Genomic DNA, 71,526 nt, shown 5'->3' on the forward strand with positions numbered 1-71,526 from the left:
CATCATTCAGTATGTACTCCAAATACTATACACAGACTCCAATAACGCAGCCGAATACGAGGCCTTATTGCATGGTCTCCGGATGGCTGTCTCCATGGGCATACAACGCCTAGAAGTGCGTGGGGACTCAAACCTCGCAATATCTCAAATAAATGGAGACTTCGATGCCAAAGATCCGAAGATGGCGGCTTATCGTAACGCAGTCATAAAAATGTCGGCCTGGTTCGAGGGGCTCGAGTTCCATCATGTGGCTTGAGAAAGTAATCAAGCGGCAGACGTTCTTGCTCGTATCGGTGCTAAGCGCGACCCCGTGCAACCTAATATCTTTTTGGAAAGGCTTTTTAAGCCATCCGTGGTGTGGCGGGGGAAAAATGGCAACACTAGTCCGGATCCGAACATAACCCCAGATTCCGAAAACACCGACATCATCGGAAGCTCAGCCACCAAAATAACACCGTCGGCACATCTCATCATGGCAGTCATTGCCCCATGGACCGAACCCTTCCTGGCCTACCTTAACAGGAAGGAGCTTCCTGAGGACCAGAATGAGGCCCGCTGCATTGTCCGGTGTTCGAAGGCCTACAAGGTTCATGACGGAGAGCTCTATAAGAAAAGCGCTACCGGAGTTCTTCAAAGATGTATCTCGGAGGAAGAGGGGCGGCAGCTCTTGGCCGAGATTCACGCCGGGCTCGGCGGTCACCACGCCGCAGCTCCGGCCCTTGTCAGCAAGGCCTTCCGTACAGGGTTTTATGGGCCGACGGCCCGAGCAGATGCACAGGACCTTGTCCAATGTTGCGTCGGATGCCAACTCTTCGCCAACCAAAGCCATATGCCCCCCACTACCTTACAAAGAATCCCCATCACTTAGCCTTTTGCGGTCTGGGGACTCGATATGGTCGGACCCCTTAAAGGAGGAAGCCATAAGAGAAAGTATATACTGGTCATGGTGGATAAATTCACTAAGTGGATAGAGGCCAAACCAGTCAAAATGGCCGAAGCGGGGCCGGTAATAGATTTCATATCCGGCGTGGTACACTGTTATGGTGTCCCACACAGCATAATAACCAATAATTGCTCTAATTTCACAGCCGATGAAGTGAAAACTTGGTGTGCTAATCTAGGCAATAAACTCGATTACGCCTCGGTCTATCACCCGCAGACAAACGGTCAAGTCGAACAGGCTAATGGTCTTATTATGAGCGGCATCAAACCTAGACTAGTGCGGTCTTTGAAAGAATCAGACAAGCACTGGGTGGAGGAACTTGACTCCGTACTCTGGGGGCTGCGGACCACACCCAACCACCCTACTGGATATACACCTTTCTTCATGGTGTACGGTGCAAAAATAGTGTTACCCTGTGATATTATTCATGACTCACCTCGAGTGCGCATGACGAAGAGAGAGAAGCCGAGCTTGATCGGCAGGACAGCCTAGATGCCTTGGAGGAGGAGCGCGACGTCGCAAAAGCCCGTTCCGCATTTTATCAACAACGGGCTCGCGGGTATCAAAGCAGAGAAGTGCGGGCCAAGACTTATAACGTTGGTGAACTCGTTCTACGTCTGTCGGTGAAGAAAAAGGACAAACTCAAGCCCAAGTGGGAGGGTCCCTTCATCATTGACGAAGTTCTCACCGGAGGAGCGTACCGTCTGCGTGATGTGTCAGACAATCACTTGGAGCCGAACCCCTGGAATGCGGCCAGACTACGACGATTTTATGCCTACCGCCGAACTCTGTGTTCGTCTCCTCCCTCCTGTTATTAACATTGTTTTTTTATCTCTTTTCGTTTTTTATCTTTTTCTTTCGTTTTGCTCTTTAGCCTTACGGTTTTAGTACGGCTAGACCGTCCTTACCTGATGCATACATCTCTACATATGTACGTTCATTATACCTGGGGGCTTCTCGTACAGAAGCTTGCTATTATCCTTTGAGCATCAAGCTCACCACATATGCGTTTTTCCATATGTACCTTTTCTTCGCCATTATATGCATCGATATGACTTAAGTTTTGGCCAAGATGGGTTGCCTGGCTCCTATGCTTATGCCCTACGTCCTCGTTAGTTCGGCTAGGGCATAAAGGGAGCACCTCTGTGATTGTTACTGCCGGGTCACCCGGATGTGTACCTCAGACTGGGTGAAGCCGAAAGCTAGCGTTCTTAAGGGAATATTCGGTCGGCGAATTAAAGATGTCCCCGCATTCATTCCATTATGAAACCCAGGAGTTACTTACTCTGTGATTTTTTTTTCAATCACAGTTCGGACATGCACATTAAACGCATGCACACCCAGGGAAAGGAACCCTTAACGGAACTATTCTCTCTGGAAGATGTTTCTTACATAATGTAATATAACATAACTAGCTGGATACACATTGTCTGTTCAAGCAACTATGACCCCTACGCCTGGTTCCCATACATGCTATATTCTACCGTTAGGGTATTCGGAAACACTCCGCACCTTCGGGTCCAGAGGTCGAAGCAAAAAGGTCGGCAATGACAATTGTTTTTATTATCCAGCTAGAAGGAAAGTACATAGTCACTTAGGACTCAAAAACTTCCTCCTATATACCGTCCAACAGGCGGACTAACTTACAATCCTGTTGTGAGTATTTAGCAGCCACCTCCACTTGGCCATATACTAAACTAACGGGAATTTCTTCCCAATTTGACCCTAGTGGTCCGACCCGGGCCATGTGATTCGGATCCAGCTTGGTATACCGCATTTTTATCATGGCCCAGGCTTCTCGCGCACCCTCTCAGCAGTCCGATATCTTCCATAGTCGGATACGCCACCGCGCTCCCTTGAACAGCTCTACAAGCTTCTCCATACTCCCTGGAGGGGAGTCAGATGTCCATAAGGCCTTGGCTACACTCCACATTGCCTGCCGAGCTTGCTCGTGCAACTGCGACAGCTCTTGCAGAAGATCACTTGATGATCCAGACACCTCCTCTTCAGGGCGGCCCGTCAATACACCTGCAATCACAGCTATATCAGCTACAGTTACTTCTAAACTGTTATAAGATAAATGCGGCCACATACTGAATATGCCGCCTAGTAGTTTTTTGTTTTTCTTCACGAAGTCAGCTAGCTAAGCTCGCACGTCTTTCAGTTCTTCGCCCAGTTTGGTGTTTGAATCTTGGAGCTTCTTTTTCTCCTGAATGACTTTTGTTAACACACGCTCGCCCGCTGCTAGCAGTTTTTTGGCTCCGTATTCTTTGCCTCGAGCGGCATCCAGCTGCTCCCGCAGTTGGTCTAACAATCCAATACAACGATAAGCAACCAGATTAGCATTATTAGTGTACAATTATGATTTCTTGATGGAGGGAAACATTGTCAGGGGATGCCTTCTTAGATTTCTCCAGTTCGGCATTAGCAGCAGACAGCTGGCGCCGACACTTTTCTAGTTCCTAAGTTAACATGGTGTTCTTCTCCGTAAGCACCTAGTTGTACATTGATCCTTAAATCAGTTGTTTCAACTACTTTAAGTCTCGGGGGCTACTGGCATATGGTTATCATAGTCAGACAAAACAAACTTACCTGCACATCTTTTAAATGCTTTTTTGTGGCTCTATTAAGCCCATCTCGAGCAGCTCGGATATATGCATCGACTGAGCTGAAGGCGTTAAATGACTCTTCTGAAAAGCCAGGGTCTCGTAAAACAGCCCTGCAGCGCTGATGATTCATGGCGCTCTCCACTTCCGAGTTGGTGACGGATACATCATCCGAGTCCTCGTCTGGAGGACAGTCCGGCGTCACCCCCGCATCATCCCCTGTCTTCACGGCAGGATTTGAATCCTGGCTGCGAGAAGTATGACCGGCCGGACCCCCGGATATAGTCCGGCACACCTTTTTCCTGATACAGGGTAAACGGAAAGGTCACAGTTGGATGTGACTGCAAAGGTGCATACTTGCAAATTCATACCTCTTTGATGAAGGCTCGGTCGTATCTTCGTTTGCCTTCCTCTTAGAAGGCTTGCCTGGTATGGGGGACGCTCTTTGCGGAGATGCTCCTGGGGCAGCATGGCGCACCGAACGCTTCCCCTTCTAAGCACAGGACAGTGCGCTGGGTAAGGAGGAATGAGAAAACTCTTTTGGATAAGGTGTCTTCGGATTACTTACACATGAAGTAGGAAGGAGGCCGGGGTAATCGGCGATGATGGGTACATATGTACCGTCGTAGCTCATCTGATAGAATATTCCATCGTCAAGCTCCACAAATATGTCCGTATCTTCCTCATATCCGGGGTCGAGATCCCGGTTGCGATTCTCCGGCTGAGGGGCAGGGTCATGGATCCCCTCGACAGCCTTTCGCCATTCCTGTTATGAGCAAGATAAGATGCTGCCTGTCAAGAATGATTCAGGGACAAGAATAAAATAGTGGAGTTGAACCTTACCCAGCTGGGAGGATTATACATGGAAAACCCGTCTCGAATTTTGAGATGGGTGAACTCCTCCTTCTCCCCTTTATACAGCTCGGCCAGTATTTTGGCTAGGGCGGCTAGAGCCTTCGGGCCCTTTCAGCCATAGTGTGAGGCGTCGTCTTCTCTGTTATAATGCCACATGGGCAGCCCTCTGTATTGGAGTGGCTGGACCCGCCACGTTATGGAAATCTCCATCACCTCGACTATCGACAATCCGGACTAGGCAAGCGTCTTATCTTGCCCAGCAGCAGGCTGATCTTTGCACTATCCTATTCCTCGAGGCTCCGAGGACGCCAGCTATGGCATTTCTTCAACAGAGCATTTGAAAACTCAAGGAGGCCCGTGTGGACGGGGTCGGGTAGAGTGACGTCGTCAATGTAGAACCATTTGGAAGACCATGCTTCAGGAGCTTTCTTCAGCGTGCCGGACAGGTATCCAGTCCCGGTGATGCGCCACACTTCGGCTCCTCCCACTTCAAAAATTGACCCACCTTGATTGCGAGGGATGAGGCAGAACAGTCTTCTCCATAAATCGAAATGGGCCTCGCAACCCAGGAATAGCTCGCATAGAGCGACGTAACACGAAATATGAAGGATAGAGGCGGGAGTGAGACTGTCCAGTTGGAGGCCATAATACTCCAGCAAACCTCGGAGGAAGGGATGGATTGGAAATCCGACACCTCTTAATAAGAAAGTGACGAAGCACACTCGTTCTCCTACAGACGGATTGGGGAAATCCTCCGCATGAGCTTTGCCGTTGAAGGAGGCCAATCCTGCTCAGACGGGAACCAGGTCCGCAGGGGGAAGAAAGCCATGTGTTTGTAGCTTCGCAAGCTGACTATGGGATACGGAACATCTCTCCCAATCACCCTTCTCGGAGCCATGGGGACGAGAGGAAGAGCCGGGAGCACTAGCCATGTTGGGGTGGTTTTTCTTAGCAAGCTCTGAGGATTTTTCGCGGGGTGTGGAATGGATTTGAGATCCATTCTCTTTAAATAGGCACCTTTGTGATACGGGCGGGGTGGTATATGTAAAATACCCTGACCTCTCGCATTCGCTCGACATGTGGAAACCGAAGTTGTTGATGCACAAAAGCCGAGGAGTACAACATTAAATGGAAAGCCGCACACACTACTCAGAAGTCATCAATGGAAGAACCCGCCTTGCAATGCCGAAGATAATCTATGTGCAGCAGCACCTCGTCATTGAAGACTAGTTCAGGGGCTACTGAGGGAGTCCTGGACTAAGGGGTCCTCGAGCGTCCGGCCTGTTGGCCATGGGCCGGACTGATGGGCTATGAAGATACGAAGACCGAAGAATGCACCCGTGTCCGGATAGGACTCTCCTTGGCGTGGAAGGCAAGCTTGGCGACCAGATATGTAGATTCCTTTCTTTGTAACCGACCTTGTGTAACCCTAGATCCTCCCGGTGTCTATATAAGCCGGAGGACTTAGTCCGGATAGAGGATACTCATTATCATAACCATACGAGCTAAACCTCTAGGGTTTAGCCATTACGATCTCGAGGTAGATCAACTCGTAATACTCCTATTCATCAATATCAATCAAGCAGGACGTAGGGTATTTCCTCCGTAGAGAGGGCCCGAACCTAGGTAAACATCGTGTCCCTTGTCTCCTGTTACCATCGACCTTAGACGCATAGTTCGGGACCCCCTACCCGAGATCCGTCGGTTTTGACACTGACACCGGCTCTTGATCTGTTGTTTCTTGTCCTAAGCCACCGCTAGGTCGTCCCCTTATATACACGGGTTGACGCACTGCGGCCCTTAGAGTCCTTGCCAGCTTATACAACGTATCCGACTCGGTGACCTTTCACATATGCCTTACAATACAAGTTTACTTACATGGCGGTTTATACTCATGGGCCTTAAGTCGCCTTCGGGTCTGGGCCGTCTACTAAGCCTATCTATGAATCGCCATGTGACCTTGGGCTTCATTGTATTGAGTCTTCATAGGGATGAGCCGGCCCCTCCTGGGCGGTTCATACCTAATAGTTATATCCCCAACAGAGGTGGAAGAGGATAAGAGTAAGAAAAAGAAAGATTTGCTTTGGTGTAGGTTTGAATATGAGCATCTGCCCGACTTTTGCTATACTTGTGGTGTGATCGGCCATGACGAGAAGGAATGCAGGAAGAGGCTAGTTAGAGGAGAAGCGCTGCAGTTTGGGCCATGGATGAGGGCTGAAGAGAGTGGTAGAAGAGGGGATGAGGGGAGGAAGAAAGGGGGCAGGAGATTCGTGGATATACTGATAGTAGGAGAGGCAGTAGGGGAAGCGGGAAGTCAGAGCCCCATGGCCAAGGTGATAGGAGGCAGTAAAGCTTGGGGAAGAACTCTGGTGATTCAGGCAGCAATGCGGTTTTGTGGCAGAAAGATAGCACGACCTCGAGGGACAGTGAGAAAGGCGCAGGTGCTGAAGAAAAGGAGGTTACGAGCCCACTGAAACTTCCTGCGAGTGTAGAGAAGGTAGTAGCAAGTAAGGCCACAAAAAATCTTTAGTTTGAGCCATCTCCAAGCTCACGACAGGAGGAAGCACAAAATAGTATGGCTGTAGAGCTGCCGGTTACCGAGGAAGCTAAGAAAGGGGGGAGCGAGTGGAAGCACAAGGTGAAGGTGCTCTGGGCAGGAGCACGATGGATGGTAGTGTCAACAAGAACAAGCAGGATGTAGGGGTAACGGGGAAAATTGTAATAGGGAAGGATGGGAATAAGTTTAGACGGAAACCACGGGCCGACAGAATGGAGTCAGAAGGAAGTCTAATGATCAAGTTGGGGAAAAGAGATGGAGAGAAGATGGATACTGATAATGCTAGCATTAATAAAAGAGGCAAGGGTGACAGTGGTGAGGCACACATAATGAAACAAGATGAGATGGCGGAGGGACAAGGGAAGGGTCCGAATAATTCAGCTAACAGCATGTCAGCCGGGCTGCTCAAGCAGCCCCGCCGGGAGCAATGAAAATTATCAGTTGGAACTGTCGGGGACTAGGGAATGGCCCGGCAGTTCGCTCTCTTCTCGAGTTGGGAAGAGTGGAGGAGCCCGATGTCCTATTCCTGTGTGAAACAAGATTAAGTGAGAAGGAGATGGAAAGGTTTAGGTGGTTGTTGGGGCTTGCCAACATGGTAGCGTGGAAGGGGGAGGGGAGTGGAAGAGGGATATCCTTGTTTTGGAGAAAGGAGGTGGATGTGACCCTAAGATCGTATGGGAGACGACATATCGACGTAGATGTTAAGCAGGAGAATGGAGCGATATGGAGGTTGACGGGGGTGTACAGAGAGTCAGCCATAGATATGGAAAAGGAGACTTGGAGGCTCTTGAAGATTCTAAAGAACCAGCACCAGAGAGAGAGAGACCATGGCTATGCCCGGGGTGACTTCAACGAGATACTGTCGTGTCATGAGAAGATAGGTGGGGCTGATCGTCCGCAACAATTCCTAGATGGCTTCCGAGAGGCTCTCCGGTTCTGTGAGCTCCGTGATATCGGTTTTGAGGGTGACATGTACACCTGGAGAACCCACAGCAAAGAATTAAGAACATATATATGTGAAAGACTGGACCGTGCAACCAATAATGAATGGTGTGAGAGCTTCCCAAACCATGTGGTGATCAATGGAGAACCGTGTCATTCTGATCATCGGCCGGTCACTGTGCATATGGAGGGAATTGATAGGGGATGGAAGAGAGGAGATCAGTCGTTCCGTTTTGAAGCCCGTTGGCTGCAGGAGGAGGGGTGTGAGGAGATGGTGAAAGAAGCCTGGGATGATAGTCTGGTGGTGAATGAGGGGAGAGTGGCACAAGCATTGTGAGATGTTGCCTCGAAAGCAAGTATATGGAGCAAGGAGGTACTGGGAGAGTTGCATGGGAAGATAAAGAAGGCATGGGTTGATCTTGAGAGATGCATGAAAGAGAAGGTCTCGGAATCAAAGATCAGGGAGGAAGCAAGGCTTCGATGTTTGCTGGAGGAATTGAAAGACAAGAAACACACACAACTGAAACAAAGAGCGCATATGTGGTGGTTGTGAGGAGGAAATAAAAACATAAAGTACTTGCAATCTGTGGCCACTGGGAGGAAGAAGGCTAATAGGCTAAAGGAGATCAGGAGGGAGGATGGTACGGTGGTGGAGGAAGGGGAGGATTTTAACTAATTATGTGCGCTCATTTTTTCAGGATCTTTTTATGACGTCTAACCCGCAGCGCGTCCCAGAACTAATTGACAAGGTTGAGCCACGGGTGACAAGCGCGATGCGTGCAACTCTTGAATCCAAATACACTCGAGAGGAATTGAAAGCAACCTTGGATCATATTGGTGACCTTAAGGCCCCGGGACCATATGGTATGCCATCTATTGTTTCAAGCGACATTGGCATTTCATGGGAGATCAGATTGTGAAAGAGGTCCTAACAATGCTAAATGGAGGAGAGATGCCAGAGGGGTGGAATGACACTATGGTTGTATTAATCCCCAAGGTAAAGAACCCGAAGAGGATCAAGGATCTCAGGCCGATTAGCTTGTGCAATGTAGTCTACAGACTGGTTTCCAAAGTCATAGCAAATAGACTAAAGTTAGTGCTCCCGGATGTCATTTCAGACAATCAAAGTGCCTTTGTGCCAGGTAGACTCATCACGGACAATGTTCTCATTGCATACGAGATATCACACTACCTCATGAACAAGAGAAGTGGCAAAAGTGGGGTGGCAGCAGTCAAGGCAGATATGAGCAAAGCCTACGATCAAGTTGAGTGGTGCTTTTTGGAAGCCATGTTGTGTAAGTTCGGCTTCAGCAGAACATGGATTGAACTAGTCATGAAATGCGTGAGGACAGTAAGATACCAAATCAAGGTCAATGGCAAAGTCATTATCATATTCAGCCCTTCACGAGGTCTGAGTCAAGGAGATCCCATATCTCCCTACTTATTTGTCATTTGTGCGGAGGGTTTGACTGCACTTCTTAAGGATGCTGAGGAGAAAGGTACCATGCATGGAGTCAAGATATGTCAACAGACACCATGCGTATCACATCTCTTGTTTGCGGATGATTCCATTCTCTTGATGAAAGCAAACCAGCAGGAGGCAGCTGCACTGCATGACGTGCTTCAGCTCTATGAGGATTGCTCCAGACAATGCATAAATGTAGAAAAATCTGCTATCATGTTCAGTCCCAATACAAGTGATATAGACAAGCACTCGGTCAAAAATATGCTGGGTATACTTAGTGAAAATTGGAACAAAAAAATACCTGGGCCTACCTGTACATGTGGGACGATCTAGGAGACGAGCCTTCGATTACATAAAGCGAAATTTGTGTGGTCGGATGAACGGATGGCAGGAAAGGCTCCTAGCGAAAGAAAGCAAAGAGGTTTTCGTGAATGACGTGGGATAAGCAATCCCTACCTTTTCTATGTCTTGCTTCGACCTAACAAAAACCTTTTGTGGTGAGCTAAACTATCTCCTGTGACCGTTCTGGTGGAGCCAGCAAGATAAGCAAAATGCGATGCATTGGATAAGCTGGGATAAGTTAACACTACCAAGGCCATGGGAGGATTAGGGTTTCGGGACATGCATGTGTTCAACATCGCCATGTTATCCTGACAAGGATGGAGAATCCTCCAAAATCAGTCCAGCCTGTGCGCTAGGGTGCTGAAGGCGCGATACTTTCCGAACTGTAGTGTTCTTGAGGCTCAGGCACATGATGGTATCTCGTACTCGTGGCGGAGCATCCTCCATGGTTTGCAACTGATAAAGGAAGGGTATATATGGAGAATTGGGATTGGATCGCAGGTGAATATCTAGACTGACCCCTGGATACCAAGGTCCTAGTCACGACGGGTTAATCACCCCGAAAGGTGCCAATCTGCTAACGCATGTGTCTAAACTCATATGCCCTATATCGGGAGGCTGGGATGAGCAGCTAGTAAAGGACACTTTCTGTGCTGAAGATGCCCAATGGATACTACATATTCCTTTACGGGATGGTGTGGAAGACTTCATAGCATGGCACTATGATAGCAAAGGAAATCATTCTGTGAAGAGTGCATACAAACTACAAGTTGAACTGAGCATGCAGATTGGGAATGGATCGCCAGGATCGAGTTCCAGCGGAGCCGGACAGCTTGAGCGAACTGTTGATCAATCGTGGAAGCGCATTTGGAAACTCCCATGCTCGCCCAAGCTGCAGATGTTCGTACGGAGCATGAAACATGAAGCTCTCGCCCTCTGCCTGAATCTGGAGAGGAGAAGTGTACGGCTAGAGAAGACTTGTTGCTTCTTCAGTGGTAATGGGAAAGAGGACGGAGGACACCTCTTCATCAAGTGCAAATGGGCTAAAGAAGTGTGGCGTGAACTAGGCCTGGAAAAAGAATGCATGCGGCTGGAAAATATCACATGTGTACATGCGATGATAGACCAGCTCTGGGAGTTGAACGAGAAGCAAAGGGTCCTAGTAATAGTCTTCTGGTGGCAATGGTGGAACCAGCGCAACAGAATACGTGAAGGACAGTTGCCACTGCAGGCTTCGAAGCTCATAAGGCGGATCAGAAGCACCGCTATGGAGTATGAACAAGTGTTTGCGCCGGAGAAGCAAAGCATGCCCTTGGCAAAATGGAAACCACCTAAAGCTGACACTCTCAAATTTAATCTGGATGGGACTTTCACTCCTGGACAGTCCATAAGTGGATGGAGCGTGGTGGCTCGTGATTCTGATGGCCAATTGGTGGTTGCTTGCGCTAGGCGCCAAGACCAAGCACTGGATGTGTTTGGGGCTGAAGTCAACGCGTTGTCGGTGGCAATCACGACCGCAACGGAGCTGGGTGCCACATGGGTCGTCTTTGAAATTGACTCGCAGCTGCTTGTTGATGCCATGAACATCCAAATAGCTGACTCCTCGCAGTATGATGCGATCATCGAAGATCTGAAGCTCCAACTCAAAATGTGGCTCTTGAAATATAGTGTGATCCCATGTAGGCGCATGGCGAATTCTGTAGCACATGAAATAGCCTAGGAACATCAAGAAAAACAAAGGTACAGATGGCGATAGCTGGCTCTAGCGATCCTGGCTATTGCGCCGGTGCCTCCCCTCCGCCCGTGGCGGCCACCGCCTCCGTCGCCCCCTCCGGCTCCCGTGACCCCGTCCCCCTCTCCAGCGCTGGTGGCCTCGGCCGTCCTCCCGATGCCCGAGCCCCCCATCGCACCCCGGGTCCGATGGGCGTATTTCGCCGATGATGAGCCGTCCCCCCCCCCCCCCCGCCGACCCCGCCTCCTCTCCCACCGCCGCTCCCCGTCGCGTCACGCTGCCTTGCCGGGCCGGTGGCTCAGCCCCCCATGTGAGGGGTTCTGCTGCCGGTTCGCGGCTGCTGCGGTCGTCGACTGCGCCCTCGAGCTCATCTCGGGCGGGTGGGCACCAAGGCGCGAGCTTGGACGGTATGTCGGCTCGTCGCCGGCGCGTGCGCTCCAGGGGCGTGGCTGGCCGATTCGACAGGAGAGCCGCCCGGCAGCGGGGGTCCATCCGACGGTCTCCCCGGAATCCCCGGCGGCTCCCTGCGCTCCTTCGCCCTCGCGCCCGGTCGCTCATTCCTCCCCCTTCTGGCCATTCATTGCGGCCTTTGGATCAACGTCCCTCTGCTTCCTCTCGATCCGCCAGGGTCCCTTGCCCGTGGCTGCCCGCGCCAGAGCTGCGCCGGTGGCGGCGGCGACGCCCGCTCCTGCGGGGGAAACCCTACAGGAGCCCATGCTGCCCCGTCGCTCGGACCGGGCCTCCCCTGCGCCTGGGCCCCTGGGCCTCGGCCCGGCCCGGCTCATGGGCCTTCAGGCTGGCCAGCACCCCCCCCCACTCTGGGTCGGCCCACTGGCGCTGGGCCTCTGGCGTGCTCTAGGCCCAGGGCGCTGGCCTCTTCCGTCTGGCTCCCCTGCGGTCTACCCCGACCCCCAAATCTCATCCCCGCCGCCACCGCTCGCCCTTGCCCTCCCTCGTCTCGGTCCCCCTGCCGCTGCCCCTCCCCCCCCCGATCCGTCCGGCCATCGTGTGCCTGCCTCCCCCGTCCCCTCCTCCCCTGTCGTGGCTCGCTATGACTCGGGAATGGAACGACGGGGTGGCCTGGAACAAGCGTCGGGCGGACGAGCGCCATGACGCCTCCCGTCCCTCGCCAGATGCGCTCCGACGGGAGGAAGAACTCCACCGCGAGCTTCAGGAGCTCCGGGAGGGCCGCTGCTCACCCGCTCGCCGTGAGGGTCGGGGCCGCTCCCGCTTGCCTCGGGCGACTAGCGGTCTCGTCGCCGCTCCCCTTCCCCGACACCTCGCCACGTCCGATCTCCCTCCCTGCCATGGACGTTGCGGCCCGCTTCCCCTCGCGCCCAAGGCCAGTCCCGGCTCCTGCCTCTCGGCGATATGTGCCGCCCCACGCCTCTGGTACCGCGGCCACGGCCCCGGCGACAGCCTCGGGCGGTGGCGCCGCTCGCGGGCGCTCGGGGCCGGCCAAGAAGAAGAAGCGTCATGGTGCTCGCGACGTTTCGCTTGTGCCCCCGCGGCGGCTCCGGGTCCCTCCGCCATGCCCGGCCCCGTCTCTGGTCTTCCCCGCCCCACAGCCACGTGCAGTGTTGTCCCCCCCTCCGGCTTTGCGGTGCTCGTCCCCGACCCCTTCCCCCGGCTCCGTTGCTCCTCGGCTGCACCGTGTCTGCTCCTCTGGCTTCACCCGTGGAGGCCCTGACCATGGATGGGGAGGCTCGGGTGACCACCCCCATGGTCGCCCAGCCCCCCCTCCACGGTCTGCGGCCTACTCCAGCCGCGGCCGGTCGGCTTCCTCCCTGGTGATTGCGTCCCGTCGGAGTGCTCGGTTGGATGCTGCTCACCCCGAGGGTAGTCCGGCTCTGCCCATCCCCGAGCGGGCGGAGATCCGTGCTGCTGCTCGGAACCTGGAGCCAGGTACGCCTGCCGTCCCCCTTCGGCTTCGTCTTGTTCTTTCTCTGCCCTTGAGTCTATCCCTCTAGGCAACCTCGCGAAGGTTGCCTCTGACTTTGCCATCATATTTAAGGGGGAAGCTGGTCCCCCCATCCAGATTGAGGCTATTAGAGCCCGCGAGATTCTTGACGGAAGGCTCGCTGAGGCCCGTGTGACTTTTCTTTTGCCACCCGTCCCACCCACGGCCGGCGAGACCCCTCCCTCGACGTCGTCGCGGTGGACGGGTGGCCTCCTCCCGCTTGGGGGGATGAAATCCATGGCCGCACCCGCTCCCGCACTGCGGCCCTCCGTGCTCAAAGTGCCTCTCGTGTCCTGGGGTCAAGCAGCCCCCCTATGGCGCCTTAATGTGTGCACTATTCTGGAACATCCGCGGTTTCGACCATGATGGCCGACGCCGCCAACTAGTGGAGTACATGCGCGATGAACACATTGACACTGTTGCCATCCAAGAAACCATGTGTTCCGAATTCTCGCTCCCTGAGCTTGACCGTCTGAGCTCCCACCTCTTCGCGAGGCATTGGCTACCTTCTAGTGGGAGCGTCGGCCACTCGGGTGGCATCCTTTTAGGCGTTAAGGATGCCACTTTTGAGGTGGGTAGCATGGATCGGGGGGATTCTTTGTGAGCATGGAATTGTTCGAGAGGTCTCTTAACTTCAAGTGGGAGGTCATCATCGTCTACGGGCCTGCAGACCATAGTCGGTCTGCCGCCTTCCTCGAGGAGCTCCACGGGAAGATCTCTGTGGCCTCCCTTCCGATGGTGGTTGGAGGCAATTTTAACCTCCTTCACATCGCGGAAGACAAGAGCAATGCTAATGTCAGCTTTGCGCGGATGAAAATGTTCAATGACTTCATTGCTGATCTTGGTCTCGGCGAGATTGATAGGATTGGTGCCAGATTCACCTGGACCAATCGGCAAGCCTCCCCGACCCAGTCTGTCCTGGACCGGGTCCTAGTTTCCCCAGATTGGGACATCCGTTGTCCCTTAGCCTCCCTTCGAGCCATCACTCAGATTGGCTCGGACCATGTCCCGCTTCTCCTGTCCTCTGCTGATGAGCATCCGCCGGTCACCCCTCGATTCCGGTTTGAGACCTTCTGGCTCTCCCAAACCGGGTTCGTTGATGCCGTGGGTGCTTGTTGGATCGAGGCCCGCACCCACCCTCACCCCTGTCCCCCTTCGGCCATCGATTCGTGGCACTTCTGCGTGAAGCGCGGAGGGAAGTTCATGAAGGGGTGGGGTGCTAACCTGGGTCATGACCTCCGTGAATGCAAGATGGTGCTGCTATCCGTGATCCAAGCCCTTGACTTGCGTGCGGACGCGGTGGGTCTTTCTCCTGACGAGTGGCTCTCCCGTTATGACCTGGAAGACCAGCTCTCTGTTATTTACACCGATGAGGAGGCCTATTGGCGCCTCCGCGGTGCCTAGAAATGGGTCTTGAAGGGCGACGCGAATACGGCCTACTTCCAGGCCATCGCCAACGGCTGTCATAGACGCAACACCATCCCTCTCTTGTGGGATGGTGCGACCCTCCTTCAAGACCCCCGAGACATCCGGTCCCACGTTGACGGGTTCTATAGATCCTTATTCTCTACCGCCCCTAGAAGCGGCCTCTCCCTAGCCCCCGATTGTTGGTCTGGGCCCCAGTTGGTTTCTGATTCGGAGAATGCGGCCCTTACGGCCCCCTTTTCCGAGCGTGAGGTCTGGGATGCCATCAAGGGCATGAACCCATCCTCGGCGCCGGGTCCAGACGGCCTTCCGGTTAAATTTTTCCAAACCTTCTAGAACGTGATTAAACCGGAGGTCATGGACATCTTCGACGAGTTCTACGTGGGCTCCATCGATCTCGGGCGTCTCAACTATGGGATCATCTCTCTCATTCCCAAGGTTCCTGGTGCGTTCGACATTCGTCAATTTTGCCCGATCACGGTCATTAATGTGATTTTTCGGATCCTAGCCAAAGGGTACGCCAATAGGGTGACCCTGCTGGTGGACCGTGTGACGCACCCCAACCAGTCTGCCTTCATTAAGGGTCGATATATCCTGGATGGGGTCCTAGTTCTTCATGAAGTCCTTCATGAGGTCCGCGTCAAACACCTCAAGGCGGTTTTCCTGAAGATTGACTTCCATAAGGCCTATGATATGGTTAGCTGGCCCTTCCTTCGGGAAGTCCTTCTTCGGAAGGGCTTCGACGACCGGTGGATCACTAGAGTCATGCAAATGGTGTCTTGCGGTCGCACGACCGTGAACATCAATGGCGAGATCGGCCCTTTCTTCCCCACCCTTTGTGGGGTTCGACAAGGCGACCCCTTCTCCCGTTTCTTGTTCAATATGGTCGTGGACGCGCTTGCCTCCATCCTGGATAAGGCGAAAGCTGCTGGCCATATCCGTGGGATTACTCCCAACCTCGCCAGTGGCTCCGGGATCTCCCTCCTCCAGTATGCTGACGACACTATCATCATGGTCGAAGGCTCGGAGACGGACATCTCCAACCTCAAGTTCCTCCTCCTCTGCTTCCAACAAATGTCTGGCCTCAAGATCAACTTCGACAAGAGTGATGTTATGGTGATGGGCTACTCCCCCTCAGAGTCTCTGGCCATTGCCAACTAGCTTAATTGCCGCCTGGGCTCCTTTCCCACAACCTACTTGGGTACGCCCATTAGTGACTCCCGGCTCACCATCCCGGACTTGCGCCCATCTGTGGCCAAGCTCCAAATGCGCAACGAGCCCTGGCAGGGAAGGTGGCTATCTAAGGCGGCCCGGACTATTCTCATCAACTCTTCCCTCTCCAGTCTCCTCTTGTTTTTCATGAGCTTCTACAGTCTCCACGAGACCCTGCACCATGAGATCGCCAAGGTCCAGTCTCGCTTCTACTGGGCAGGCGACAATGATAAGCAGAAGTATCATATGGTCAGCTGGCCGGACATTTGCAAGCCCAGGGAGCAAGGCGGCCTAGGCATAATGTGCTCTAAACTGATGAATATCGCTATCCTCTCCCGCTGGCTTTGGCGCATCTCGCAAGGGCACGGTGGCCTCTGGCTCGACATCATTCGGAACAAATACTTGCGCGGACAGCACCTCGCCTTCTGCCAGAGGTCTGGTGGATCCCTGTTTTGGCAATCAATTGTCCAGCTTCTTCCGGTTCTCCGCATCGGGACCTTCATCTCGGTCGGCTCCGGAGCTTCGACTCTGTTCTGGTTTGATCGCTGGGCCGGGGACACCCCCTTTGCGGCGCGCTTTCCCGACCTCTTCTCCATCTCCGTCGATCCCGTGATCTCTGTCGAGAGGGCCCTTATTGACTTAGGGCGCCTTGCTTTCCGAAGGCCTTTTGGGCCCTTGGAATTCGCCGCCTGGCGTGAGTTGCTAGACTGTGTTGCCCTCCACAAACCTATGGTGGACGGTGGCCTTGACTTGGTGCGCTGGCGCCTTAATCCTTCGGGCCAATTCTCCACCAAGTCTCTGTACCTGGCTATCGCCCCCTCTTCCGCCCCTCCCCCTCTCGACGGTGTGGTCCATCCGCCTACCTCTGAAGATCCGTATCTTCATGTGGCAATGGATTCGCGGTCGGGTCCCGTCCGGGGTTGAGGTTCACAAGTGGAATGGCCCGGGCACTAGCATCTGCCCGCTTTGCGGTGTCCCCGAAGACTCGAATCACATTTTCTTCTCCTGCGTGTCCACTCAGCTCATCTGGAGCTTCTTCCGCGAAGCGATCGGTGGAAATTGGTGCCACACGAACTTTCCAGACTTATTTGCCGAACTCAAGATGCCCCCCTTGTCGTCTCGCCACATTAGGTGGCTTGAGATTGGGGTCCTCTGTAACGCCCCGAGACTGATGTGCCAGGTGTCCTTCAGTTATTCGATGTTGTTGCCTTGTCATTGCTTGCATGTCATGCATGTCATATCATGTCATCATGTGCATTTCATTTGCATACATGCTTGTCTCATGCATCCGAGCATTTTCAGCGTTCTACGTTTTGCAATCCGGCGCTCCTATGTCATCCGGTGTCCCTTCCTACCTCTTTTCGTGTGCGGGTGTTAAACGCTTTCGGATTGGACCGAGACTTGTCATGCGGCCTTGGTTTACTACCGGTAGACCGCCTGTCAAGTTTTTTGCCATTTGGACTTCGTTTGATACTCCAACGGTTAACCGAGGTACCGAAAAGGCCTCGTGTGTTTTGCAGCCCAACACCCCTCCAAAGTGGCCCAAAACCCACCTAAACCCCATCTATCATCTTGGTCGTTCGATCACGATCCCGTGGCCGCAAACCGCACCTCATTTGGACACTCCTAGCTCCCTCTACCTATAAATATGTGATCTCCTCCGATTTTTCCGCGCGGTACAAAACCCTAGCTAAACTCCCACGCCGTCGTCGGACATGTCCGCCTCCCGCCGGACGTCCCGCGCCGCCGCCCCGAGCCAGTGGCGCAGCGCCACCTGTCTCGCGTGCCTCTCCCGCCGCCGCGGCCCGCGCGGCCCACGACCGGCCCGCCCGGGCCCGAGGGCGCCCCGCCGCCAGCCGCCCGATCCCTCGCTCCCGCTCTCCTCTTGCCCTGGCGCTGCCGCCGCCAGGGGACCTGCCCGCCGCCGCCTCGCTCGATGCGCACCGCCGCCGTCCTTCGCCTCGCCGGCGACCGCCGCCTGCTCCGTCGACGCGCGCCACCTTCGTCTGCGCTCCGCCCCAGAGGAGCTCCGCCGCCACCATCGCCAGATCCGGCCACGGGAGCCCGGCCGGATCCGCCGCCCCGCCGGTGACGACCTCGCCGGAGCCGCCGTCTCCGTCGCCCGGGTCCTCCTCTGCCCCGCCCGCGCCCAGATCCACCTCGCCCGAACCGATCCACTCCGCCCGTTGACTTTCGGCGAGGTCCAATTTTTCCCTAAGTCATTTTATCCCAGTAATTTTTTAGGCATTTTCATCATGGCATAACTCTCCATCCGTAGCTCCGATTCGTGCGTGTAGCATATCAAAATGTTTGTCTCGACGAGTACATCATTTCATCTCATTGCATCATTTTCATTTGAGCTCATCTTGATTTCCGAAATGCTGTTGGAAGAGGGCTATGTGATGAATTTGTCAGATCTGTTTCAGCAGATGACCTTTTGTCATTTTTGCCATGATTAATGTGTGCATGCTATGATTCTAAGCTCTACATGTGTTTTGTAGAATGCCATGTCATCTTTGTAGAGGTGCTTGCCATGTATTTTTGTGATATTTGTGGTGACAAGCACAAGCATGCAAAGTAGCGTAATCGGTAATGCTGGTTTCAGGGACTTAGAATTTCACTAAGTCCTTGTCCTGTTTTCGTTGTTATGCCATATGTTCATGTTGTCTCCTAGTGATCCGTGCCTCTTTTGAGGATGATCAGTAAGGATGTTTTGTTAATATTGTGGTGCTATATCCATCCATGTCCTTGTTTGCATTTATGGAGCATCCTAGCTTGAGTCAATCGAGCTCTACTTTTGCTATAAAATGATCCTAGCAGATTGTTGACATGTTTAGCGATTTTGCCGAGGATGTTGCTATTGATCCATGCATGCTATGTTGTTGTTCCTGCCATGTCTAGCTTCTATGCCATGTCTTCTTAATGGGTGTATGCTTAGTTTGTCATGCCATGCTCTGTAGTGAGTGCATCGAGCTCGTAAACATGTCTACTTGTTAATCTGTTTTGCATGCTCCAGTTTTTCACTAAGTTTGAATCTGTTTATGTTTTTGCTATGTTCACATGCTTGCAATTGTATTTTCTGATCCCTTTTGGCTCAAAGTCACTAAGGGCCTTTTTGTTAAGTGCTTTGAGTAGCTTCATGCCATGCCTTGCTTTGCCATGATATGTTCCTGTAGCATGTAGTTTTCATACTTTAAAGATTGCTTCCTGATAATAAATTCCAGACTTGTGTTAATTTCACTAAGTCTGAAACCTGTTATCATTTACTCTTTTGCCATGCTTGTTTGAACATGTTAATGGAGGAATTAGCCGTAGCTCAGTGTTCATATTTTGTCAATCATCTTGAGTGGATCCCTACCATGTATTTTGTTGCCATGTTTGAGTGATGTAGCATATTTGTCTTGATGCATTTAGAAGGCCACTTGCTGATTATCGCAGACCGGTGCCATATTTGTTTTGCTTGCCATTTCCAAACCGTGCATCCGATTCCAGTGGTCTTTATATAGATTTCAACCGAAATCACCTCACCTTTCCAGTGGCACTCTTGGATTTCCAAGTTGAGGCCATGTTCAATCATTCCTCTCCAAATCATGCATATGCATCACATGCCGCATCCCGCATATCATACCATGTTCGTGTGTTGGTTGTTTACTATGTTGTGTGCTTCTTTGAGGTGTTGCTTCTTCGGGTTGGTTCCGTTATCGTCGCATTTGTGAGGGCCCGTTCGACTACGTCCGTTTGTCTTCTTCATGGACTCGTTCTTCTTCCTTGCGGGATTTCAGGCAAGATGACCATACCCTCGAAATCACTTCTATCTTTGCTTGCTAGTTGCTCGCTCTTTTGCTATGCCTATGCTGTGATACCTACCACTTGCTTATCATGCCTCCCATATTGTTAAGCCAAGCCTCCAACCCACCTTGTCCTAGCAAACCGTTGTTTGGCTATGTTACCGCTTTGCTCATCCCCTCTTATAGCGTTGTTAGTTGCAGGTGAAGATTGGAGCCTGTTCCATGTTTGAAACATAGATATTTTGCTGGGATATCACAATATATCTTATTTAATTAATGCATCTATATACTTGGTAAAGGGTGGAAGGCTCGGCCTTATGTCTAGTGTTCTGTTCCACTCTTGCCGCCCTACTTTCCGTCATATCGATGTTATGTTCCCGGATTTTGCGTTCCTTACACGGTTGGGTTATAATGGGAACCCCTTGACAGTTCGCCTTGAATAAAACTCCTCCAGCAATGCCCAACATTGGTTTTACCATTCGCCACCTAGCCTTTTCTTTCCCTTGGGTTATGCAGACTCAAGGGTCATCTTTATTTAAACCCCCCTGGGCCAGTGCTCCTCTGAGTGTTGGTCCGACCGAGTAGACTGCGGGGCCACCTCGGGGCAACATGAGGGTTGGTTTTACTCGTAGGATGTCTCATCTGAGTGTGCCCTGAGAACGAGATATGTGCAGCTCCTATCGGGATTTGTCGGCACATTCGGGCGGTGTTGCTGGACTTGTTTTACCATTGTCGAGGATGTCTTGTAACCAGGATCCGAGTCTGATCGGATTGTCTTGGGAGAAGGAATATCCTTCATTGACCGTGAGAGCTTGTGATGGGCTAAGTTGGGACACCCCTGAAGGGAGTTGAACTTTTGAAAGCCGTGCCCGCGGTTATGGGCAGATGGGAATTTGTTAATGTCCGGTTGTAGAAAACCTGAAGTTGATCTTAATTAAAATGCATCAACCGCGTGTGTAACCGTGATGGTCTCTTCTCGGCGGAGTCCGGGAACTGAACACGGTGTTGGAGTTATGCTTGACGTAGGTTGTTCTAGGATCACTTCTTGATCATAGTTTCTCGACCGTGCTTTTGCCTTCTCTTCTCGCTCTCATTTGCGTATGTTAGCCACCATCTATGCTAGTCGCTTGCTGCAGCTCCACCTCATACCTTTTACCTTACCCATAAGCTTAAATAGTCTTGATTGCGAGGGTGTGAGATTGCTGAGTCCCCGTGACTCACAGATACTTCCAAAACCAGTTTGCAGGTGCCGATGTTACCGAGCAGGTGACGCAACCAAGCTCAAGGAGGAGCTCGATGAAGATCTTGTCCTTTGTGTTGTTTCGTTCTAGTTGATCAGTAGTGGAGCCCAGTTGGGGTCGATCGGGGATCTGTGTAGCATTTGGGGTAGTCTTATTTTATTTTGGTTCCGTAGCCGGACCTTGAGTGTATTTGGATGATGTATTGCTTTATTCATGTAATTGTGTGAAGTGGCGATTGTAATCCAACTATGTATCTCTTTCCTTTATTTATTACATGGGTTGTGTGAAGATTACCTCACTTGCGACATTGCTTTCAATGTGGTTATGCCTCTAAGTCATGCTTCGACACGTGGGAGATATAGGCGCATCGAGGGCGTTACAAGTTGGTAATCAGAGCCTTCCCCGACCTTAGGAGCCCCCTGCTTGATCGAATCGCTGGTGTTGTTGAGTCTAGAAAAATGTTTTGAGTCATTTAGGATTATATATATCGGAGAGTAGGACTTCTTTTTACTCCTCAGTCCCTTCGTCGCTCTGGTGAGGCCTCCTGACGTAGAGTTTTGACTCTTCTCTTCTCAAATTTCACTAAAAAAATTTAGGATCACGCGAGTATCTTGGAATCGTTCCGATGGTTTTGTGACGAGAACATTGTTCTTGGTGCCTCCTGTCATTTAGGGGTTGTGGCAGTGTCCCGGGGAGTTGAGCTCCGAGGTGTTGTCGTCACAGTTTTATCGTTGCAGTTCTGGAATACCTGAGATTAGTTTCGCTGACATCGAAAATCTCTTTTATGCAGTTGTTGGTGAGATAACCTCGACGCCACCTAGTACTGGGGCGGGAGTTCGGGATTATTGCCATAACTTGTATAACGGATGCTTTTCGAAGGTTGAGGTAAATGATTTCCGAAGGTTTCTTGGTTATGTGTTGAAGGATGGATACAGCTAGATGTAGGATTTGCTAGTTTTGGGTGAGATATTATGCTTCCCCTGTATCCCCAACACCTGATTGCATAACCGGAAAGTTTTGGGAGTTTATAAGTGGGAATTCAAGTAGATCTTAGGATATCTTTCCGACAGATGTATGATATGAAATTGGGGTTCGACGTCTAGTGGTCCGCCTATCCACGGTTGGTTTTACAGTGGTCTCGTTGTGTCTTAAAGAGTCCTTGGCTATGCCGACTCGGGGACGCTTCGTATGTCATGTCCACTGCCTTGTACATGATGGTGCTGTACGATCGAGACCGTGTAGGCCCCACCACGAAAACTTCGGACGAAATCTCTATCATATGTTTGTTCCGGCTTATTCCGCAAGCCAATCCTTTGTTTTGCTTTGATTTGTGGTATTCGAGTTGCTTCGAAGTCAAGTGTTGATTCCATACCCTTTCTAAGCGGTGTTCTCATATTTCTATGTGAATACTAATCCTTCTTGACCATCGAGACTGTCATGTCAATCCTTTTCAACCGGCGTGTTTCTCTTCAAGTGGATCTGAGTTTTTCAACATCCGCAAGATCAATTATCAGCTCTTCATGGTGCTCACTTCTTCCGCCCTAAGCTGTCTTTGTTTTTCCCACCCTCCCACCCTTTTTCTTCAAGGACTCAGATTTATTAATCAAGTATCCATCTTATGGTTGTGAAGTATCTTCGTTCTTTCCGTCAATGTTCTTATCCGGTGATTCTCAAGAAGATACTAACGGAGCTTCAAGTTATCATTATTCGTTCTTTTTCTCCCCCGGTGGAACCAATTCAAGCTTTTGGTGTTCATCTTATCCTTTTTCTTCGAGGCAAATACCTTCTTATGCCGGTGCACCTCATAATCTTCCACTTCTCGCTATTCAATTGTTCCAGAGTGTTCAAGATATCTCGAGTCTGTTATCTCATTCAAGTCTTTTAATTCAACTGGTGCAACCTCTCTTTTAAATCATTTCAACGGTGTTTCTTTTGAGTGGGCCCTAACCCACAGGTCTTTTCCCAGGATCTTACCTGACTCTTCTTATTTTACCGGGGCTTCTCAAATTCTCTCCAAAGTTTGACGTAAGAATGATTTATCATCAGTCAAATGCCTTCTCCTAGATCTTTCACAATTCTTTTCATCGTTGGTTCAACCTTTCCAATTTTAATTTCAGAGTGCGTCAACAATTTATGGTATTGTTTCTCATCATCATTCTCTGTGTTTGAAGACCGAAGAAGAGTTTTACCTCCATATCTTATCCGTTCTCTCAGAGATTCGTGGTTCTAGTTCGAGGCCATCCTCTCATAATTGTTTTTGATAGTGAGAATTCTTTTCACCTATCCGGAGCAATTCAAGAGTCTTCTCAGTTTGATTATCTGGAGTCCATCATTTTAGGTTATTCGTTCTCAGCTTCCAGTTATCATTCTCCAATCTTACCAGCGCATTGTTCAAGTGATCTCTAATCAGTCGTCATCCCTTCGTTCTCATGTATCTAGATTGTCTCAAGTATCTTCGTTCTTTTCACAATTCTTACCCGGTGATTCATCCCTTTACTTCGTTCATTTTCAATTCTTACCGGTGGCTCATTCAAGTTTTCTCTTCCTTTGTTATTGTATCTATTCATTCGTGGTTTCAATCCCACCGGTGGTTCGTTGAAGACCTTCCCAAGTTTGCGCTATATCTCGCTTAATCCTTCTACAAGAATAAGTAGTGTTTCAAATCCATTGTTTGTCATCAATTAAATTGGTGAAGAATAAGCATAATGTAATTCTTATTCTTGTTTCATCCATATGTTAATCTTTTCTTCCGGAGTTTGTTCATGATAATTAAATTCTTGGTTTCAAGTGCTCGTCTTTCTTTCCCGGAGTTCCAAGATCTAGTTATCATGGAGATCCATCTAAATCATTACAAGGTTTCACCTTGTGTTTCCAACTTCTCTTTATTTTCGTTATTCTTTTTGTTTACTGGAGTTCTTCATGAAGGTTCTACATGATGGTTCATCAAGGATTTAAATTCCTTCTCGAAGTGTTCATCGAGATTCTTTTCAGAGGAGCTCAAGTATTCTTCATCTTGCAATCCGGAGTGCAATTCTTTCTTCCATATCATTGGAGGTGGTATTATGTCATTCTTGATATTTTGAGTTCATGATTCTCAGGTTGTTAAGAATGAGGTATTTTTAATCCATCAATCTCGTCATTGGAGTTATCTGGGGTTATATTTCACCTAAAGCTTTCCCTAAGGATTAATGCTTTATGGTGCTTATATATATGACCCAAGTTCTTCACCTATCCTCCCGGTGAAATAGTTTTTTCTCATCTCCTTGTCATATCAACCCAATCTATCGTTTTCCGTCAGTGGCAGAATTTCAACTCAGTTTTTGAGATGTCTTCCAAAGCCCACATCAAGCTTATCCTTTCGTTGTTGGCTTTCCAACAACTCCGTCCGAACCTTCTCCTAAGGATGCCTTCTCAAACTCTTTTGTGGCAGAAGTTGGAATTTTCTTCTCCATTCTCCTATTTCAATTATCTATCTTCTATTCTTTTCTTCCGGAGGCATTGTGATGTTGCTCTTTTCAACGCATCATCTCATTTTGTCAAAGATCATGTTCTTTTCATGCCTATTCATTCAACCGGAGTGTTGTGCCATTTTGCTCAAGTTCTTTTCGCCTTATCAAGCCTTTCATATCTTTTCAACCGGAGTACTGTCTGAGATCTTTGTTACCCCTTGTTACATTCATTCAATAATTCCGGAGGCAGTGTGTTGTGATTTCATCAAGTATCTTCTCATCTTACCAAGTTCTTATTCTATTCCTTTTCTTTTCAATCGGAGTGCTGCCCGAAGTTGTTCTCCCTTGTTCCTCTTTTCTAACGGAGTGTTTTCAGCTTCGTCATCTCCGTTGTACTCGAAATGGCTTAACCTTTTCAAGGTTCTTTGGTTTCACTCATTGGTCAAAGAAGCAACTTAGTTTTACCTCTTCTTTTTCTCTTCCGTTTTTTCCTCCGGTGCCATTCTAGATCTCGGGACGAGATCCTCTCGTAGTGGTGGAGTGTTGTAACGCCCCGAGACCGATGTGCCAGGTGTCCTCCAGTTATTCGTTGTTGTTGCCTTGTCATTTCTTGCGTGTCATGCATGTCATATCATGTCATCATGTGCATTTCATTTGCATACATGCTTGTCTCATGCATCCGAGCATTTTCCCCGTTGTCCGTTTTGCAATCCGGCGCTCCTATGTCATCCGGTGTCCCTTTCTACCTCTTTTCGTGTGCGGGTGTTAAACGCTTTCGGATTGGACCAAGACTTGTCATCGGCCTTGGTTTACTACCGGTAAACTGCCTGTCAAGTTTCGTGCCATTTGGACTTCGTTTGATACTCCAACGGTTAACCGAGGTATCGAAAAGGCCTCGTGTGTGTTGCAGCCCAACACCCCTCCAAAGTGGCCCAAAACCCACCAAAACCCCCTCTATCATCTCGGTCGTTCGATCACGACCCCGTGGCCGCAAACCGCACCTCATTTAGACACTCCTAGCTCCCTCTACCTATAAATATGTGATCTCCTCCGATTTTTTCGCGCGGTACAAAACCCTAGCTAAACTCCCACGCCGCTGTCGGACATGTCCGCCTCCCGCCGGACGTCCCACGCCGCCGCCCCGAGCCAGTGGCGCAGCGCCACCTGTCTCGCGCGCCTCTCCCGCCGCCGCGGCCCGCGCGGCCCACGGCCGGCCCGCCCGGGCCCGAGGGTGCCCCGCCACCAGCCGCCCGATCCCTCGCTCTCGCTCTCCTCTTGCCCTAGTGCCGCCGCTGCCAGGGGACCTGCCCGCCGCCGCCTCGCTCGATGCGCACCGCCGCCGTCCTTCGCCTCGCCGGCGACCGCCGCCCGCTCCGGCGCCGCGCGTCGCCTTCGTCTTCGCTCCGCCCCGGAGGAGCTCCGCCGCTGCCATCGCCAAATCCGGCCACGGGAGCCCGGCCGGATCTGCCGCCCCGCCGGCGATGACCTCGCCGGAGCCGCCGTCTCCGTCGCCCGGGTCCTCCTCTGCCTCGCCCGCACCCGGATCCACCTCGCCCGAACCGATCCACTCCGCCCGTTGACTTTCCGCGAGGTCCAATTTCTCCCTAAGTCATTTTATCCCAATAATTTTTTAGGCATTTTCATCATGGCATAACTCCGCATCCGTAGCTCCGATTCGTGCGTGTAGCATATCAAAATGTTTGTCTCGATGAGTACATCATATATTCTCATTGCATCATTTTCATTTGAGCTCATCTTGATACCCGAAATGCTGTTGGAAGAGGGCTATGTGATGAATTTATCAGATCTGTTTCAGCAAATGACCTTTTGTCATTTTTGCCATGATTAATGTGTGCATGCTATGATCTTGAGCTCTACATGTGTTTTGTAGAATGCCATGTCATCTTTGCAGAGGTACTTGCCATGTATTTTTGTGATATTTGTGGTGACTAGCACAAGCATGCAAAGTAGCGTAATCGTTAATGCTGATTTCAGGGACTTAGAATTTCACTAAGTCCTTGTCCTGTTTTCGTTGTTATGACATATGTTGATGTTGTCTCCTAGTGATTCGTGCCTCTTTTGAGGATGATCAGTAAGGATGTTTTGTTAATATTGTGGTGCTATATCCATCCATGTCCTTGTTTGCATTTATGGAGCATCCTAGCTTGAGTCAATCGAGCTCTACTTTTGCTATAAAATGATCCTAGCAGATTGTTGACATGTTTAGCGATTTTGCCGAGGATGTTGCTATTGATCCATGCATGCTATGTTGTTGTTCCTGCCATGTCTAGCTTCTATGCCATGTCTTCTTGATGGGTGTATGCTTAGTTTGTCATGCCATGCTCTGTAGTGAGTGCATCGAGCTCGTAAACATGTCTACTTGTTAATCTGTTTTGCATGCTCCAGTTTTTCACTAAGTTTGAATCTGTTTATGTTTTTGCTATGTTCACATGCTTGCAATTGTATTTTCTGATCCCTTTTGGCTCAAAGTCACTAAGGGCCTTTTTGTTAAGTGCTTTGAGTAGCTTCATGCCATGCCTTGCTTTGCCATGATATGTTCCTGTAGCATGTAGTTTTCATACTTTAAAGATTGCTTCCTGATAATAAATTCCAGACTTGTGTTAATTTCACTAAGTCTGAAACCTGTTATCATTTACTCTTTTGCCATGCTTGTTTGAACATGTTAATGGAGGAATTAGCCGTAGCTCAGTGTTCATATTTTGTCAATCATCTTGAGTGGATCCCTACCATGTATTTTGTTGCCATGTTTGAGTGATGTAGCATATTTTTCTTGATGCATTTAGAAGGCCACTTGCTGATTATCGCAGACCGGTGCCATATTTGTTTTGCTTGCCATTTCCAAACCGTGCATCCGATTCCGGTGGTCTTTATATAGATTTCAACCGAAATCACCTCACCTTTCCAGTGGCACTCTTGGATTTCCAAGTTGAGGCCAGGTTCAATCATTCCTCTCCAAATCATGCATATGCATCACATGCCGCATCCCGCATATCATACCATGTTCATGTGTTGGTTGTTTACTATGTTGTGTGCTTCTTTCCGGTGTTGCTTCTTCGGGTTGGTTCCGTTATCATCGCGTTATGAGGGCCCGTTCGACTATGTCCGTTTGTCTTCTTCATGGACTTGTTCTTCTTCCTTGCGGGATTTCAGGCAAGATGACCATACCCTCGAAATCACTTCTATCTTTGCTTGCTAGTTGCTCGCTCTTTTGCTATGCCTATGATGTGATACCTACCACTTGCTTATCATGCCTCCCATATTGTTAAGCCAAGCATCTAACCCACCTTGTCCTAGCAAACCGTTGTTTGGCTATGTTACCGCTTTGCTCAACCCCTCTTATAGCGTTGTTAGTTGCAGGTGAAGATTGGAGCTTGTTCCATGTTTGAAACATGGATATTTTGTTGGGATATCACAATATATCTTATTTAATTAATGCATCTATATACTTGGTAAAGGGTGGAAGGCTCGGCCTTATGCCTAGTGTTTTGTTCCACTCTTGCCTCCCTAGTTTCCGTCATATCAGTGTTATGTTCCCGGATTTTGCGTTCCTTACACGGTTGGGTTATAATGGGAACCCCTTGACAGTTCGCCTTGAATAAAACTCCTCCAGCAATGCCCAACATTGGTTTTACCACTCGCCACCTAGCCTTTTCTTTTCCTTGGGTTTTGCAGACTCAAGGGTCATCTTTATTTAAACCCCCCTGGGCCAGTGCTCCTCTGAGTGTTGGTCCGACCGAGTAGACTGTGGGGCCACCTCGGGGCAACTTGAGGGTTGGTTTTACTCGTAGGATGTCTCATCTGAGTGTGCCCTGAGAACGAGATATGTGCAGCTCCTATCGGGATTTGTCGGCACATTCGGGCGGTGTTGCTGGACTTGTTTTACCATTGTCGAGGATGTCTTATAACCGGGATGCCGAGTCTGATCGGATTGTCTTGGGAGAAGGAATATCCTTCGTTGACCGTGAGAGCTTGTGATGGGCTAAGTTGGGACACCCCTGCAAGGATTTGAACTTTCGAAAGCCGTGCCCGCGGTTATGGGCAGATGGAAATTTGTTAATGTCCGGTTGTAGAAAACCTAAAGTTGATCTTAATTAAAATGCATCAACCGCGTGTGTAACCGTGATGGTCTCTTCTCGGCGGAGTCCGGGAAGTGAACACGGTGTTGGAGTTATGCTTGACGTAGGTTGTTCTAGGATCACTTCTTGATCATAGTTTCTCGACCGTACTTTTGCCTTCTCTTCTCGCTCTCATTTGTGTATGTTAGCCACCATCTATGCTAGTCGCTTGCTGCAGCTCCACCTCATACATTTTTACCTTACACATAAGCTTAAATAGTCTTGATCGCGAGGGTGTGAGATTGCTGAGTCCCCGTGACTTACAGATACTTTCAAAACCAGTTTGCAGGTGCCGATGTTACCGAGCAGGTGACGCAACCAAGCTCAAGGAGGAGCTCGATGAAGATCTTGTCCTTTGTGTTGTTTCGTTCTAGTTGATCAGTAGTGGAGCCCAGTTGGGGTCGATCGGGGATCTGTGTAGCATTTGGGGTAGTCTTCTTTTATTTTAGTTCCGTAGCCGGATTTTGAGTGTATTTGGATGATGTATTGCTTTATTCATGTAATTGTATGAAGTGGTGATTGTAAGTCAACTATGTATCTCTTTCTTTTATTTGTTACATGGGTTGTGTGAAGATTACCTCACTTGCGATATTGCTTTCAATGCGGTTATGCCTCTAAGTCGTGCTTCGACACGTGAGAGATATAGACGCATCGAGGACGTTACATCCTCGCTTGGACCCTCTGAACGATCCGCAATAAGCTTGTGATCCAGTGTACTCCTCTTCGACGGGCTACTGACGCTCTCTTCAAACTTTCGGGTTTCTTACAACTTTGGCGGCCGTTTAGCCGCCCTCAGGACCGCGACACCATCTACGCCTTCATCGCCGACCTTCGCTCGATGGCTGTCCGTCTGTCGCCGCCACCCCCGCCGCCCCCGCCGGAACCAGACTAGACGCTTTCCTCGTCCGACTTTTTCTGGTTTTTATTTTTGAGCTTGTTGAGCTGTGCCCTCAGCAGAACCTTTATACTATGTTATGAGACTTGGGTGTGTGTATGGACTAGTCCTTGTATGTGTGCTCTCTGACGGTTTGCTTTATTTATAAAGTGAGGCGAAAGCCTTTTTCAGTAAGAATAGCCTAGATCGGTCGTATATGCTTACCTAATGTTTGTATGAAATGGAACTCTATTATACCGTCCGCTATGGCTGCCTGTGTCTCGAGGATATGTCCAAGCGCCGTTAATCTATAAAGCTCTGCTTTGCCTAAAAAAAGAAACAAAGGCGCTCTGTGTCGGGGAAATTACTCGCCGCCGGGCTCCCGAAGTCCCGATGGCCCTTGGCCGACTGACTCGAACTCTCGAAGGAAACGCCCGCAAAAAGAAAGAAAAAACTCTTGAAGGAAACGCTGTCTCCCGGCGAATATTCGCACCCAAGCCCATTTTCACTTCCTCCCACGCCTCCGACTCCGACCACCGCCCGTTTCCAAATCCCCAATGCCACCGCCTCTCAAGCACCAACACACGCCGATCTCATCGGGAATACTCGAAGGAAATCCTAACCCTAGCTCTTGCACCATGGCGACCTCACTGGTGGCGGCGGCGGAGACGGCGCTGGAGGATCTGCCGGAGGATGCGCTGCTCGCGATCCTGGCCTTCCTCGCGCCGGCCGACGCTGCCGCCGCCGCCTGCACCTGTCGCGCCCTCTTCGCCGCGGCGTCTTCCCCGGCGCTCCCGCTCGCGCTCGCGCTCCGCCTCGGCCTCCCGCCCCCGCGGCCCTCCCCGGAGGCCTGCCCGGCCTCCGTGCGTCGCCTCTTCCGCTCCCTCCACCGGCTACGCCGCCTCCTCGGCCTTTGGCGCCGCCTCCCCTCCTCCCACTCCGGCTCGCCATCCCTCGTCGCGTTCGAGTGGGCTCCGCGCGCCACTCTCGCGGCCTCCCTCCTCGCACCCTCCAAGCGCGGCCTCGCCGTCTCCAAGTCCCCTTTTGTGACGCTCTCCGTGGCGGAATCCGGTGACACGGTGGCGGCTCTCGGAGAGGTTCCGGTCTGCGTCAACTTCGTCGGGGACAACCACATTGTGGTGGAGGCGGCGTCGGGGGAAGATGAGGAGGAGGGGATGGAAGGAGGATCGCCGCCGGAGGAGATGTATATGCATTTCGCGAACCGTAGGAGCCCCGGGGCAGGGAGGAGAAGGCGGGAGAGGCAGGGAAGGAGGAAAGGTGGTCGAATGGAGCCTGAACACTTTGTGAGGATTCCAGATGCTGAGCCGACCAAAGCGCGGCCGCTGCAGGGCCTGTGGAAGGTGCTTCCTTTGCACACAGAGCTTGCTAATCTGTTGTTGCATAGTATTCTCCTTGGAGTAGTTGATTTATATTAATACTCTTGGAGTGCATGTGGAATCGTTGCTGTTGCGGATACTGCGAAATGTAGTTGCTCGTGTGAGGAATTGGCATAGATCAGTTGTCTGTTGTTGCACCTATTAGCATAGGTCAGTTTTGGGAGCTTGCCATATAAGATCAGAATGTAGCCTGCACTCTTGTGGATAATATGTTTGTTCATGTGTGATTGCTCCGCTTTTCGAGCATCCGTACTTTGACATGAATTGCGTGCACTATACGAGGATTACTTGGGTATTAGTTTATATTACTCCCTGGCCAGGCGATCATCGCTATTATGTTGATTGGAGATGACTGAGATATATCTTGGATTGAAATAGCATAGCAGCATTATCTGTCAGATGTTGGCACTGAAAATTGGATATGTTAGTTATTGTGTAAATTGTTTTTGATTGAATGCTATAATCGAATTGCTGTCCATTTGCCCATGGCACAGTTTATGTAGTTTGAGATATCTGTTCAAGTTAAAATTGTGCGCATTCATAGTGTTTGCCCCAGGGCCTCTATGCTGACCTGCGTATCATGCACATGCTTGGAATTGAGTTTGAAATATCTGTTGAAGTTCGAATTCGCATGCTTGTTATGGTGGACCACACCCATGACTGTCAAAGGAGGTCACTTGGAATTGATTGTCGCTAAAGAGAGCATGAAGGTGTTTCTCTTAGAATTGAACTATGGATAACCTAGGTGCATTTAACTGTTCTTAAAATCATAGCCATTTGAAAATCTGATAACCTTTTTGAAGAAAAATTGCTCAGTGGCAGTCGTGTTGACTTTGAGTTCTTGTTAGAATAGCTATTTTTTGGTTTTCACAGATAGTGCTAATGAAAGGGTAAGGGCGGTACCACCAGAGGTGGTTTTCCTTGCTAGCATGGCAAGCAGTGTCTTTCATGGTTCACCGTTCATATCGCCCCACGAACATATAATGCTGTGTGGAAGCTATGTCAGCAGTCAGAATCCCTGTTGTGTCAGTGTGGAACTATGTCAGCAGTCAGAATCCCTGTTGTGTCATGATACGAGAATGCATGGTCACAAGGCTGTACAGACTGAGAATGTGATTCTCATTGGATAGCAAAAGCTTGAAAACTTGGTGTAGTTCCATTTAGTGCTGCCGCCAGAACTAAGGATATAACATTACTGCCTAAGAGGTTTCAGTTCCTACTTGTTTGGGATGACTAGGACTTCTATCATGAAAGCTCAAATAAATGTTATTTTTTGGTTTATTTTGGAAATGGAAGGCTAGCGAAATTCGCAGGTTCAACTCCTCTGATATTTGTGATTTAATTGAGAAACTATCGTAAAGGCTGCATGGAATTGGCGGTGCAAGTAACTGTTTTTTCCATAGTCGCGATGTTAGAGTGCTGAATTTGACAAGTGGTTGCAGTACTGCCAGTGCAAAATTTTGCATCCCCATATGTCTCTGACTAGGAGCCCTGTTGGTGGATAGAAAATTGAAGAGAACCCTCGCTTACCATGTTAAGGCTTTGGAAAGTATGGGTTATTTCCTGTACATTGCTACTTACTAGTATGAGATCTCAGACAAGGTTTGCATGCAACTTCTAAATATGAGTTCATTTTTTGCTTTTTTCTCTCTATCTCTTGTTATGTGTAGCAAATTAGCTCATGAATGATAGTTCCGCAGTTATGATTTGCTGTTCTAGTTTGTTGTTACTGATTTTGTTCACAAGAAACTCTGATATGTTTATATCGTATATAGATTGTTTTCATTAGTATGTGGACATTGACATTGTCTAAAACATAATAGTCCAATAGAAGGTTAATGTGTGCCCCCTCCGTTCCAAAATAAGGGTTGTGGTTTTAGTTCAAGAACTAAAACCACGACCCTTATTTTGGAACAGAGGGAGCATATATCATCAGCTGATTTCTCAAATCACTTTTATTAGTTTACAGAATATCTTTTGTAATTTATAGGAAATATGATGTTAACCTTTATTTTCCTCAAACAGGGTGTATGCGAGAATAAGACTCTGGAATTTTACATTATCAGCTATGACGACATTGGTGGAGTGACTTGTCGACGAGTTAGTGAGAATAGGGGCCAAAACTCAGGCTACTCCCCTGTCTTCTGGACTACAGATGCTACATTTCTTGAACCACCATTCTCTGAACAGGAGCTGGACCGTTATAGTTGCCTTGAGCATATTCAAGTTGTTACTTGTGGCCATACAGAGACATGGAACAAAGCAGTCTCTCGGATATTGTGCATCAATTCAAGTTTTGACCTAGTTCATCCTCATCTGTTAGCTCCCTTCGATGATACCAGTAATGTAGAGGGGAGGATTTGGCTTTATGAAGATGGAACCTTTGGGTTCGGATTCACCGGAAGCAATTCAATTATAGATCTCAACCATGTCTCCATGGATGGTTGTATTATTGATACTTCATACTAAAGAAATGTCCTTCTGGCATGTAATTGTTGCTAGGGCTAGGAAACCATCTGTACATCATTGTTAGGGAAAAAATTTGCATCTGGCATGAAGCATGTTGCCTCCAGTTGTTGTACTACTACTATAGATGGCAATTCGCCAGATCTGGCCCTTTGGTCTTGTACTTGTTTGTAGGATAACCGTGTATCCTGATACTGCACTGAATGGTGGTCCCTTCTGGCATTTACTTGTTGCTAGAATACCCTTGTAACATTATTACAAAATTTAATTCTCAATAAATGGAGTTGTTACTTCTTCGTAGGTGCTGTTTTGTTGTCCCATTTTAGGTGAATGCTGTGCCTTTAAGGGCAGTCTTGTAAAACTTTGCAACTTCCTGTGCAATTCATCTGATATTGAATGTTAATGTTATCTCATGATAATAGAGAAGGTTAATGTTGCCTTGTTTTCTTGTTTATTTAAGGTTTTTGCTTTTTGTCAAATGAACAAACTGGCCCTTGGTGTTGTAGAAAAGATATCAAGTGATTCTTATGGTAATAGTACTGTATTATAATAGCACCACTTTTTGCTCAGCTATCAAAATAATTGATTCACCACTATATCAGCTTAGCACTTCAGTTCTACTCCCTCTGTCCCATAATATAAGAGCGTTTTTGACACTAGTACCTCGCTGTGTGGATAGGTAAACATGTAATGTTCTACTCTTGCATATAGTTTCTCATAGTATTACTCGCAGTTGCATTTCTCAAGAGCATATATCTCCCTGTATTCCATGCTCAAGATAGTTAACCTGTCAGATCTCTGCATATAATTACAGTCGGTTTGTATCTGGTGGTAAGTGGTAGCAGTGATCTACACAATATTTCTAATAAACTTGTATCGTCTATCTTTCTCCTCTAGGTGTAGATTTGCTTACCATGAGCCCTCTTCTTCAGCGCAAGTCGCCATGTGGAGCCCAGTAGTGAAAGACCTGAGGACGCCTAGCTGTTTTGTTGGAAATGCCTGTACATGTACATCACATACGGTCAGCAATTCAAGACCAGTGTGCTGTGTGCACTGTCTGCAGTGATTAGTGGTGATTACTACTGCCCTGGTAGAATATGGTACTGCCAGTCTGCCACTTTGCCAAACAGTAGGAAAACGTACAGCTAAGAATAGCAAGCAGATGCAGATTCTATTGTTTGGCCAGGGGACACGGAAAATCACAGTAAAGATAAGGAGTAGTTTCCCTGTTTCCTACTTGTATGCTTCTGGTTCATGAAGATAAAGATTCATTCTAGGTCTAAGATCTCTTTGGAGCTACTCATCTTCATTATGTGAAATGCCGCATTATCTACATTTTACATGTATTTTTTGACTAATATTTTATGTTGGTATATACTCCCTTCATCCGAAAATAAGTGCCGTGTCAAATTTGGACCAAAACCACAACACTTATTTTGGGACGGAGGAAGTACCACATCATTCATCATTCCGGTTGATTATTAGTTATGACTGTCCCAGGACCCTCTTCATTTTGATACTGCATCTGGCTAATTCCTCCCTTACTCCATTCTTGATATTCTCCCTTTACATGTCAACCGACATGTGTGTTAAGGGCCCCCGTAATAATTCTATGTTGTCCTGCTGTCATAATTATAAATAAGCAAATGAAACAGTTGATGGGAGGAAATTGGCATGCTAGTTGGTCAAAGGACAGCTAGTGAGGGTGTCAGGATATTCAAGCTGGGTGCCTGCCTGGTAATCCCAACAGCTGGCAAGTGACTGCCATGATTGATCCTTGAAATTTAGAGCAACTTCTGATCCTCTCATACACTACATTTCAGCTGGCAAGTGACTCTAGAGTTTTCTTCCCAGGGACAGGTTGGTCGTCTCATGATCTTGCAGCGTTCTGATGGCCTTGTGCACTTTTTTCGCTGGCAATGAGATTCTAGGGGCCGAAATAAATTGGAACTAGGTAGAAAAGGCCCTCTCTGATTTATGTATCTGAACTAATTTTGTCCATCCTCTTGGGCTAACAAGCCAAAATAATGGAACATAAAGAGGACAAATCATGTTGTGGCCATTCAAATCTTTCTCAGTGAATGCATGTTTTTTTATATCCTGTGTTATAAATGGCTTGCCAGTGATATCTTAAGATGTTTGCATTGCTAATGATGCCACAGCCTACATTGTATAGTATAGTTGTATCTTTGGATGACTTCCTTTTCAGTTAATTATGCATAAAACAATACTTCTTCAGTACTGTATCCCCAACACATCTATCATTACTTGCTTCAAACCTGCTAGAAAGCTTTGTTCTATTGTCGACACACAAAAAAAATAATCATATTTGTACAGCTTGTTGTAATGTCTTTTTCAGTACTGATTACTTAACGGGCCTCCAGATCTGTACCTATTCTTTTTGGGGTACCAGCTCATTTCGTTTCTGTGGAAAGATTAAAGTTGTTCAGAGTTTTCTTCTTTTAGACATAAAAAAGTTTTGCCCCTATTACCTATTCTTTAGACAAATGATAAATCAACTTACGGTTCTCTTGCTTGTATGCACACAGACGTCTTCGAACCAGGTAGAGATATTTTGACTCGGATATAACAAGGTTTACATGCGTACAAGGCAATAACATAATTGTCTTTGGAATGCACTTGATCTCGATTGGAAAAACTCAAAAGAACCACACAGCAGAAAGACATACTGCTCTGGTGCAAATGCAAAAGGGCTCGTTATTCATCTCTGGATATCCTCAAGGACTGACTAATACTCCGAGTCTTCATCATCCACTGACCCGGCACTCTGTGACGTCTTGTCGTGATCGTTCTCGAGCTGGCTGAAATTGCCCTTCTCTTTGATCAGCTGGGTGTGGTGGTGCTTGCAGAAGAGCTTGCCCTCATGCGCGATGTAATTCGAAGGGCTGATGGTGCACCCTCCATGGCAGCATTTGAAGCAGCTCTTGTGGTACATGGTGTTGTTCACAGTAACCTGCAGAGTTGGTGCGGGTGTCATGATCAGAGCACTGTCATGTATGCAAACCAAAGAGGTATGATATGAACAATACGTCCGTGTCGCCTTGTCTTGTCATAGAAAAAGAAGATGAATAATTGAATGCCCAACTTGGAAATGCAGCAGATGAATATGAATCCAGCCACATGTTGTTAAGTAAAGGAAACTCCAGCTAAAAAGTAGCAGTCCAGAGGATAATAATGCAGATATAGTACTTAATTGAGACATAATAAGAGTAGAAAATAATAGTACCCTCTCAATTGGATAGACTGTCTTGGTGCATCCAAAACATTTCTCTCTGGTGCCAGCAAATGCGCTCGAGACTTTAATAGCATTCTGCCAAGAAAACACTCATGATAAGCATCACCAAATGTGGTACTAGCTCACAAAGAACAAATGATCAATAATGCCGATTAGTCGCACTATTTTGTCGATATTCTGCCTATCAGTTTGCAAAACGTCATTTTCTATTGAACTAAGCTCCCTATCTGCTCGGATCCGGTGTTGCACTCTCTTCCTTCTTAATGGAGCTCTCTTGCATGGTTGGAAAAGAAAAGAAAAATCTATGTACGTTTTGGACCATCTTGGGTGTGTGTGTTTTGGATCATCTTTGGAAAAACAATACTACCAATGATCTACGTACTACACTCTGCAGAGAATATATAAATGTTAGAGGAGATTAGTGGATGGATACCTCATTCCCAACATTCCTTTCCGGCTTGACAACCTTTGGAGTGCCTGAATCAACATTCCTCCATTACTTTCTGAAGAATTGCAAAGGAATGCAGAGACGACAACATGTGCTAAGCTAAGGGCGTACCTTCGAAGCTCTTGTCGAGGCTCCCGGTCCTCTTGAAGAGCTGGTCAAAGTGAGGCCTGCAGTAGAGCACTCCTTCGAACGAGTTGTAATTCGCGAGCTGTGTCACAGAAACATAGAACAAGTTGAAGAACAAGTGAAGGACTGGGGAAGGAGGAGTGGGGAAGGGGGGAGGCGGAAGACCTTGAGGGTGCCCTTGCAGTGGTGGCACCTGAAGCAGGCCTTGTGGTAGACCCGGTTGTCGGCGGTGAGCTTGTCGACGAGGTACACCGTCTTGTCGCAGGCGTTGCACTTGGTGGTCGTCCCCTGGAACGAAGTCGCCATTGCCTCTCACTCCCTCACTCTCGATCTGCAAGCCGAGCTGCTCTGATGGATGGTGAGGCGTTCTTCCAACACAAGACTGGCTTGGCTTCGCTCCCGACAAGCCTGGGGGCGGGTGATGATTATATGGTGGTAAATGGCGTGGCGCGGTTGGTGGTGGGCTGCAGCTGCAGGTATTGCTCCTATTGCTGTTGCTGCCGCGAGGCGGAGGCGGGGCAGGACAGCTTGGGCGAGAGAGGGAATAATGTTGGGGGTGGCAGGGCAGAGCCAGAACGAGTAGTACTCCCTCCATTCTACTCGCTTCGTTTATAAATATTTGTCTTTCTAGACATTTCAAATGACTACTACATACGGATATATGTAGACATATTTTAGAGTGTAGATTCACTCATTTTGCTCCGTATGTAGTCACTTGTTGAAATGACTAGAAAGACAAGTATTTAGAAACGGAGAGAGTACAATGCAGTGCTTTCTCTATTCCCATGCTTTAACTTTGACCATAAATTTAACTATCAAGACCGATTGTGGCGGAAGCAAAAATATATCAGTGAATTCGTATTCGAAAGAAGTTTTCAATTATATAATTTTTTCTTCCGCCGCAGTTGGTCTTGTTGGTTAAATTATGGTTAAAATGAGACCTCGAAAAATACAGGCGCACTATATTTTGAAATGAAGAGAGTAGTAGTCAAGTGGGAATTGCAGCGGCTCAAGGAAACCAAAAAGGAGGCGGTGGTTGCGGAAATTTGCGGAGGGGCTAAGCAAAATCCGCAACAAATGTATACGTACCATGACGGTGGTGACTGGTGGTGACGTGGCAGGGAGAGGATGCATTCCGGGTGAAAGGTACTGCAAATGGCAGCTGATTTCCATTCTTGGGGATTTGAGGGGGCTAAAAAGCCACGGTAATTTATATTCTTCACATGCGCTCTCTCTCTCTCTCGTTAAGCGTGGTAATCTTTGAGGGTCCCTGATTGAAACGTGCTGCCAGTACACCGTATGCACTGGATGAACCAAAACAGTAAAGCTCAGTCGGTGGGTCTGCTGTCTGTCTGCAGGCAGCCTTGGTTCCAATAGACAATGTAAAAGTGGTGTCCAAAAATGATGGGAGAAGGTTTTTGGACACCTGGTTTGTTTTTATTCCGTAACTGATACCCTGAACTTTCAAACATAACCAAGATTAATTGCATATTTCATAATTTCTAGCTCTAATACAAAAGGTTCAGCATTATGCATTAAAACGACATCACACTAGATAATTAAACAGTCCCATGGTAAATCATCACACTACTCATCGTCACTCCTACAAGTTGATGTCGATTGCCCCTCCGGCCGAGGGGCCTATCTCGTGGTCATTGCTCGTAGAAGGCTTCACCTCCTCCTCCTCCTCATCGAAACAACCTTCCTTGTCAATTTGGTCGAACAACTCATGGACATCACCTTCTATACCGTGTCGGTGCTCCTTGTCCTCCTTCACGCGCTCCGCGTCCCTCTTGGCATAGAATGCAACCTTTGCCACCACGGGTTCTGGATTAGTCTGGGCCAGCTTTGTCATGTGCAGCTAATAAGTGGCCTCGGCCCTGCGCTGTGCCTTCTCCGCACTAGACCATGGAAGGGGCGAGGAATCTGTATGGTCAGCCACCTCAGGGAAATTGAGCTCGGCCAAGCTCCGACCGCATCGAACCACCACTGCATCGTACGCGAGTGCCGCGAGCTCCTCGGTCTCGAAGGTGCCGACCCACTTCCACTCCCCCTCGCAGGTGATCTTGGTGGTGAAGTGGACCGACATCGGACGACGAACATCATAGTACGGCATGGCGCTCGCGATGGCTAGTGCGACAACATCTTTGACGGGAGGAAACGGAGAAGCCTGGTGGCGATGGACAAAACGACCGGCGGAGAAGCTGGACTGCGGTGGACGAAACGAGCACCGACGGCAGCAATGGATGAAACAGACACCCCACGACCGAAATGGACATATCCAGTGGTGGGCATGGTGGATCTGGTGACTATGGGCAACAACATGCGATGGTGGCGACCGAATTCGGCGGCGGTGCCATCGGGCGACGAAGCGGTTGAGGGTTGGGAAACTTTTGCTGGAAGACCGAGGGTGCGTGCGACTGAATCTTGGTTTTGAGGCAGTCCCACAGGTGCTACGGATTTGCAACACTTGGAGCTAAAATTTAAGGCCGCTGCAATTTCTTTTACACTAAATAGAGATACATCATCTATTGAAACAATATTTTGACTTTCAATGCCCCAAGCGGTAATTTGTTTGGACATGACCGTTGTTCTACGTCATCTATTAAAGATGCTCTTATTTCCGGCATGCGGTTGCTTCTCGTGCAAGTGGAACCAAGTCATTGTGGCAACTATTTCTAGGTTGCTTCTTTGTTAAAGTACTCACAGAAAAAAAAGTGCTAACAGAGAAACCAAAGTGTCATTTTCTTTTGTGTAAATCCTATTTCAAGTCTGTGCGCACTCCCTTCAACCTAAAAATAAATAAATGGTGAGTGCACTCTGCACAATTTGCCACAAGTGTTTCCCAGACTAGAATTCCGAAGAGTTAGATTACTCAACCGATACATCAGAAAAGCAAGACTGCATTTCACTTTTACTTTTCTTCATGTAATCTCAAGTTTTATGTTTAATATTTCTGCAAACCGTACAGCTGGCTAAAATCAATACCTTCTTATTTGTACATTTTCTCATACAAAATACCATTTTACTTTCTCTGTTTCTAAATATTTGTCTTTCTAGATATTTCAACAAATGACTACATACGGAGCAAAATGAGTGAATCTACACTCTAAAATATGTCTATATATATTCATATGTGGTAGTCCATTTCAAATCTCTAAAAAGATAAATATTTAGAAACGAAGGAAGTAGCACTTTAAAATATAGGGCCGGCTCCCTGAAGCTCATCTTTCAAAGTAAATGTAGAATATGTGAATTGCACCATGTATTGCTCTTCGTGCATAGGCACATATATATGGTGTACAAAGGTGGATCACAGACCTCAACTATACAAGGAACTAGGAGGCGGGCCCAATACACAATATGCACATAACACATATACTCAATACCCCCCCCCCCCCCCCCCCCCCCGCAGTCGAAGCGGCACCGCGGCTGACGCAAAGAGTGGACCAGAACTCCTCAAATGATGCCGTAGGCAAGCCCTTGGTCATGATATCGACAAAATGTTGGGAAGTAGGGACGTGCAAAACGCGAATATGGCCAAGGGCCACCTGTTCCCGAATATGAATATCCAACTCAATATGCTTGGTCCGTCGATGATGCACCTGGTTAGCGGAGAGGTAGACCGCCGAGACGTTGTCGCAGTAGACCACCGTGGCATGGTCAACATGGCAAGAGAGCTCCTGAAGCAGCTGGCGAAGCCACGAACACTCGGCGACGGCGTTGGCCACCGCACGATACTCAGCCTCAACACTGGAACGAGAGACCGTAGGCTGACGCTTGGACGACCACGAGATGAGTGAGGGTCCAAGATAGACACAATAGCCTAAAGTGGAGCGACGAGTGTCAGGGCAGCCCGCCCAGTCTGCATCGGAGTAGGCGGTGAGGGCGATGTCGGCGGAAGCGTGAAGCGTGACGCCAAGATCCATAGTGCCGCAGATATAGCGGAGAATCCGCTTGACGGCAGCCCAGTGAACGTCTCGAGGAGCATGCATATGAAGACACACCTGCTGCACGGCATACTGGATCTCCGGTCGAGTCAGAGTGAGGTACTGGAGAGCACCAATGATAGACCGATAGAAAGCAGCATCTGAAGCAGGAGAACCGTCCGTGGCAGAAAGCCTGGCCTTCGTATCAACAGGCGTAGCGATGGGCTTGCAGTTAAGCATGCCGGCGCGCTCGAGGAGTTCGTGAGCATACTTCCGCTGATGAAGGAAGAAGCCATCCGGACGGCGCACCACCTTGACACCGAGGAAGTAGTGCAAAGGACCCAAGTCCTTGATGGCGAACTCAGCGCGAAGACGAGCCGTGGGCTGACTGAGGAGACCAGTCGTACATGCCGCCAGGATGATGTCGTCGACATAGAGCGGCAAGTAGGCCGTGTCAGAGACCTGATGATAGATGAAGAGCGAGGCGTCCGAGCGGGTAGAGCGGAACCCAAGCTGGTGGAGAAACGCCGCGATGCGCTGGTACCAAGTGCGCGGAGCCTGCTTGAGTCCGTACAAGGACCGCGAAAGAAGACACACGTAGTCGGGAAGTGTCGGGTCAACAAACCCGGTGGGCTGCTGGCAGAAGACCTGCTCCTCGAGATGGCCATGGAGGAAAGTGTTGGAGGCGTCCATCTGGTGCACCGGCCAAGCACGGGAGGCCGCAAAGTGGAGAACCATGCGTATCGTGCCGGGCTTGACGACCAGAGCGAAGGTGTCGGTGAAGTCGATGCCAGCATGCTGTCGGAAGCCACGAACAACCCAACGCGCTTTGTAGCGATCAAGGGTACCATCAGGACGGAGCTTGTGTTTAAAGACCCACTTCCCGGTAATCATGTTGGCGTGTCGGGGACGGGGAACAACCTACCATGTCCGGTTGCGCAACAGGGCGTCAAACTCCTCTTGCATCACAGCCATCCAGAGCGGGTCACGAAGAGCGGCTCGAACGGAGGACAGCAACGGCGACGGCTCAGTGGTGGACGCCGCATGGACGTAGTCATCCGAGGCGTAGCGCGAGCTCGGGCGAAAAATGACAGTACGGGCACGGGTGACCGGACCGGCCACAGGTGCCGGGGGGTCGGGGGCGCCAAGAGGGCCCCGGGGGCCGCGGTCGCCGAGGGGGACAACGTCGGGGGCGTCGGGGGGGGGGGGCATCAGGGGCGCCACGGGAGCCGCGGGGGCCGTGGGCGCCAACGTCGGGGGCGCCAGTGCCATGGCTGTAGGAGGCGCCGCATGCGGGGGGCGCATCTCAAAGCCAGGGGCGGGCCAAGAGAGGCGAGTGAGCGCCTTGGGAGAGGCGTCGAGGAGTCCACGTCAACAATGAAGGGAGGAACAACCGGGGGTACCTGGTGAAACGGAAACACATGCCCATCAAAGTAAACGTGCCAGGAAGTGAACACACGGTGGGAGACGGGATCATAGCACCGATATCCATTGGAGTTGTAGGGGTAGCCGATGAAGATGCAAGCGACAGATCGAGGTGCAAGCTTGTGAGAAGTAGTGTCGGCAGTGCTGGGATAGCAAAGGCACCCAAAAATACGCAAGTCGTCATAAGATGGGGGCGTGCCAAAGAGAAGATGGTGAGGTGCGTAGTTCCACCATGGGCAGCATGGTCTAATGTTAAGAAGAAGTGATGTAGTGGCGAGTGCGTCTGGCCAGAAACGAGGCGGCACATTGGCATGAAACAGGAGCGTGCGAACGCAGTCATTCAGAGTGCGAAGGACGCGTTCGGCTCGACCATTCTGCTGTGAAGTGTACAGGCATGTGAGGCAGAAAACTGTGTCGTGATGCGACAAAAAGGTGCGGAAAGCGAGGTTGTCGAACTCTTTTCCATTGTCCGTCTGAAGCGCAAGGATGGGACGGTCAAACTGCGTGTGGACATAGGAGAAAAAGGCCACCAAGGTAGAGAGTGCATCCGACTTTCTGCACAAAGAAAAAATCCATACATAATAAGAATAATCATCAAGAATGACCAGATAATATAAATAACCTGAGTTACTGGGAACCGGAGAAGTCTACACATCGCTATGAATCAACTGAAAAGGAAAAGAAGCAATGGTGGTGGAATTAGTAAACGGCAGACGAACATGCTTGCCGACTCAACAGGCATGACAAGTGTGATCCTCGATCTTATTGCAACTGAAACTGAAACTCCTAAGAATATGACGAAATGTGACGGGGTTGGAATGACCCAAGCGAGCGTGCCAAAGATCGACGCCAGTAGAGAGAGCAACCGATGCGGTGGTGGTGGATGAAGGCGAGTGCACCGGATAGAGCTTGCCGGGGCTGTCACATCGCTGAAGTACCATCCTGGTGCGAGCGTCTTCGACACAAAAACCAAGCTTGTCAAATTCAACGGTAACATGATTTTCACGAGTGAAACAATGAACGGACATGAGATTCTTAATAAGATGAGGTAACACAAGTATGTTAGACAAAGATAATGGAGTAGAAGTAGAAGGAAAAGAAGTGTGCCCAACATGTGTGATAGGAAGTGTGGAACCGTCGCCGACAATGATGCAGCGGTCGGTGAAGACAGGAGTGAAAGAGGCAAGGTTACCAGGATGAGCAAATATGTGAGCCGTTGCACCGGTGTCTATGTACTAATCACCACCTCCAGTGTAGTTGGTCGGCGTAGGTGTAACGCCCCGAGACCGATGTGCCAGGTGTCGTCTAGTTATTCGCTGTTGTTTGCCTTGTCATTGCTTGCGTGTCATGCATCTCATATCATGTCATCTTGTGCATTTTCATTTGCATACGTGTTCGTCTCATGCATTCGAGCATTTTCCCCGTTGTCCGTTTTGCATTCCGGCGCTTCGTTCTCCTCCGGTGATCATTTCTAGCTTTCTTTCGTGTCTGGGGATTAAACATTTCCGGATTAGACCGAGACTTGCCAAGCGGCCTTGGTTTACTACCGGTAGACCGCCTGTCAAGTTTCGTACCATTTGGACTTCGTTTGATACTCCAACGGTCAACCGAGGGACCGAAAAGGCCTCGTGTGTGTTGCAGCCCAACACCCCTCCAATTTGGCTCATAACCCACCTAAACCCTCTCCATCATCTAGAGCGTTCGATCACGATCGTGTGGACGAAAACCGCACCTCATTTGGACTCTCCTAGCTCCCTCTACCTATAAATATGTGCCCCTCCCTGAAATTTCGGATCATTTCATGAATGAACCCTAGCCATCTCCCTCCTCGCGCCGCCGGACACGTCCATCCCGCACCGGACATGTCCGCCGGACGCGTCACCCCGGCGAATCATGGCGCACCACGTCACCGCGCCGCTCCTCTCCTCCAACCAGGCCGCGCCACCTCAGCCTCCCTCCACCGCGTCCCACCGCCGCGGCCTGCCGCAGCCCACGGCCGGCCCGCCCGCGCGCGCCTGGGCCCGAGCGCGCCCCGCCTCCATCGCGCGCCGCGCCGCCCTTCTCAATCGCCGGCGCCGCCCAACACCGCCGCCGCGCCGCCCTTCTCCATCTCCGCCGCCGCCTCTGCCTTGCTCCGCCGCCGCCGCACTTGCTCCGCCGCCGCCGCGCCGCCCTTCTCCATCTCCGCCGCCGCCTCTGCCTTGCTCCGCCGCCGCCGCACTTGCTCCGCCGCCGCCGCGCCGCCCTTCTCCATCTCCGCCGCCGCCTCTGCCTTGCTCCGCCGCCGCCGCCTTCAATCGCCGGCGCCGCCTCGCTCCTCGCCTTGCCGGAGCTCCAGCGAGCCGCCGAGCGCCGCCCGCCACGGATCCGGACGGGTGGGATGAGATCCACCCGTCCCACGAACCAAACGGTCCCTCCGATCTGGATCCGCGTCATCCCGCACCGCGCCATCCTGCGTTGACTTTTCCGAGGGTATATTTTTCTCTAAGTCCCCGAATCGCAGACCCATGTTACCATGTTCATGGCCTCGTAACTTTGCATCCGTAGCTCCGATTCATGCATATAGCATATCAAAATGTTCATCTCAGAGAGTACATCATTTCATTCCATTGCATCATTTTCATTTGAGTTCATCTTGATGCTCGAAATGCTGTTAGAAGAGGGCTACTTGAGTTAATTGTCAGATCTGCTACTCCATTTAGGCTTTTGTCATTTTTGCCATGATTATTGTGTGCATGCTATGACCTGATGCTCTACATGTGTTTTGTTAAGGGTTTTGTCATCTTTCCAGAGGTGCAACCCATGTATTTTTTTGATGTGTGTGGTGACTAGTGCAAGCTTGCAAAGTGGTGCACTTGCTAATTCTGTTTTCAGGGACTTAGTGATTTCACTAAGTCCTGGATCTGTTTATCTCATAATGCCATATGTTCATGTTGTTTCCTAGTGATCCGTGCCTCTTTTGAGGATGATCAGTAAGGATGTTTTGTTAATATTGTAGTGCTCTATCCATACATGTCTTTGTTTGCAATTATGAAGCACCCTAGCTTGAGTTAATCGAGCTCTATTTTTGCTACTTTGTGAATCTGGGCAGATTGTCAACTTGTTTGCAATTTTGCCGGTGATGTTGTAGTTGATTCGTGCATGCTATGCTATTGTTCTTGCCATGTCTAGCTTGCATTTTGTGCCTTCTTGATGGATGTATGCTTGTCTTGCCATGACTTGCATCGTAGTGAGTGCATTGAGCTCGTAAACATGTCTACTTGAGTTATATTTCAGCATGTGTCAGTTTTCACTGAGTATGAAAACTGATTATGTTTTTGCTATGTTCACGTGCTTGCAATTGTATTTTCTGATCCCTTTTGGCTCAAGGTCACTAAGGGACTTTTGTTAAGCTCTTTGAGTAGCTCCATGCCATGCTTTACTTTGCCATGTTCAGATCCTGTAGCATATAGTTTTGTTGCTCCGAAGAGGGCTACCTGATCTGAAATTCCAGACAAGTGTTAATTTCACTAAGTCTGAGATCTGTTTGCCATATGCATTTTTGCCATGCTTGTTTGAACCTGTTAATGGATGAATTGGCCGTAGCTCAGTGCTAGACTTTTGTTAAGCATCTTGTGTGCTTCCCTGCCATGTATTTTTTTGTTATGTTTGGGTGTTGTAGCATGTTCATCTCATTGCATTTAGATGCCTACTTGCTGTAAATCGCAGACCGGGGTCATATTTGAATCGCTTGCCATTTCCAAACCGTAACTCCGATTCCGACGTTCTTTATATCATTTTCAAGCGATTTCATCTCATCTTTCCAGTGGAACATTTAAAATTCCAAGTTGAGGCCAGGTTCATGCATTTCCTGTCATATCTTGCATTTTGCATCCCGCATCGCGTCCCGCATAGCATATCATCTTTGCATCGTGTTGTTTGAGTTTGCACGTGGTTGATTGTATCCGTGTTGCTTGTTTGTCTTGTTTGGGTAGAGCCAGGAGACGAGTTCGCTAACGAGGAGCCCGTTGAGTTTTCTTTTGAGGATCCAGTCAACTCTTACAACTGTGCAGGCAAGATGATCATACCCTCGAAATCACTACTATCTTTGCTATGCTAGTTTGCTCGCTCTTTTGCTATGCCATTGCTACGATGCCTACCATTTGCTTGCAAGCCTCCCAAATTGTCATGTCAAACCTCTAACCCACCATTGTCCTAGCAAACCGTTGTTTGGCTATGTTACCGCTTTGCTCAGCCCCTCTTATAGCGTTGTTAGTTGCAGGTGAAGATTGGAGGCCGTTCCTTGTTGGAACATTTATTTACTTGTTGGGATATCATTATATTGCGATGTTATCTTAATGCATCTATATACTTGGTAAAGGGTGGAAGGCTCGGCCTCTCGCCTAGTGTTTTGTTCCACTCTTGCCGCCCTAGTTTCCGTCATATCGGTGTTATGTTCCCGGATTTTGCGTTCCTTACGCGGTTGGGTTATAATGGGAACCCCTTGATATTTCGCCTTGATTAAAGCTTTTCCAGCAATGCCCAACCTTGATTTTACCATTTGCCACCTAGCCTTTTCTTTCCCTTGGGTTCTGCAGACTCAAGGGTCATCTTATTTTAACCCTCCCGGGCCAGTGCTCCTCTGAGTGTTGGTCCACCTGTCAGCTGCCGGTGGCCACCAGGGGAAACTCTGGGCTGGCCTACCCGTACCTAAGACAATCTGAGTGTGCCCTGAGAAAGAGATATGTGCAGCTCCTATCGGGATTTGTCGGCACATTCGGGCGGTGTTGCTGGTCTTGTTTTAACCTGTCGAAGTGTCTTGAATTACTGAGATACCGAGTCTGATCGGAACGTCTTGGGAGGAGGTCTATTCCTTCGTTGACCGTGAGAGCTTGTCATGGGCTAAGTTGGGACTCCCCTGCAGGGATTTGAACTTTCGAAAGCCGTGCCCGCGGTTATGGGCAGATGGGAATTTGTTAATGTCCGGTTGTAGATAACTTGAACCTTAATTAATTAAAATGAATCAACTGAGTGTGTTACCGTGATGGACTCTTCTCGGCGGAGTCCGGGAAGTGGACACGATGTTGGAGTAATGTTTGCGCAGGTTGCTCTTTAGTTTATCGCTCGCGCTTTGCCTCCTCTTCTCGCCCTCTTTTGCGAATAAGTTAGCCACCACACTTGCTAGTCGCTTGCTGCAACTCCACCTATATTTACCTTGCCATACCTATAAGCTTAAATAGTCTTGATCGCGAGGGTGCGAGATTGCTGAGTCCCTGTGGCTCACAGATTACTATTACACCAGATGCAGGGCCAGATGATTTCACTCCAGGAGACGCGTATGAGCTCAAGTGGGAGTTCGACGAAGACTCTCAATGTTACTACGTTTCCTTTCCCGATGATCAGTAGTGGTGCCCAGTTGGGGGTGATTGGGACCGTGTCGCATGTTGGGTTATCTTTTATTTTGGCGCCGTAGTCGGGCCATGAGTGTTTGGTTGATGTAATGTTATTTATGTACTTGATTGACGTGGCGAGTGTAAGCCAACTATGTTATCTCCCCTTTATGAATTATTTTACATGGGATGTTGTGAAGATTGCCTAACTTGCGACATATGCCTTCAATGCGATTATGCCTCTAAGTCGTGCCTCGACACGTGGGAGATATAGTCGCATCGAGGGTGTTACAGTAGGAGCGGCATGCAGCCTGGTGAGGAGCACCGGGCCCCAGGGCGCTGACAGCAAGGCCGGCAAGGGGGGCGGAGACGCCATGGGAAAGCCGTAGCCGCCGCTCAACGGCCGCGGTGGGTACACTCCATACAACCCCGGCTGCCCCAGCTTACCGCGGTACCGCTGACGACCCCCATCAGTACCCGGGAGACTCATACGCGGGCGAAGCCCCGTATGCCCCGTATGTGGGAACAGGCGTGTGGGGGCGCGCCAAAGGGCACCGGCGGCGGGACGACGACGGACACATCGTAGGTGGCGGCCCCCCTACGGCGACGGGGCCGCGCCGTAGGGTGTGGGCGATGGAGCCGCACCTGAGGGTGCCGGCGGTGGGACGGCAGAGGCAGAGGCGGACGGGCCGGTTGACGTCATCGCTGGTCCGACGACGAAGACTCGCACGGCCGCTCGGGGTGGATCGCGTGGCGGCAATAGCAACTCGGGCACGCACGGCTCGGATAGATCGCAGCAGCAGCTTGAGCATGCGGCAAATCCAGCGATGCAGCAGTGAAGCAACCTGACGGCTGGCGCGATGGATCGGGCAACGCGGCATGCGGCTGCCGGCTCCTATATCAAACCACTAGATGGAGACCGACCGATATTCATGTTGTAGATAATGGCTAACATGCCTTTGACTTTTGACCATATCAAGAGGATGATGAATCCACGTATAAAAGTGGCTAGTAGCGGGCAGCGGACGTGCTAGCAACGCGTGAGGCTAGCGGCGACTGGAGGAGCACGCACGCGAAAGGGTAGCGGCGGCCGGCGCGGTTGACGCGCGGGCGGCGGCGGCGGCGGAAAACTAGGGTTTAGAATCTAAAAACTGATACCATGTAGAATATGTGAATTGCACCATGTATTGCTCTTCGTGCATAGTCACATATATATGATGTATAAAGGTGGACCACAGACCTTAACTATACAAGAAACTAGGAGGCGGACCCAATACACAATATACACATAATATATATACTCAACAGTAACTTTTTGCATTCCCTAGCATCTTCTACTATCTCCGTCTCATAATATAATATGTTCTTACAGACAATATGGACAGAGGAGTGCATGTCAATTGTTCTTGTAATTTCCCATCTGTCCTCGTGTGTCGGCAGCTTACTTAGGATGCTACTGAGACATGTGTCTATGCTCGGGAGAAGGAAAGCCGCTGATCTTGACCCCTCAAATCCAAACATAATTAGATTGTTTTTGTTACCAGTAATCACAATCCACAGCCATCATCCGCCAACTGAAATGCTCAAAGAGGTTCCTGACAGACAAGGCCACCTCAACAGCCACGCAAAAAAGGCAAGTGGGTCTGCCTGTGCATCAACTCAGCTCGTTGTCAGAATCCCCTGTTGTTGCAACCTTCACACTTACTCATTATCTATGACCCATGTTTTTCAATGTTCAATTCAATCATGTAATAATATGATATTCGTGTGTTGGGTGGCATGGCATGTAGGTCTCTTTGCGGGACCGGGTCAACTCGTTTTCTGTATTTTCATCTTATATACTCTAGCTGTTTTTATTTATATTGACACCCAGAAACTCCAATTGGGATCAATCAAGTGCACATTTGCCATGAACTGATAATGAATGAACTGCAGCCACCGACAAGCAAGCAGTCTTGAAAACCCAAGATAATGGAAAATAATGTACTGTATTATACAATAAGACAAGATTTACTGGCTTTTACTGTTGCCAAGTTATCATGAAGGTCTCACACAAGTTCAGTTTAGCAGCCAAGTGAACTAGTCCGCACTTTGAACTTCTCTGGAACAAAAAATGAAGGGGTCTAAACTGAAGAAACAAACTAAAGAGCAAAACCTGAAGTATGAACTAGTCTGAACTTTGTACTTACTTGGAACCTTTTGCTGAACTGAATCATGCTTGGGAGCAAGATGAGATTGGGGTTTTTGGGAGAACATTGAGCAGTCGAGATGATGCAGGAGCGCATCAGAATGAAGGAGAGCGGTGGCGCTGCACGGGGGTTACCGACTGGGGAGGTGAGGCAGATGGTCGAACATTAGCTAGTACGTATACAACATTTTTTTTCATAGGAATAACGTTGAACACACATTATTCACAGCTTCACACAGAAAAGACAGGGTGGAAGGCTTATGAGCAGGCCCATACGGCAGTGGGGACTTGCTGTAAATGTTTGTGTTTGAGAACATTTACTAATTTTTAAATATTTTCTCTCCATATTTATAAAATGAATCTGAAAGAAATGCCACACGAGTGACACAAAGCAATCTGGCCTGACTTTTTTACATCTAAAATTGCCATCCGAAAAAATATAAAAAAACTGAAACTTGCCATGTGAAAAAAAGTTGCCATCGTCACTAAACTTGCCATAACTACGTTCGGAATTGCTATGTGTTCGTGTCACATGTGTGGCATTTATCATGGTTTCTTTTTTAAGCTACAAGAGGAGTAAATAGCATAAAGCTACTACTTTACAGGCTAGGGTTCCAAAAAACTACCGATTTTTTATTTTTCGCTGATAACTACCAAGTGAGGGGTTGACTGTTTCAAAAAAAACCCTAATCACTCGATGCTTTAAAACTGAGACCCACACGTAAGAGAACCGTCTATTTGACCGTTTGTTTGACTGTTACCTTACATGTAGGGTCCACATGTAAGTATTACTGTAAGTTTTTTAGAAAAACAATCGGGTCCCTGTAATTTTTTTAAAAAGCAATCGGGTCCCTGACTATTTTGTAGAAAAAGCAATCAAGCCCTTGCTCCTCGGTGCGCGCCCTCCTGTGCTCAAGATCGAGAGGAGCGCGCCCGCCGCCGTGCCCGCTGGCCAGCAGCCGCCGTAAAGAGGGAGTCAGCCAGAAGCCATGGCGCCGCTGCGGAGATCCCTCCCGTCGCGTGTCCGATGTGCGCCGCCGCGAAGCTCCCTTCCAGCGTGCGTGGCGGCCGCGGCCTCCTCCCGCCGACGAGCTCCCCTGCTGCACGACCTTTCTCTCTCTCTCTCCCTTTCCTGGGCGCGGCGACCTGAGCCCGTGGCCATGGAGCTCGGCTGGCGACGACCCTGGCCATGGCGCAAGGATGGCGGAAGCCTATGCCCTTGGACGCGGCGGGCTGAGTCCCTGCCCCTGGCCATGGCGAGCGGTTGATGGCGGCCCGTGCTCCTGGGTGGCGGCTGGTCCTCCGCGCGGCGCTCCTTCCCGCGGTCGGCCCTGGTTTGCGTGCAGTGGCAGCGGGTGGTGGAGCTTGGGCTTGGTCAGGAGGAGAAGGATGAGAACAAAAGATAAGAGGAAGAAGAGATAACTTACATGTGGGTCCCACATGTAAGTTAACGGTCAAACAAAAATAGTCAAACAAACGGATTGTTTAGGAATGGGTCTGACCTGTCACAAAACGGTTTAAATCGTTAGCAACGAGTTATTAGTGTTTTTTGAAACAGCCAACCCCTAACTTGGTAGTTATCAGTGAAAAATTAAAAACCGGTAGTTTTTTGAAACACTAGTCTGTAAAGTAGTAGTTTTATGCTATTTACTCCTATAAGAGCGACCAACATACTCCTAACCCTTGCATTTTTTTAGCAGAACTCCTAACAGTCATATGTATCCCTAAAATGTCACTATAATGCTTGCATACACACTCATGGGCTGCGGCCCAGTAGACCATTTGCTTGTCGCTTGCTCGCCCATGCAAGAGCAATTAGCTGGGTAGTTCTCCTAAAAAAAGCTGGGGAGTACTCGTTGAGGGGTTCCCGCAAGTGTAATTTTTGGGCGTGTTAGACGTTTCGCGTGTTAGACGTTTCCTTAGGATTTCACATTTTGTACGCGTTTTCGGGGTTTAAATGAACTTTTTCAGTTTTTCCTAGGTTTTTTGATAAAAAATTAAAAAAATGAGCGAAAAACATGTTTTTCCCTTTTGCGAGAGGCACAGATTCATTTCTCGTGAAGGCTTAGATTTGCTCCCGCGAGAGACAGAACAGTGCCTCCTGGAAAAGAAAAAACGTATTTTTTTCTTTTGCGTGAGGCACAAATTTACTTCTTGTGGAGACACAAATTTGCTTTCATGAGAGGCACAATGTTTCTTAGAAAAAGAAAAAAAAATGAGTTTTTTTTGCTTCCACGAGAGGCACGGCTTTATTTCACATGGAGAGTTGTGCATCTAGGAAAAGGAAAAAACATGTTTTTCTTTTTTTCCATGAGAGGCATAGATTTGCTTCCGTGAGAAGCATAGTTATTCTCTCAAAAAGAAAAATGCCTTTTTTCGCGAGAGGCACAGATTTGCTTCGCGTGGAGGCGCATATTTGCTTTTTCCGCAAGAGGCACGGTTGTGCCTTTTTGAAAAAGGAAAAAAATGAAAAAAAAATGTGCTTTCGGTTTGTTTTTGGCTGTTTTTTTGTGAAAAAAAAACTTCGCCAAAATCTATAAACATGAGATCTAGTTTTGAAGATCTCGAAGCAAGGAATTCAATGGTGAAAACGGTTTGGGATTTAGATGCACGGTTTTAAGAGATAAAACATTTTTTTTGTAAATAAAGAGATAAAACATTTTGAATAGATGAATTCTGTGAAAAAAGAAAAGTCCAAGGTTGTGACAAATGGTGCACTGCTTCTCGCAACTTGGGAAGGTAGGGAGTGACATTTGTAAAGATTACTCCTTAATTAATGATTTTGACACTTGGCAGCCTATTTTTTTCTACTCGGTTTTCCTTGCTACTGTGTTGTCTTGGAGAAAAACAAAACTTGCTACCTCCCTTTAATTTTGAAAAAGGTGAAATACAAAAGCCACGGATTTAAAACATGCATGCATTTTAATAAATATTCATGATTTTTAGAAAATGATTAAAATATTAGAATAATGAATTTTAGAAAAGTTCATGGTTTTATAAAAATATTCAAATTTGCATAATATTCACAAAATTTTAGAGAATTCATTAATCTTAAAAAATATTAACAAAACTGAAAAGGTTGGCGGATATAAAACTTGTTAATGAATTTTTAAAGGCTCACATTGAAAAATGATCATCGATTTTTTAAGAAAAATTGAAAAGGAAAATAGAAAAGAAAAGAAAAACTAAGTATAAATAAGGAATAATACGCACAAAAAAACCAACCCGAATCTTCCCAAATTGGAACGTGTTGGACATACACGGGCCGGCTGACGTACAAAACTAAGCGATGGGAGGGTGTGCGCTTACCAGGAACCGTTTAGTGCTTAGAGCGTCAAATAGCAAAAGTGTCATTCCAATCTCGAGTTCAAATGCTCTTGCACGGTGAGTAAAAAAGGGAAAAATATGTTTTTTTTACAATAAACGTTGCTTACTTTTCTGCCCTTGTGCAATTGTTTGCGATGAAATCACATTCGTTGAGGTTTGGGCAAAAATAACAAAATCATTAGTTCAAAATGCTTTCAAAAATAATTTTTTTAAAGATTTTTTCCAAAGCATTAGGAATGTCATTTCTTCAGGCACAGACAATCGAAAATCACGCTAACAGAACACCACCTCCCCACGATGCACTGGTCACACAAGCCATGCCAAGCTTCAAGCTGAAGCCCTCAAGAGAAAATGTGACACTGTGTGTCATCATCGCTTGATCGGAGAGATCTGGAGTTACCTCTGAAGCATGTCGGGGGGATAGACAAGCACCGTAACATGCCACCTTCAACAAGGGGGCAACACCCACGTGTACCATCATCGTTGGCTTCGACTGGAACCGAAGTCCGACTTTCACAGATAGTTTCAATACACCAACCCAAAGCTTGCTTGTCGCCAGGACGCCATTCACCATCCCAGTAGGCAAAGCAGTTGCAATCTCCTTGCGAACATATATCACTGCCCCACATGGGTCCCCTAGATCTGGGACCAAGTAGATCCCAAACAAAGTTGCGCCAAAGCACACCTCAACATGCTGAGGCGCCTCACACCTTGTGCATTGATGTCGACGCACCCACCATCGCGCATCTAGCCACAAGACCGAAGCCATAAGGCGTGAGAACGCAACCCAGGTGACTTGAGAGACGAGGCATAACAACGCAAGCTGCAAGCCAGCCGCCTGTCACACACATCGGGACAAGGCGCCACCACTCCCCGCCATCCCGTAGGAGAAGGAGATCGTGCCAGATCCGCGCCAAACGACGGGTGGCCGACGACCAAACGCACCACCTTCACCATCACAACCACCGACACCCTTCCACCGCCAAGGAGCACTATGGCACGCGTGGAGAAGCTTTCTACCGTTTGTCGCTACAGGAACCCCTTCTCGAAAATGCACCATTGCAGTTCGCTAGAGCCATGTCGTCGCCGTATCTGCATGGGCTAAGCTCAATGGAGGCCATCTAGCGGCGGCTAGTGGAGGCGAGAGCGGGGGAAGAGGCCTGACCGAGCTTTTGGCGAGTTCCCATCCGAACTGCCCTGGGGTGAGGATGACACGGACCGTCCAAGCAGCGGTCAGTTTCTCCAAGTGATTGTATATGATTTTTTAAGTTGTGAACTATCATCATATTCAGGAACATTTTAAAAAATTATGAATATTTTTTAATATTCATGATTTTCTTAGAATTCATGAACTTTACTAGTCTTCTCGTATTTTGGGTTATATTTAGAGCTAACTTTAACTAATAAAATGTAAATTATATGTAGCAAAAATACTATCATTAGAAACAATATTTAAATAAAGATCTAATAATATAATTTTTAATGACATAAATTAATAGTTTAAGGGTCAAATATGTTGAGTATATGTATTATGTACATATTGTGTATTGGGCTTGCCTCCTAGTTTCTTGTATAGTTGAGATCCGTGACTCATCTTTGCACATCATATATACATGCCTATGCACGAGAGCAATGCATCGTGCAATCATAATCTCATACATGATATCAGTTTCTTAGATTTCTTTCTTGTTTCCGCCGCCGCCACCGCCGCGCGTCTCCTCCGCCCCGCCGCCGCCGCCACCTAGCCGCCGCCATCCGCGCGCCTCCCCGTGCCGCCGCCGCTCGCGCGCCCTCCACGCGGGCCGCCGCTTCTACCCAATCCATCCGCTGTCTCCAGCGGCCGCCGCAGCTGCACTCCTCCACGTCGGCCGCCGCTCGCGCCTCGCTAGCCACTGCGCTGCCTCCCGCATCGCCCAGGAAATCCATCATATTCCACAATCCATCAACTTCGTCTAGCTAGCTTCACATCCAGAAAATCCATCCAGCAGCCCAAGAAATCCATCGGCTTCGTCTAGCTAGCTTCACGTCCAAAAAAATCCATCGAGCAGCCTGGTTTTATACGCGGTGGTCCACAGCTAGTACGTACGCGTATGTCTCTCGACTAAAAGCATCGGTCCACCAATCCGGTCGCCCGCCAGCCCCGATGGCGTCCTTTGTCGTCCCACCGCTGGCGCCCTCTGGCGTGGCTTCGCCGCCGGCGCCCTACGGCGCGTCCGGCGTCGCCTCGCCAGCCCGTCTCGACTTGCTGCCCGGCTCGGCTCCGCTACCGGCGCTGAATCTGCCCGTCGATTCTTTATTGTTGCGTGGGGCGTTCGACGCGTCTGTATACGGGGCTCTTGGGTACTGGTGGGAGTCGTCAGCAGGTCAGCAGGTTTTTCCGGTGGGCCATCCGGTCTATTCAGTACCGCAGTCGCAGCCAGGGCTGATTCCCATACCGTCTGGAGAGTACCCACCGCCGCAATCGAGCGGCGGCTACGGCTTCCCCATGGCATCTCCGTCCCTCTCGCCGGCTCTGCTGCCGGCGCCCTGGGACCTGGTGCTCCTTCCCGCACTGCATGTCGCTCCTATGCCGAACAATTACACTGGAGGTGATGATTGGTACATGAACACCGGGGCTACGGCCTACATGTTTGCTCATCCTGGTAATCTTGCCTCCTTCACTCCCGTCATCACCGACCGTCGCATCATTGTCGGCGACGGTTCCACACTCCCTATCACACATGTCAGGCACACTTCTTTTCCTTCTAATTCCATGCCTATTACTTTGTCTAACTGTTGGGGAACGTAGCAGAATTTTAAAAATTTTCTACGCATCACCAAGATCAATCTATGGAATCATCTAGCAACGAGGGAGAGAGGAGTGCATCTACATACCCTTGTAGATCACGAGCAGAAGCGTTCAAGAGAACGGGGTTGATGGAGTCGTACTCGACGTGATTCAAATCACCGATGACCTAGTGCCGAACGGACGGCACCTCCACGTTCAACACACGTACGGTTGGGAGACGTCTCCTCCTTCTTGATCCAGCAAGAGGGAAGGAGAGATTGATGAAGATCCAACAGCACGACGGCGTGGTGGTGGAAGCAACGGTGATCTCGGCAGGGCTTCGCCAAGCGCTGGGAGACGGAGGAGTGTCACGGGAGGGAGAGGGAGAGGCCAAGGGCTTGGGTGCGGCCGCCCTCCCTCCCCCCACTATATATAGGGTGCCTAGGGGGGGCGCCGGCCCTAGGAGATCCAATCTCCTAGGGGGGGCGACGGCCAAGGGGGTGCCTTGCCCCCCAAGGCAAGGGTGGCGCCCCACCCCTAGGGTTTCTAACCATGGGGCCCTCCGGAATAGGTGGCCCCACCCGGTGGACCCCCGGGACCCTTCCGGTGGCCCCGGTACAATACCGGTGACCCCGAAACCTTCCCGATGGCCGAAACTGGACTTTCTATATATAAATCTTTACCTCCGGACCATTCCGGAACTCCTCGTGACGTCCGGGATCTCATCCGGGACTCCGAACAACTTTCGGGTTACCGTGTGCTAATATCTCTACAACCCTAGCGTCACCGAACCTTAAGTGTGTAGACCCTACGGGTTTGGGAGACTTGCAGACATGACCGAGAAGCCTCTCCGGTCAATAACCAACAGCGGGATCTGAATACCCATGTTGGCTCCCACATGCTCCACGATGATCTCATCGGATGAACCACGATGTCGAGGATTCAATCAATCCGTATACAATTCCCTTTGTCAATCGATACGTTACTTGCCCGAGACTCGATTGTCGGTATCCCAATACCTTGTTCAGTCTCGTTACCGGCAAGTCACTTTACTCGTACCGTAATGCACGATCCCGTGATTAATCACTTGATCACTTTGAGCTCATTATGATGATGCATTACCGAGTGGGCCCAGAGATACCTCTCCGTCATACGGAGTGACAAATCCCAGTCTCGATTCGTGCCAACCCAACAGATACTTTCGGAGATACCTGTAATGTAACATTATAGTCACCCAGTTACGTTGTGACGTTTGGCACACCCAAAGCACTCCTACGGTATCCGGGAGTTGCACAATCTCATGGTCTAAGGAAATGATTCTTGACATTCAGAAAAGCTACAGTAAACGAACTATACGATCTTTGAGCTAAGGTTAGGATTGGGTCTTGTCCATCACATCATTCTCCTAATGATGTGACCCCGTTATCAATGACATCCAATGTCCATAGTCAGGAAACCATGACTATCTTTTGATCAACGAGCTAGTCAACTAGAGGCTCACTAGGGACGTGTTGTGGTCTATGTATTCACACATGTATTACGATTTCCGGATAACACAATTATAGCATGAACAATAGACAATTATCATGAACAAAGAAATATAATAATAACCATTTTATTATTGCCTCTAGGGCATATTTCCAACAGTCTCCCACTTGCACTAGAGTCAATATTCTAGTTACATGTGATGAATCGAACACCCATGCAGTTCTGGTGTTGATCATGTTTTTCTCTAGGGAGAGGTTTAGTCAATGGATCTGCTACATTCAGGTCCGTATGTAGTTTACAAATCTCTATGTCTCCATTTTGAACACTTTCACGAATGGAGTTGAAGCGACGCTTGATATGCCTGGTCTTCCTGTGAAACCTGGGCTTCATGGCAAGGGCAATAGCTCCAGTGTTGTCACAGAAGAGAGTCAACGGGCCCGACGCATTGGGTATGACTCCTAGGTCGGTAATGAACTCCTTCACCCAGACTGCTTCTTATGCTGCCTCCGAGGCTGCCATGTACTCCGCTTCACATGTAGATCCCACCACAACGCTTTGCTTGCAATTGCACCAGCTTACTGCCCCACCATTCAAAATATACACGTATCCGGTTTGTGACTTAGAGTCATCCAGATCTGTGTCAAAGCTAGCATCGACGTAACCCTTTACGACGAGCTCTTCGTCACCTCCATAAACGAGAAACATTTCCTTGGTCCTTTTCCGGTACTTCAGGATATTCTTGACCGATGTCCAGTGTTCCATGCCGGGATTACTTTGTTACCTTCCTACCAAACTTACGGCAAGGTTTACATTGGGTCTGGTACACAGCATAGCATACATGATAGACCCTATGGCCGAGGCATAGGGGACGACACTCATCTTTTCTCTATCTTCTGCCGTGGTCGGGCATTGAGCCATGCTCAATCTCGTACCTTGCAATAAAGGCAAGAACCCCTTCTTTGACTGATCCATTTTGAACTTCTTCAATATCTTGTCAAGGTACGTACTCTATGAAAGACCAATGAGGCATCTCGATCTATTTCTATAGATCTTGATGCCTAATATATAAGCAGCTTCTCCAAGGTCCTTCATTGAAAAACTCTTATTCAAGTAGGCCTTAATGCTGTCCAAAAGTTCTATATCATTTCCCATCAAAAGTATGTCATCTACATATAATATGAGGAATGCTACAGAGCTCCCACTCACTTTCTTGTAAACGCAGGCTTCTCCATAAGTCTGCATAAACCCAAACGCTTTGATCATCTCATCAAAGCGAATGTTCCAACTCCGAGATGCTTGCACCAGCCCATAAATCGAGCGTTGGAGCTTGCACACCTTGTCAGCATTCTTAGGATCGACAAAACCTTCCGGCTGCATCATATACAATTCTTCCTTAAGGAAACCATTAAGGAATGTTGTCTTGACGTCCATTTGCCATATCTCATAATCATAGAATGCGGCAATTGCTAATATGATTCGGACGGACTTCAGCTTCGCTACGGGTGAGAAAGTCTCATCGTAGTCAACCCTTTGAACTTGTCGATAACCCTTAGCGACAAGCCGAGCTTTATAGATGGTCACATTACCATCCGCATCTGTCTTCTTCCTAAAGATCCATTTATTTTCTATGGCTCGCCGATCAACGGGCAAGTCAGTCAAAGTCCATACTTCATTTTCATACATGGATCCTATCTCGGATTTCATGGCTTCCAGCCATTTGTCGGAATCTGGGCCCGCCATCGCTTCTTCATAGTTCGAAGGTTCACCGTTGTCTAACAACATGATTTCCAAGACAGGGTTGCCGTACCACTCTGGTGCGGAACGTGTCCTTGTGGACCTACGAAGTTCAGTAGCAACTTGATCTGAAGTTTCATGATCATCATCATCAACTTCCTCTCTAGTCGGTGCAGGCACCTCAGTAACATTTTCTTGAGCTGTGCCACTTACCGGTTCAAGAGGTAATACTTCGTCAAGTTCTACCTTCCTCCCACTTATTTCATTCGAGAGAAACTCTTTCTCTAGAAAGGACCCATTCTTGGGAACAAAGATCTTGCCTTCGGATCTGAGGTAGAAGGTACACCCCAACAGTTTCTTTAGGGTATCCTATGAAGACGCATTTTTTCGATTTGGGTTCGAGCTTTTCAGGTTGAAGTTTCTTGACATAAGCATTGCATCCCCAAAATTTTAGAAACGACAGCTTAGGTTTCTTCCCAAACCATAATTCATACGGTGTCGTCTCAACGGATTTCGACAGAGCCCTATTTAAAGTGAATGCTGCAGTCTCTAAAGCATAGCCCCAAAATGATAGCGGTAAATCGGTAAGAGACATCACAGATCGCACCATATCTAATAGAGTGCGATTACGACGTTCGGACACCCCATTACACTGAGGTGTTCCAGGCGACGTGAGTTGTGAAACAATTCCACATTTTCTTAAGTGTGTGCCAAATTCGTGACTCAAGTATTCTCCCCCACGATCTCATCGCAAGAACTTGATTTTCCTGTCACGTTGATTCTCAACCTCACTCTGAAATTCCTCGAACTTTTCAAAGGTCTCAGACTTGTGTTTCATTAAGTAGACATACCCATATCTACTCAAGTCATCAGTAAGGGTGAGAACATAACGATAGCCACCGCGAGCCTCAACACTCATTGGACCGCACATATTAGTATGTATGATTTCCAATAAGTTGGTTGCTCGCTCCATTGTTCCTGAGAATGGAGTCTTGGTCATTTTACCCATGAGGCATGGTTCGCACGTGTCAAATGATTCGTAATCAAGAGACTCTAAAAGTCCATCTGCATGGAGCTTCTTCATGCGTTTGACACCTATGTGACCAAGGCGGCAGTGCCACAAGTATGTGGGACTATCATTATCAACCTTACATCTTTTGGTATTCACACTATGAATATGTGTAGCATTACGCTCGAGATTCATTAAGAATAAACCATTCACCATTGGAGCATGACCATAAAACATATCTCTCATATAAATAGAACAACCATTATTCTCGGATTTAAATGAGTAGCCATCTCGTATTAAACGAGATCCTGATACAATGTTCATGCTCAAAGCTGGCACTAAATAACAATTATTGAGGTTTAAAACTAATACCGTAGGTAAATGTAGAGGTAGCGTGCCGACGGCGATCACATCGACCTTGGAACCATTCCCGACGCGCATCGTCACCTCATCCTTCGCCAGTCTCCGTTTATTTCGCAGCTCCTGCTTTGAGTTATAGATGTGAGCAACCGCACCGGTATCAAATACCTAGGAGCTACTACGAGTACTGGTAAGGTACACATAAATTACATGTCTATCACATATACCTTTCGTGATGCCGACCTTCTTATCCGCTAAGTATTTGGGGCAGTTCCGCTTCCAGTGACCACTTCCCTTGCAATAAAAACACTCAGTCTCGGGCTTGGGTCCATTCTTTGGCTTCTTCTCGGCAGCTTGCTTGCCGGGCGTGGCAACTCCCTTGCCGTCCTTCTTGAAGTTCTTCTTACCCTTGCCTTTCTTGAACTTAGTGGTTTTATTCACCATCAACACTTGATGTTCCTTTTTGACTTCTACCTCTGCTGATTTCAGCATTGAAAATACCTCAGGAATGGTCTTTTCTATCCCCTGCATATTGAAGTTCATCACAAAGCTCTTGTAGCTCGGTGGAAGCGACTGAACGATTCTGTCAATGACCGCGCCATCCGGGAGATTAACTCCCAGCTGAGTCAAGCGGTTATGCAACCCAGACATTTTGAGTATGTGCTCACTGACAGAACTATTTTCCTCCATCTTACAGCTAAAGAACTTGTCGGAGACTTCATATCTTTCGACCCCGGCATGAGCTTGAAAAACCATTTTCAGCTCTTCGAACATCTCATATGCTCCATGTCTTTCAAAACGCTTTTGGAGCCCCGGTTCTAAGCTGTAAAGCATGCCGCACTGAACGAGGGAGTAATCATCAGCACATGTCTGCCAAGCGTTCATAACGTCTTGGTTCTGTGGGACGGGTGCGTCACCTAGCGGTGCTTCTAGGACATAATCTTTCTTGGCAGCTATGAGGATGATCCTCAGGTTCCGAACCCAGTCCGTATAGTTGCTGCCATCGTCTTTCAGCTTGGTTTTCTCTAGGAATGCATTGAAGTTGAGGACAACATGGGCCATTTGATCTACAAGACATCTTGTAAAGATTTTAGACTAAGTTCATGATAATTAAGTTCATCTAATCAAATTATTCAATGAACTCCCACTCAGATAGACATCCCTCCAGTCATCTAAGTATAACATGATCCGAGTTAACTAGGCCGTGTCCGATCATCACGTGAGACGGACTAGTCAACATCGGTGAACATCTTCATGTTGATCGTATCTTCTATACGACTCATGCTCGACCTTTCGGTCTTCTGTGTTCCGAGGCCATGTCTGTACATGCTAGGCTCGTCAAGTCAACCTAAGTGTATTGCATGTGTAAATCTGGCTTACACCCGTTGTATTCGAACGTTAGAATCTATCACACCCGATCATCACATGGTGCTTCGAAACAACGAACCTTCGCAACGGTGCACAGTTAGGGGGAACACTTTCTTGAAATTATTATGAGGGATCATCTTATTTATGCTACCGTCGTTCTAAGCAAATAAGATGTAAAACATGATAAACATCACATGCAATCAAATAGTGACATGATATGGCCAATATCATTTGCTCCTTTGATCTCCATCTTCGGGGCTCCATGATCATCGTTGTCACCGGCATGACACCATGATTGTTGGATAACGTTGCAGAAAACAAAAAAAATTCCTACGTTTCACCAAGATCAATCTATGGAGTCAACTAGCAACGAGAGGAGAGTGCATCTACATACCCTTGTAGATCGCGAGCGGAAGCGTTCAAGAGAACAGGGATGATGGAGTCGTACTCGCCGTGATCCAAATCACCGATGACCAAGTGCCGAACGGACGGCACCTCCGCGTTCAACACACGTACGGAGCGGATGACGTCTCCTCCTTCTTGATCCAGCAAGGGGGAAGGAGAGGTGGATGAAGATCCAGCAGCACGATGGCGTGGTGGTGGATGCAGCAATGAACGCAGCAGGGCTTTGCCGAGCTTCTGTGAGAGGGAGAGGTGTAGTAGGGGAGAGGGAGGCGCCAAGACTTCAGGTGTGGCTGCCCTCCCTCCCCCCTTTATATAGGCCCCCTGGGGGGCGCCGGCCCTGGAGATTGGATCTCCCAAGGGGGGCGGCGGCCAAGGGGGGTGGAGTGCCCCCCAAGGCAAGTGGAGGCGCCCCCACCCTAGGGTTTCCAACCCTAGGTGCAGGGGGGCCAAAGGGGGGGGGCGCACCAGCCCACTATGGGCTGGTTCCCCTCCCCACTTCAGCCCATGGGGCCCTCCGGGATGGGTGGCCCCACCCGGTGGACCCCCGGGACCCATCCGGTGGTCCCGGTACAATACCGGTGACCCCGAATCTTTCCCGATGGCCGAAACTACACTTCCTATATATAATTCTTCACCTCCGGACCATTCTGGAACTCCTCGTGACGTCCAGGATCTCATCCGGGACTCCGAACAACTTTTGGATTACTGCATACTCATATCTCTACAACCCTAGCGTCACCGAACCTTAAGTGTGTAGACCCTACGGGTTCAGGAGACACGTAGACATGACTGAGACGGCTCTCCGGCCAATAACCAACAGCGGGATCTGGATACCCATGTTGGCTCCCACATGCTCCTCGATGATCTCATCGGATGAACCACGATGTCGAGGATTCAAGCAACCCCGTATACAATTCCCTTTGTTAATCGGTACGTTACTTGCCCGAGACTCGATCGTCGGTATCCCAATACCTTGTTCAGTCTCGTTACCAGAAAGTCACTTTACTCGTACTGTAATGCATGATCCCGTGATTAACCACTTGATCACATTGAGCTCATTATGATGATGCATTACCGAGTGGGCCCAGAGATACCTCTCCGTCATACGAAGTGACAAATCCCAGTCTCGATTCGTGCCAACCCAACAGACACTTTCGGAAACACCTGTAATGTACCTTTATAGTCACCCAGTTACGTTGTGACGTTTGGTACACCCAAAGCACTCCTACAGTATCTGGGAGTTGCACAATCTCATGGTCTAAGGAAATGATACTTGACATTCAGAAAAGCTACAGCAAACGAACTACACGATCTTTGAGCTAAGCTTAGGATTGGGTCTTGTCCATCACATCATTCTCCTAATGATGTGATCCCGTTATCAATGACATCCCCATGTCCATAGCCAGGAAACCATGACTATGTGTTGATCAACGAGCTAGTCAACTAGAGGCTCACTAGGGACACATTGTGGTCTATATATTCACACATGTATTACGATTTCTGGATAATACAATTATAGCATAAATAATAGAAAATTATCATGAACAAGGAAATATAATAATCATTTTATTATTGCCTCTAGGGCATATTTCCAACAGTCTCCCACTTGCACTAGAGTCAATCATCTAGTTACATTGTGATGAATCGAACACCCATGGAATTCTGGTGTTGATCATGTTTTGCTCTAGGGAGAGGTTTAGTCAACGGATCTGCGACATTCAGATCCGTATGTACTTTACAAATATCTATGTCTCCATCTTGAACATTTTCACGAATGGAGTTGAAGCGACGCTTGATGTGCCTGGTCTTCTTGTGAAACCTGGGCTCCTTGGCAAGTGCAATAGCTCCAGTGTTGTCACAGAAGAGTTTGATCGGCCCCGACGCATTGGGTATGACTCCTAGGTCGGTGATGAACTCCTTCACCCAAATTGCTTCATGTGCTGCCTCCGAAGCTGCCATGTACTCCGCTTCACATGTAGATCCCGCCACGACGCTCTGCTTGCAGCTGCACCAGCTTACTGCTCCCCCATTCAACATATACACGTATCCGGTTTGTGACTTAGAGTCATCCAGATCTGTGTCGAAGCTAGCGTCGACGTAACCCTTTACGACGAGCTCTTCGTCACCTCCATAAACGAGAAACATGTCCTTAGTCCTTTTCAGGTACTTCAAGATATTCTTGACCGCTGTCCAGTGTTCCTTGCCGGGATTGCTTTGGTACCTTCCTACCAAACTTACGGCAAGGTTTACATCAGGTCTGGTACACAGCATGGCATACATAATAGACCCTATGGCTGAGGCATAGGGGATGACACTCATCTCTTCTATTTCCTCTGCCGTGGTCGGACATTGAGCTGAGCTCAATTTCACACCTTGCAACACAGGCAAGAACTCCTTCTTAGACTGATCCATATTGAACTTCTTCAATATCTTATCAAGGTATGTGCTTTGTGAAAGACCTATGAGGCGTCTTGATCTATCTCTATAGATCTTGATGCCTAATATATAAGCAGCTTCTCCAAGGTCCTTCATTGAAAAACTCTTATTCAAGTAGGCCTTAATGCTGTCCAAAAGTTCTATATCATTTCCCATCAAAAGTATGTCATCTACATATAATATGAGGAATGCTACAGAGCTCCCACTCACTTTCTTGTAAACGCAGGCTTCTCCATAAGTCTGCATAAACCCAAACGCTTTGATCATCTCATCAAAGCGAATGTTCCAACTCCGAGATGCTTGCACCAGCCCATAAATCGAGCGTTGGAGCTTGCACACCTTGTCAGCATTCTTAGGACCGACAAAACCTTCCGGCTGCATCATATACAATTCTTCCTTAAGGAAACCATTAAGGAATGTTGTTTTGACGTCCATTTGCCATATCTCATAATCATTGAATGCGGCAATTGCTAACATGATTCGGACGGACTTCAGCTTCGCTATGGGTGAGAAAGTCTCATCGTAGTCAACCCCTTGAACTTGTCGATAACCCTTAGCGACAAGCCGAGCTTTATAGATGGTCACATTACCATCCGCGTCTGTCTTCTTCTTAAAGATCCATTTATTTTCTATGGCTCGCCAATCAACGGGCAAGTCAGTCAAAGTCCATACTTCGTTTTCATACATGGATCCTATCTCGGATTTCATGGCTTCCAGCCATTTGTTGGAATCTGGGCCCGCCATCGCTTCTTCATAGTTCGAAGGTTCACCGTTGTCTAACAACATGATTCCCAAGACAGGGTTACCGTACCACTCTGGTGCAGAACATGTCCTTGTGGACCTACGAAGTTCAGTAGCAACTTGATCTGAAGTTTCATGATCATCATCATCAACTTCCTCTCTAGTCAGTACAGGCACCTCAGGAACATTTTCTTGAGCTGCGCCACTTACCGGTTCAAGAGGCAGTACTTCATCAAGCTCTACTTTCCTCCCACTTCTTTCGAGAGAAACTCCTTTTCTAGAAAGGATCCATTCTTGGCAACAAAGATCTTGCCTTCGGATCTGAGGTAGAAGGTATACCCAATTGTTTCCTTAGGGTATCCTATGAAGACGCATTTTTCCGACTTGGGTTCGAGCTTTTCAGGTTGAAGTTTCTTGACATAAGCATCGCATCGCCAGACTTTTAGAAACGACAGCTTAGGTTTCTTCCCAAACCATAATTCATACGGTGTCGTCTCAACGGATTTCGACGGAGCCCTATTTAAAGTGAATGCTGCAGTCTCTAAAGCATAGCCCCAAAATGATAGCGGTAAATCGGTAAGAGACATCATAGATCGCACCATATCTAATAGAGTCCTATTACGACGTTCGGACACACCATTACGCTGAGGTGTTCCAGGCGGCGTGAGTTGTGAAACTATTCCACATTTTCTTAAGTGTGTGCCAAATTCGTGACTCAAGTATTCTCCCCCACGATCTGATTGCAAGAACTTGATTTTCCTGTCACGTTGATTCTCAACCTCACTCTGAAATTCCTTGAATTTTTCAAAGGTCTCAGACTTGTGTTTCATTAAGTAGACATACCCATATCTACTCAAGTCATCAGTGAGGGTGAGAACATAACGATAGCCACCGCGAGCCTCAACACTCATTGGACCGCACACATCAGTATGTATGATTTCCAATAAGTTGGTTGCTCGCTCCATTGTTCCTGAGAACGGAGTCTTGGTCATTTTACCCATGAGGCATGGTTCGCACGTGTCAAATGATTCGTAATCAAGAGACTCTAAAAGTCCATCTGCATGGAGCTTCTTCATGCGTTTGACACCTATGTGACCAAGGCGGCAGTGCCACAAGTATGTGGGACTATCATTATCAACCTTACATCTTTTGGTATTCACACTATGAATATGTGTAGCATTACGCTCGAGATTCATTAAGAATAAACCATTCACCATCGGAGCATGACCATAAAACATATCTCTCATATAAATAGAGCAACCATTATTCTAGGATTTAAATGAGTAGCCATCTCGATTTAAATGAGATCCTGATACAATGTTCATGCTCAAAGCTGGCACTAAATAACAATTATTAAGGTTTAAAACTAATCCCATAGGTAAATGTAGAGGTAGCGTGCCGACGGCGATCACATTGACCTTGGAACCATTCCCGACGCGCATCGTCACCTCGTCCTTCGCCAGTCTCCGCTTATTCCGCAGCTCCTGCTTTGAGTTACAAATGTGAGCAACCGCACCGGTATCAAATACCCAGGAGCTACTACGAGTACTGGTAAGGTACACATCAATTACATGTATATCACATATACCTTTCGTGATGCCGGCCTTCTTGTCCGCTAAGTATTTGGGGCAGTTCCGCTTCCAGTGACCACTTCCCTTGCAATAAAAACACTCAGTCTCGGGCTTGGGTCCATTCTTTGGCTTCTTCCCGGCAGCTTGCTTACCGGGCGCGGCAACTCCCTTGCCGTCCTTCTTGAAGTTCTTCTTACCCTTGCCTTTCTTGAACTTAGTGGTTTTATTCACCATCAACACTTGATGTTCCTTTTTGACTTCTACCTCTGCTGATTTCAGCATTGCAAATACTTCAGGAATGGTCTTTTCCATCCCCTTCATATTGAAGTTCATCACAAAGCTCTTGTAGCTTGGTGGAAGCGACTGAGGGATTCTGTCAATGAACGCGTCATCCGGGAGATTAACTCCCAGCCGAGTCAAGCGGTTATGCAACCCAGACATTGTGAGTATGTGCTCACTGACAGAACTATTTTCCTCCATCTTACAGCTGAAGAACTTGTCGGAGACTTCATATCTCTCGACTCGGGCATGAGCTTGGAAAACCATTTTCAGCTCTTCGAACATCTCATATGCTCCGTGTCGCTCAAAACGCTTTTGGAGCCCCGGTTCTAAGCTGTAAAGCATGCTGCACTGAACGAGGGAGTAATCATCAGCACGTGTCTGCCAAGCGTTCATAACGTCTTGGTTCTGTGGGACGGGTGCGTCACCTAGCGGTGCTTCTAGGACATAATCTTTCTTTGCAGCTATGAGGATGATCCTCAGGTTCCGGACCCAGTCCGTATAATTGCTGCCATCGTCTTTCAGCTTGGTTTTCTCCTGGAACGCGTTGAAATTGAGGACAACGTTGGCCATTTGATCTACAAGACATGTTGTAAAGATTTTAGACTAAGTTCATGATAATTAAGTTCATCTAATCAAATTATTCAATGAACTCCCACTCAGATAGACATCCCTCCAGTCATCTAAGTATAACATGATCCGAGTTAACTAGGCCGTGTCCGATCATCACGTGAGACGGACTAGTCAACATCGGTGAACATCTTCATGTTGATCGTATCTTCTATACGGCTCATGCTCGACCTTTCGGTCTTCTGTGTTCCGAGGCCATGTCTGTACATGAGAGACTCATCAAGTCAACCTAAGTGTTTGCATGTGTAAATCTGTCTTACACCCGTTGTATCTGAACGTTGGAATCTATCACACCCGATCATCACGTGGTGCTTCGAAACAACGAACTGTCGCAACGGCGCACAGTTAGGGGGAACACTTTCTTGAAATTATTATGAGGGATCATCTTATTTACTACCGTCGTTCTAAGTAAACAAGATGCAAAAACATGATAAACATCACATGCAATCAAATAATAGTGACATGATATGGCCAATATCATATAGCTCCTTTGATCCCCATCTTGGGGCTCCATGATCATCTTGTCACCGGCATGACACCATGATCTCCATCATCGTGTCTCCATGAAGTTGCTCGCCAACTATTACTTCTACTACTATGGCTAACACGTTTAGCAATAAAGTAAAGTAATTTACACGGCGTTTCTCAATGACTCGCAGGTCATACAAAAATAAAGACAACTCCTATGGCTCCTGCCAGTTGTCATACTCATCGACATGCAAGTCGTGATTCCTATTACAAGAACATGATCTCATACATCACATATATATCATTCATCATTCATCACAACTTTGGCCATATCACATCGCATGACACTAGCTGCAAAAACAAGTTAGATGTCCTCTAATTGTTGTTGCAAGTTTTACGTGGCTGCAATAGGGTTCTAGCAAGAACGTTTTCTTACCTACGTAAAAGCCACAACGTGAATTGCCAATTTCTATTGACCCTTCATAAGGACCCTGTTCATCGAATCCGATCCGACTAAAGTGGGAGAGACAGACACCCGCCAGCCACCTTATGCAACTAGTGCATGTCAGTCGGTGGAACCGGTCTCACGTAAGTGTACGTGTAAGGTTGGTCCGGGCCGCTTCATCCCACGATGCCGCCGAATCAAGATAAGACTAGTAACGGCAAGCAAATTGACAATATCGACGCCCACAACTACTTTGTGTTCTACTCGTGCATAGTAACTACGCATAGACCTAGCTCATGATGCCACTGTTGGATAATGTTGCAGAAAACAAAAAAAATTCCTACGTTTCACCAAGATCAATATATGGAGTCAACTAGCAACGAGAGGAGAGTGCATCTACATACCCTTGTAGATCGCGAGTGGAAGCGTTCAAGAGAACGGGGATGATGGAGTCGTACTCGTCGTGATCCAAATCACCGATGACCAAGTGCTGAACGGACGACACCTCCGCGTTCAACACACGTACGGAGCGGATGACGTCTCCTCCTTCTTGATCCAGCAAGGGGGAAGGAGAGGTTGATGAAGATCCAGCAGCATGACGGCGTGGTGGTGGATGCAGCAATGAACGCAGCACGGTTCACCAAGCTTCTGTGAGAGGGAGAGGTGTAGCAGGGAGAGGGAGGCGCCAAGACTTCAGGTGTGGTTGCCCTCCCTCCCCCCTTTATATAGGCCCCCTGGGGGGCGCCAGCCCTGGAGATTGGATCTCCCAAGGGGGGCGGCGGCCAAGGGGGGTGGAGTGCCCCCCAAGGCAAGTGGAGGCGCCCCCACCCTAGGGTTTCCAACCCTAGGTGCAGGGGGGCCAAAGGGGGGGGGGGCGCACCAGCCCACTATGGGCTGGTTCCCCTCCCCACTTCAGCCCATGGGGCCCTCCGGGATGGGTGGCCCCACCCGGTGGACCCCCGGGACCCATCCGGTGGTCCCGGTACAATACCGGTGACCCCGAATCTTTCCCGATGGCCGAAACTACACTTCCTATATATAATTCTTCACCTCCGGACCATTCTGGAACTCCTCGTGACGTCCAGGATCTCATCCGGGACTCCGAACAACTTTTGGATTACTGCATACTCATATCTCTACAACCCTAGCGTCACCGAACCTTAAGTGTGTAGACCCTACGGGTTCAGGAGACACGTAGACATGACTGAGACGGCTCTCCGGCCAATAACCAACAGCGGGATCTGGATACCCATGTTGGCTCCCACATGCTCCTCGATGATCTCATCGGATGAACCACGATGTCGAGGATTCAAGCAACCCCGTATACAATTCCCTTTGTCAATCGGTACGTTACTTGCCCGAGACTCGATCGTCGGTATCCCAATACCTTGTTCAGTCTCGTTACCAGAAAGTCACTTTACTCGTACTGTAATGCATGATCCCGTGATTAACCACTTGATCACATTGAGCTCATTATGATGATGCATTACCGAGTGGGCCCAGAGATACCTCTCTGTCATACGAAGTGACAAATCCCAGTCTCGATTCGTGCCAACCCAACAGACACTTTCGGAAACACCTGTAATGTACCTTTATAGTCACCCAGTTACGTTGTGACGTTTGGTACACCCAAAGCACTCCTACAGTATCTGGGAGTTGCACAATCTCATGGTCTAAGGAAATGATACTTGACATTCAGAAAAGCTACAGCAAACGAACTACACGATCTTTGAGCTAAGCTTAGGATTGGGTCTTGTCCATCACATCATTCTCCTAATGATGTGATCCCGTTATCAATGACATCCCCATGTCCATAGCCAGGAAACCATGACTATCTGTTGATCAACGAGCTAGTCAACTAGAGGCTCACTAGGGACACATTGTGGTCTATATATATTCACACATGTATTACGATTTCCGGATAATACAATTATAGCATGAATAATAGACAATTATCATGAACAAGGAAATATAATAATCATTTTATTATTGCCTCTAGGGCATATTTCCAACAATGATCTCCTTCATCATGATCTCCATCATCGTGTCTTCTTGAAGTTGTCACGTCAACTATTACTTCTACTACTATGGCTAACGGTTTAGCAGTAAAGTAAAGTAATTACATGACGTTTATGTTGACACGCAGGTCATAAATAAATTAAGACAACTCCTATGGCTCCTGCCGGTTGTCATACTCATCGACATGCAAGTCGTGATTCCTATTACAAGAACATGATCAATCTCATACATCACATATATCATTCATCATTTATCTCAACCTTTGGCCATATCACATCACAAAACACTTGCTGCAAAAACAAGTTAGACGTCCTCTAATTGTTGTTGCAAGTTTTTACGTGGTTGTTA

The 71,526-nt window shown here is 48.5% G+C and overlaps 4 protein-coding genes across 4 annotated transcripts; 3 read left to right on the forward strand and 1 right to left on the reverse strand.

Moving 5' to 3' along the window:
• Positions 1–10,491: 10,491 nt before the first annotated feature.
• On the forward strand, positions 10,492–11,430 carry LOC147970689 (uncharacterized). Its single transcript, XM_087523563.1, has one exon. The coding sequence runs from the start codon at positions 10,492–10,494 to the stop codon at positions 11,428–11,430; it is 939 nt and encodes a 312-aa protein (XP_087379689.1).
• A 2,578-nt stretch (positions 11,431–14,008) lies between these two features.
• Positions 14,009–14,806, forward strand: LOC147970690 (uncharacterized). Its single transcript, XM_087523564.1, has one exon. It carries the CDS (start codon positions 14,009–14,011, stop codon positions 14,804–14,806), a length of 798 nt encoding a protein of 265 aa, XP_087379690.1.
• A 15,123-nt stretch (positions 14,807–29,929) lies between these two features.
• LOC125508282 (F-box family protein) lies at positions 29,930–33,690 on the forward strand. Its single transcript, XM_048672943.2, has 2 exons — positions 29,930–30,888; positions 32,950–33,690. The coding sequence occupies exons 1-2, from the start codon at positions 30,085–30,087 to the stop codon at positions 33,391–33,393; spliced, it is 1,248 nt and encodes a 415-aa protein (XP_048528900.1). The 5' UTR covers positions 29,930–30,084; the 3' UTR covers positions 33,394–33,690.
• Positions 33,691–35,942: 2,252 nt separating this feature from the next.
• Positions 35,943–37,744, reverse strand: WLIM1 (GATA type zinc finger transcription factor family protein). The gene is made up of 5 exons (XM_048672944.2): positions 37,386–37,744; positions 37,206–37,302; positions 37,080–37,123; positions 36,638–36,721; positions 35,943–36,364 (listed from the first exon to the last, which is right to left on the reverse strand). The coding sequence occupies exons 1-5, from the start codon at positions 37,524–37,526 to the stop codon at positions 36,140–36,142; spliced, it is 591 nt and encodes a 196-aa protein (XP_048528901.1). The 5' UTR covers positions 37,527–37,744; the 3' UTR covers positions 35,943–36,139.
• Between the last annotated feature and the right edge of the window lie 33,782 nt (positions 37,745–71,526).

Source organism: Triticum urartu, chromosome 5A, assembly GCF_056163025.1.
Source record: "Triticum urartu cultivar PI428250 chromosome 5A, HENAU_Tu73, whole genome shotgun sequence".
Classification (NCBI taxonomy): domain Eukaryota; kingdom Viridiplantae; phylum Streptophyta; class Magnoliopsida; order Poales; family Poaceae; genus Triticum; species Triticum urartu.

Excerpts from the sequence above, each read along its gene's own strand:
- LOC125508282 (XM_048672943.2), top strand. The coding sequence starts at position 30,085 with ATGCCACCGCCTCTCAAGCACCAACACACGCCGATCTCATCGGGAATA. Across the intron at positions 30,889-32,949 it reads CGCTGCAGGGCCTGTGGAAG|GGTGTATGCGAGAATAAGAC; the intron begins GTGCTTCCTTTG and ends TTCCTCAAACAG.
- WLIM1 (XM_048672944.2), bottom strand. The coding sequence starts at position 37,526 with ATGGCGACTTCGTTCCAGGGGACGACCACCAAGTGCAACGCCTGCGAC. Across the intron at positions 37,303-37,385 it reads ACTGCAAGGGCACCCTCAAG|CTCGCGAATTACAACTCGTT; the intron begins GTCTTCCGCCTC and ends TCTGTGACACAG. Across the intron at positions 36,722-37,079 it reads AAAGGAATGTTGGGAATGAG|AATGCTATTAAAGTCTCGAG; the intron begins GTATCCATCCAC and ends TTTTCTTGGCAG.
- LOC147970689 (XM_087523563.1), top strand. The coding sequence starts at position 10,492 with ATGCAGATTGGGAATGGATCGCCAGGATCGAGTTCCAGCGGAGCCGGA.
- LOC147970690 (XM_087523564.1), top strand. The coding sequence starts at position 14,009 with ATGGAATTGTTCGAGAGGTCTCTTAACTTCAAGTGGGAGGTCATCATC.